This window comes from Filicampus tigris, chromosome 5 (assembly GCF_054856515.1).
Source record: "Filicampus tigris isolate MCC_2025a chromosome 5, RoL_Ftig_1.0, whole genome shotgun sequence".
In the NCBI taxonomy this organism is placed as follows: domain Eukaryota; kingdom Metazoa; phylum Chordata; class Actinopteri; order Syngnathiformes; family Syngnathidae; genus Filicampus; species Filicampus tigris.
In genome coordinates this window covers 18511051-18581798 of record NC_141221.1, presented here as the reverse complement: position 1 = coordinate 18581798, position 70748 = coordinate 18511051, and the positions used below count along the sequence as shown (strand labels likewise).

At 40.5% G+C, this 70748-nt stretch overlaps 6 protein-coding genes across 8 annotated transcripts; 3 read left to right on the top strand and 3 right to left on the bottom strand.

Annotated features, from left to right (window-relative positions):
• The first annotated feature begins 119 nt into the window (after window positions 1-119).
• On the top strand, window positions 120-2070 carry aplnra (apelin receptor a). Its single transcript, XM_086030732.1, has one exon. The coding sequence runs from the start codon at window positions 287-289 to the stop codon at window positions 1373-1375; it is 1089 nt and encodes a 362-aa protein (XP_085886858.1). The 5' UTR covers window positions 120-286; the 3' UTR covers window positions 1376-2070.
• An 11360-nt stretch (window positions 2071-13430) lies between these two features.
• On the top strand, window positions 13431-18916 carry LOC147147667 (4-hydroxyphenylpyruvate dioxygenase-like). The gene is made up of 14 exons (XM_086031040.1): window positions 13431-13524; window positions 13663-13689; window positions 13762-13824; window positions 14537-14641; window positions 14773-14815; window positions 15641-15723; window positions 15789-15878; window positions 15953-16056; window positions 16158-16235; window positions 16700-16862; window positions 16971-17042; window positions 18111-18233; window positions 18335-18451; window positions 18540-18916. The coding sequence occupies exons 1-14, from the start codon at window positions 13522-13524 to the stop codon at window positions 18648-18650; spliced, it is 1182 nt and encodes a 393-aa protein (XP_085887166.1). The 5' UTR covers window positions 13431-13521; the 3' UTR covers window positions 18651-18916.
• Window positions 18789-30946, bottom strand: LOC147147666 (histone-lysine N-methyltransferase SETD1B-A-like). The gene is made up of 18 exons (XM_086031043.1): window positions 30812-30946; window positions 30452-30604; window positions 30265-30369; window positions 29918-30188; window positions 29724-29836; window positions 26962-27939; window positions 26198-26836; window positions 26015-26113; window positions 25886-25946; window positions 25613-25806; window positions 24985-25111; window positions 24528-24911; window positions 23494-24444; window positions 23188-23348; window positions 22997-23113; window positions 20357-20476; window positions 19956-20093; window positions 18789-19885 (listed from the first exon to the last, which is right to left on the bottom strand). Exons 2-18 carry the CDS (start codon window positions 30587-30589, stop codon window positions 19712-19714), a joined length of 4770 nt encoding a protein of 1589 aa, XP_085887169.1. The 5' UTR covers window positions 30590-30604; window positions 30812-30946; the 3' UTR covers window positions 18789-19711.
• A 2280-nt stretch (window positions 30947-33226) lies between these two features.
• LOC147147665 (calcium release-activated calcium channel protein 1-like) lies at window positions 33227-40178 on the bottom strand. Its single transcript, XM_086031041.1, has 2 exons — window positions 39821-40178; window positions 33227-36438 (listed from the first exon to the last, which is right to left on the bottom strand). Exons 1-2 carry the CDS (start codon window positions 40130-40132, stop codon window positions 35893-35895), a joined length of 858 nt encoding a protein of 285 aa, XP_085887167.1. The 5' UTR covers window positions 40133-40178; the 3' UTR covers window positions 33227-35892.
• A 4189-nt stretch (window positions 40179-44367) lies between these two features.
• On the top strand, window positions 44368-60840 carry kdm2ba (lysine (K)-specific demethylase 2Ba). 2 transcript variants are annotated; one of them, XM_086030317.1, is made up of 10 exons: window positions 44368-44786; window positions 47792-48016; window positions 48240-48383; window positions 50737-50823; window positions 51097-51375; window positions 51555-52366; window positions 53322-53485; window positions 53597-53758; window positions 55762-55980; window positions 57816-60840. In XM_086030317.1, the coding sequence occupies exons 1-10, from the start codon at window positions 44733-44735 to the stop codon at window positions 57995-57997; spliced, it is 2328 nt and encodes a 775-aa protein (XP_085886443.1). In that variant the 5' UTR covers window positions 44368-44732; the 3' UTR covers window positions 57998-60840. The 2 variants fall into 2 exon arrangements, with proteins under 2 accessions (XP_085886443.1, XP_085886442.1); XM_086030316.1 differs by having other exon boundaries at window positions 50737-50825; window positions 51090-51375.
• A 535-nt stretch (window positions 60841-61375) lies between these two features.
• Window positions 61376-70546, bottom strand: rnf34a (ring finger protein 34a). Of its 2 annotated transcripts, XM_086030319.1 has the most exons (8): window positions 70295-70546; window positions 69610-69828; window positions 67454-67864; window positions 65176-65238; window positions 64806-65007; window positions 63137-63166; window positions 62964-63005; window positions 61376-62415 (listed from the first exon to the last, which is right to left on the bottom strand). In XM_086030319.1, exons 1-8 carry the CDS (start codon window positions 70298-70300, stop codon window positions 62228-62230), a joined length of 1161 nt encoding a protein of 386 aa, XP_085886445.1. In that variant the 5' UTR covers window positions 70301-70546; the 3' UTR covers window positions 61376-62227. The 2 variants fall into 2 exon arrangements, with proteins under 2 accessions (XP_085886445.1, XP_085886446.1); XM_086030320.1 differs by lacking the exon at window positions 62964-63005 and having other exon boundaries at window positions 70295-70540.
• Window positions 70547-70748: the final 202 nt, after the last annotated feature.

Here is a 70748-nt window from a genome sequence, read left to right as displayed (position 1 = left end):
AAGATATGTTTGTGGGAGGGGGGAGGAGAGGAGTAGAAAGGTGGGGTCATCCTGGGGGGTGGGAAGTGAGGGGTGTTTGGGGGGCCGAGTTTAAAAAGGCAGTCAGCCGGCAACAGTCACTCACTCACTTGGCGTCCCTCTCCTCCAGTTGCCAGCAGCAGGACGTCCAGTTCCTGTTGCGTTTGCTTTATCTCAGAGGCCTTTTTGGACCACTGCAGGACTTTGAGTTTCTTCTTTTCATTTAGACACTTTGATTTTTCCTTGAGGATTTTTTGTGCCCTGCGCCATGGAGACCACCACGGGGGAATATGTGGACAATTACGAGTACTACGAGTACGACAACGAGACGGTGTGCGACTTCTCCGAGTGGGAGCCCTCCTACTCCCTCATCCCGGTCCTCTACATGCTCATCTTCATCCTCGGCCTGTCGGGAAACGGCGTGGTCATCTTCACCGTGTGGAGGTCCAAATCCAAGCGCCGGGCGGCGGACGTCTACATTGGCAACCTGGCGCTGGCTGACCTCACCTTCGTGGTGACCCTTCCTCTGTGGGCCGTGTACACGGCTCTGGGGTACCACTGGCCCTTCGGCGTGGCTCTGTGCAAGATCAGCAGCTACGTGGTTCTGGTCAACATGTACGCCAGCGTCTTCTGCCTCACCTGCCTCAGCTTTGACCGCTACCTGGCCATCGTGCACTCTCTGTCCAGCAGCAGGTTGAGGTCAAGGGGCACCATGCTGGCGTCCCTCGGCGCGATATGGCTGCTGTCCGGCCTGCTGGCTCTCCCCACGCTGCTCTTCCGCACCACCATCAGCGACATGAACAGCAACCGGACCACTTGCGCAATGGACTTCAGCCTGGTGACCCTCAACCAGAGGCACGAGTTCCTCTGGATCGCCGGGCTCAGCTTGTCCTCCTCGGCTCTGGGCTTCCTCCTTCCTTTCCTGGCCATGACCATCTTCTACTGCTTCATCGGCTGTACCGTCACGCGCCACTTCAACAATCTGCGCAAGGAGGACCAGAAGAAGAAAAGGCTTCTGAAGATCATCACCACCCTGGTGGTCGTGTTCGCCCTCTGCTGGACACCCTTCCACATCTTGAAGAGCATGGACGCCCTGTCCTACCTGAACCTGGCCCCGAGCTCCTGCGGCTTCCTGCGCTTCCTGCTTCTGGCTCACCCGTACGCGACTTGCTTGGCCTACGTCAACAGCTGCCTCAACCCCTTCCTTTACGCTTTCTTCGACCTGCGCTTTCGCTCGCAGTGCCTGTGCCTGCTCAACCTGAAGAAGGCCATGCACGGCCACATGAGCTCCATGTCGTCCACGCTGAGTGCCCAGACTCAGAAGTCCGAGATTCAGTCTCTAGCCACCAAGGTGTAGAGAGGAAGGCCAAATGTGGAGCAAAGGAGGAGCCGTGGGACAGTCCCAGCTCCAACCACTGGAACACTCGTAAAAAAAAAATAATACAGACTTTACGTGTCCATTTGCGCTGGTAAGACGAGAAGATGAACTTTGACGTTCTCCCGCTCATTGTTCTCCATCATTTCAAGTGGACTTGGAAGGCAGGAGCCAGCTGGCTGAGCTCCCTTGCTGCTTTGTTCCTCCTCCTTTTCTTTGCATTGGGAATCAATTCCCCCCCCCCCCCCCCCCCCCCAAAAAAAAAGAAAAAATGAATGACACTGGATGAATCTTAAAGGTGTACAGTATTTTCATACCAGGGCATTTGTCCAGATCTATTACTGTTTTGTTTTAGAAGCACTTGTACTGAATGTGTATACAGTATGTCGTCCTTTAAAATGTGTTTTGCGGGAGAGAGGAGGGCATGAAAGAGGAGCAAAGGTGTTGCAGTTTAATGATATAGAAAGATCTCCCGAGGAGACGGGGGGGTGTAGAGCGGCAGATGGCAGTTGACAAATGTTGTTGTTGGGGGACAGGAATCGGGTGTTGGGGTGGGTGGAGGGATGCGGCGTGGCCTCGGCAATAAAGAGGCTCTACATAACTGATGAATTTGTATGTTTTATTTTTGACATCACTGTAACTAACTACTGTATTAAAGATGTGCTCTATGAAACCAAGATCTCTGCTCTTCATTGAGTGTGAAAAGTACTGTTGCACCACAGAAACTTGAAATGAAAAGAAGAAGCAGAACAAAAGAGGGTTCTTTTATCATGTAGTTCCACATCAGTTTCATTACCCCGTCCTGTTATTTGGGTGATATGTATCTCCAGCTTTGTTATGAATGCCTTGCAGTTGGTTTACACCTTCAGACTAATAGATCTCTAATCTCTATTGATTCACAGTCAGTATCCAGACTGTGACCAGATTATGCAAATCAGCGGCCATCCTGAAACTGTGTATTCAGTGCTCACCTGTGACAGATGGGGTCCTATTTTATGGCGCAAGATGTTCAAATACATTTAGTATTTGGAAAAAGATGTGAAAGTGTATTTTTCTTAATTTTTTTTATTTTAAAAAAGGAGTTAAAATATTTTTAAAAATCATGAAATTTGGAGAAACAATTTTAAGTGCACGTTGACAGCATGTAAGTGGGTACACAAATTTAAAGCAAGTCAATTAAAAACCTTCAATGGGGTCATCTCGAAACGATCCGTTTTTTCAAGCATGTGACTCTTCAGAGGAGTGCTTTGATTTGCTGAGACATAATGACTGTTTAGAGATGGTGGAGGGAGGAAGTGGCGCTCTAATCCTGGCAGAAGCTGAGCCACTGAACAAGTCAATATTTGTCCGTGGTGACAAGAGATTGCGGTCAGAGCGCTTGTTGGGCTGCAGTGGGGTGGGGGTGGGGTGCAGGTTGAGCAGGACGGAGGTCTTCTCACACGAGGGAAATGGTACAGTATTCAGTGCAGAATTTGGGAGAAAATACAGCAACACACGTGCGTCTTTTGCCTCGCAACGCATCTTTGTTGCTCACATGTTACATGTGTGTACTTCCTGGTCAAAGCTGCAGTGGATGTTGAAATCTGTCCGAAGGCCAGTGTGCACAGCCTCATCGTCCAATCACATGGGTGCCTTTTGCTTGGGGTTTATGAGTGCACTACAGTATCCTGAGTTTACAGGCACGCAAAGCCCAAACTGTCTTTTACTGCACCTTAAAACAATGTTATCGTGAAAAAGACCCAAAGCCCTCATCTGGTTCATATTTGCACACCATTGCCAATATCAGATCAACATTATTACAGTGAAATGAGGCGGAGCCAATCGTGCATGCAGGACTGTCTGGACTCCATGTTATTATTATTGAGATGAGCTAGGCTCACAACTTGTCCGATGCTGTTAGCGCCGCCTGTTCAATACGAGATAAGTCACCCAGAAGACCAGCTGACCCAAGCACCGCATAGGGAAGAGGTGGGGCGCGAGGGGGGTCTATAGGAAATGGCTCTGCTCGGAAAAACAACAGTCGTATGCTCCAGAAAACACTTCAATGTTGCCTATGCTTGTGTGTGGCCTGTGTGCCTGCGTGGGTGAGAACAAGCCCAAAAAGAAAGTTCACCTGGTTGTTACGATGATTCATGATTATGTATGGCCGATTACTGAAAAGAAGTTGACTTTGGTCAACAGTTCAATCTGCTTCGCAAACAATGTAGGAATGTATGGAATGGTTTACATTTTGATGATCACCTCCACCAAGGTGTTTATGTTTTCATCCGGTATATGTTTTGTTTGTTATTTAGCAAGATTGCCGATGGAGCTTAACCTATTACCATGAGACTTAGCTAGTGGTGAGGGCAAAATAACATCAAATGTTGGTCTTGATCTGGGTAACGGAGCAATTTGAAGATTTTTCAAAAATCTGTTTGTTTGATGTTTGTTTTTTTTCTCAATTTTCGGTGCTGATCCAAAGTTTGTTTGTTTTTTCCTCATTTTTTAGTACTGATCCAATTTGATAACCAGGTTGTTTACGCCACATTGTCATCATATTGCTCAAAATGTGTCACTGTTAAAGTCAAGACTCATGTACCTATCCAAAGACTTTGGATAGGTACACGAACCTTGTGATGAAAAGCAACAAGACTATTGCGAGCTTTGCATTTGTAATTAACAGTTTTGCGGAGAATCAAGAGCGGCGTGGACGTCAGTGAGAACTGGACTAAACAAACAGACACAGGTGCCTGTTCCTGTGTGTTATCGTCATGTGAGCTGAGCTGTCACACCCAAATGGGCCTTGTGAAGAGGGCCACCAAAACACAAGTGTTTGCCTCTCCTCAGATCTCCCTGCTGTTCTATCCCACCCAAGCAGCACCAAATGCACTTTGTGTGAGTGTGTGTGTGTGCGTGCGTGTGCTAATATGCACATGGACACTGAGATCTGACACATTCCGTAGGCTGTCAACACTTTACAGACTTTCTCTGTAGCGTCCGTCCACCTGTTGTCATAGAGTACTCACACACACACGCGTAGAATCAGCACCTCATTCCTGTAACATATGTGTGATGCTTTCCAGAATTAACACAATTAACCACAATAAAGGTCAAATAAAAGATGCATGATTAAATTGCATTTACGTTAACCTACACATAGAAATGACATAACATTTTGCTTTGTTGTGCTCTTGTTGGAAGGTGCTGTCTTGTCACATGACAGCATTATAAAGGCTGTTGCTGCTCAGTGAGCCAGGGATTGACGCCTTGTGATGAGTAACTGTCCGAGGGATTAAAGCTCACAATGTACAGTTGAGTTAATAACATAAAGTGTCTGAGTTGGGGGGGGGGGACTGTGAGGGGGCCAGTGCCAGTCTAGACAGCATAGCCTCTGATGCACCAAAACAATAAATACTCCCATACTGACAAAGACCCCTGAAAATTACGTTTTATTTTGGTCATATGTAGCCTCCTCTTCGCAAGGCTACCATGTTTGCCATTCTAAGTTTTTCTTTCTTCATCATATACAAAGTATTTATCTTCGTCTTGTCATCATGAGATATGTAACGGAACTACAACATTGAAATTGTTCTTGTTGTTTTATTTAAATGAATATCTCTGCAATAGTAGCAAGTACTGTGTGTTATTCTTGGCTTTTTGGTATTTGTCGTGCAGGTGGTGAATGATCCACTGCCTTCCGTGGCGTCATGCTGCTCCCTCTGTTTTTGTTTCAATCTCCTCTCGTTGCAAGGCAACTGCAGAATGAAATGTTTTTGATAAAGTATCATCTGATGTACATAAAAAACATATGTATGCACATTTCATACCTTTCCTAGAAATATATTATAATCATGAGTTTGCTCCATGCAACTGATTAAATAATCTGCTCTTATTTATTATTCATAGTGCTAATAATAAATACATGCATCCACATACCGGTACTTGAATAAAAGAACAAAGGGGCAATTACAAGTAACTCATCTCACTCAATTTCAATTTAAGATGGCTCGCACAATAACTCTATAAATGAGTTTTGCATGACTTTTCTGCAATTAAACACTGCTATGCTCGGCTTTTGGTGACTGTACGACAACTTGAATTAAATGATAATTCGATAAAACGCAGCGTGTCAGACCAACTCAACTACGGCAGCTGCATCGCGGACCGAGCAGTACCATGTGCTGTAGGACATCAGGGCACGTATATGTCAATCATGTAACCAAGGGTATAGCGACTTGGCTAATTTTTTCAAAATTATTATGATTTATGCAGGGGGGGAAAAAAACGTTGACCAAAGGAGCACCTTGGGCGTCAAGGAGGGGGAAAAGTAGATGCTAGCTATCCAATCCCAGCTATATTTACTGCATGTCCATTTCACCACCCTTTTGCCACGCTTACATGGTGACCATGAAATCACATTAGTTGTCTTCATACATCTTCCCTTTTGATAATAACAGTAGTGTTGACTGCAATTCTTGAGTCCTTTGAAACAGCCACACTGCAACAACTCTTATTGATGTACAGAGGCGCCGTACTACAATGAACACGGCAGTCAACATTTTCATCATAGCCTAAATTGCTACAACTGCAGAAGAATTACTGAAATCACAACTTTAGTCAGTTTTGAGAACAGCTGAGTAAAGTGGAGGATAAACATAAAATTTAAATGGAAAGTCGCCTTTTATGAGTAGGACCTCGGGCTCTTTAAATGAGTCGGAATTTAAGTTGTGCCCTCCTATAATTGTCATTCAGGGAAATGATCGCCTATTGGAGAACTTCTTAATGAATTCTGTATCAGGTGAGTGAGTGGATTTCAGTCATGGTCAACTATCCACTTTGTAGCACACACATAAGTAAATGTATTTGGAATAATGTATCACACCAGGAAGAGGATACATTGGATCCAATTAGTTTTGTGAGCAGAAAACTCATTCGGATAACATTCAAATGTTCTTTCCCTTCAATTTCTCTAGCACATTGGGCAGGTGCCAGGATCACCCTGGGCTGGTCGCCTGCCAATGGCAGGGCAACATTTAAATTTGGAGTTAAAGTAATGATCCTTTGAGATACTTCTTTGAGCCTCAAATTGTTTTCTTCTTTATGATGAATGAATGTTTCCTTTTTCCTAATTTAATTGAAAACACAAGAAAAAAAAACAAAGATTGAGTTCAAATTGGAAATGGAAAAAGTTACTGTAAACAATAAGTATCAAACACGTGGGACATAAAATTCATCAGGGAAAAGAGGAAATGCCTTAGATGATACACTAAGAGGTTGTATCAAGATGCATCTATTTAAGACATGCTTAGTTTTAGAACACTAGCACTACACATAGGTGACATAACAAGCGGTGTCTTAACTTTCTTCCCCATCTGCAAACAATCTGTAATAATACAACCTGATTGCCATGTTTGAAAACATTTTTTAGTACATGTGCATATATAATGCATACATAATGTAGTTCTCCGGTTGGATTGTTATGTTAAATGTTCAGCCATTTATTTGAAGGAAAGACCAGAGAGCCTCTGTATGCATGGTAAAGAGCAGTGCTGCTGGTCATAATTTAAGCTCGAGATGCTGCTTCCGAAGACAGCGACGCCTTGGCCAGACCTGAATGTGCTGGCGTTGCGTCGCCTCCGGATACGGTTGCTCTGGACTCATCATCCCTCAGCACACAAAGATCCTCTTCACCCGCTTCTCTATCCAGTCCATTGTGAGGCCCGCTTGCTCCAGACCTAAATGCAGCTTCTGTCACTGCGGCTGGCCCCAGAAGCTAGTTCAGCTGCTGGGGGCACTCAGGTGCTCATGTTGCCATGCTAAATCACCAGAGGTTGATGGAGCTGGATTCATTTTTCTGCAGCTGAGCCTTAATGGGGCTGTCATGATGCATTGTATTTTTTGATAAATGTAGTCTAGAAGCAGCTGTATCCTCACCAGAGAGTGTAATGGACAATAAAAGCTTCAAAATGGCATAATGACATTTTGTTTTACAAAAGATAAGAGTGTTTATGAGTTCATCTTGGTAAAAACAAAAACAAAACAACAACAAAAACATACAGTAGATATTCATGTTAATTAAAATGTCCACGTACAAAGGGCGAAGCGCACCTCTTTGGGATATGAATCCATGCCAGTGATCTGCTGCTACCTGTTGGTCAAATGGTACAACTACAATAACATTGTCATCGACCCTTTTCATCCCCTAAGTGTGAGACTGTGCGCTGAGATTCAGTCAGACACGGCTGCAGAAAGAAATTACAGGGGGCATTACATTTTTTTGGGAAGCACACTTCTTCAACCTAAATTTACTGTGCAACAGGCTTAACAGTGGAGTTGTGACGACTGTAACGGTGATCAGAAATATTTTCTGCATTCAGCTCATGCCTTCAGGCAATTCTTCAGAGCTGGGCATTCCACCCTAGGGACAGAACGGTCCATCCTTCCCCAAAATGGGCGTCTGTCCACGATGGACGGACGGACGGAGGATGAGAAGATTTTTAAAAGAGACGGATTAAGCATGGATGGAAGTGGGTTTTCGTCCACCCCTCTATTCGTCCCTACTCGGGTCAAGTACCGAATGAACGTGTTGTGTTGGGTTCTTTTAAAAAGCAGGACCACTGCATGTTCTCTTCTACGAGCGCCTGCACAGAGCTTTTCATGTTCTTCCCAGTAGTCACATTTCATATGCATATTTTGCCCTCTAGTGGTTCAACACGTGGATAATGCCACAGGGGTCAAGGACGCCATTTCACTGACTGACAGAAACACGCCCTGCCTGTCTTGTCTGTGTAATCCGGGATAGCAATTTTGTGTTGTTAACTAACTGTTAACATTTAGCACCTTATCCCTTTGCATGCGAAGTATGTCCTTGTGTGGGACATCTTTAAACCGTAAAAAACTCTACCAGCGTATACATTTAAACGAGACGGAAGTGGAAGTCGTGGCGGCACGGTGGTCGACTGGTTAGCACGTCCGCCTCACAGTTCAGAGGTCGTGGGTTCGATCCCGGCTCCGGCCTCGCTGTGTGGAGTTTGCATGTTCTCCCCGTGCCTGCGTGGGTTTTCTCCGGGCACTCCGGTTTCCTCCCACATTCCAAAAACATGCACGGTAAGTTGATTGGATACTCTAAATTGCCCCTAGGTGTGATTGTGAGTGCGGATGTTTGTCTCTGTGTGCCCTGCGATTGGCTGGCAACCAGTTCAGGGTGTCCCCCGCCTACTGCCCAAAGACAGCTGGGATAGGCTCCAGCACGCCCCGCGACCCTTGTGAGGAGAAGCGGTACAGATAATGGATGGATGGAAGTGGAAGTCTTTGTTTCCTCTTAAAATAATCTTGCATTATTTTGCAATAATTATTTTATAAAAACTCAAAGCGTATTGCGTTAAAACGCAAAAGTTTTGCAATAAAACGCAATAGTATTGGGTTATTACTCAATCTTAAATAATCTCCTGATGTCCCCTGGTTTGCTCCAGTCGGCTTCATCATCATCTCTTCATCACATCTCGATGGTCTTATGTTGCAGCTACAGTTGTAAACAATTCAATCCACTCACGATTCTACCAGCTGGTAAGTGGATGTGCACAGGAAATTAGCCATATGATGATCTTTAAATAATGTTTAGGAGTGCACAGAGGTGTTTTTTTTTTTTTTTTTACGGTAAGTATAGGCCGGTTTCAAATCTGACGTTTATTGCGAAAATTCTTGAAAAAGTCATAGCGCAACAGCTCAATGACTTTAAAGATGCTAATAATCGATTTGAAACTCTTCAGTCAGGATTAAAAGATGACCACTCTGATAAAGTGACTAATTCTCTTCTCCTAGCTACGAACGCCGACACGTCATCAATACTACTCTTCTCGATCTTAGCACTGCTTTTGACACTGTCGATCATAACATACAATTAGAACGCCTTGAAGCGTGTGCTGGTATCTCAGGCTCAGCACTTTCTTGGTTTAATTTAGTTCAGGGAGGATGTACCATAATTCATGGCAATGCAACTTCTGAGTTTTGTAATGATACATGTGGAGTCCCGCAGGGATCCGTACTTGGACCCCAATTGTTTAGTATCTACATACTTCTGCTTATTATATGTAAATATAACATTAGGTTTCACAGTTATGCTGATGATACCACTGGAAATAACAAACCCGCGTAGTTGTTGTAATCTAGAGGTTTGCCTTGCTGAGATCAAACAATGAATGTCTTTCAATTTTTTGCTTTTTAACTCAGATAAAACCGAGATGTTGATTATTGGCCCTGCTCGTTATCGGCACCTATTTAAGGACGCCACTAAATGTACTATTACCCAAAGTGATTCAACAAAAAATCTCGATGTTATATTTGACTCAACTCTGTCTTTTCAAATGCACATTAAGAATATTACTAGAACTGTGTTTTTCCATCTTCACAATATTGCTAAAATTCGTCCAATTCTATTGAATAGTTACGAATTGTTACGTCTCGCCTCGATTATTGTAACTTTTTGATCAATGGTCTTCCACTGTCTGGTTTTAAAAGTCTGCAGCTAGTCCAAAATGCTGCAGCCAGCCTCTTGACAAGGACGAGAAAGTTTGATCATATTACTCCGATTTGCATTGGCTCCCAGTCCACTTGAGATGTGATTTCAAGGTTTTGCTACTTACCTATAAAATATTGCACGGATTAGCATCTTCTTATCTGATCAACCTAGTGATACCATATGGTCAGTCCTGAAACCTTCGTTCACAAAATGCTGGTCTTTTAGTGATCGTGAGAGCCAAAAATACTTCAGCAGGTTCTAGAGTGTTTTCTATTTAGTTGAACTACTGTACGTATTTGTTGGCCTCTTTACTGCCGCTTCTATTCTTTTCTCTGCCCCCTTTTTCCAGGCTTGAGAATTAGGTGATGGTGACCAAATTGGAGGTTGCTGTTTCGAATCCCACAGCAACTGACCGCTACAAGATCGGAGGTTGACCACATCCTTGGAGGCGCTGCTATGGGGATTTCTACATTGACCAACTGGGCAGGGACCCACTTCATCGAAGTTGTCTTCCTGCAGCACTTCATTTGATTGACTTTCACATTATTTTAACCAACATTGTATAGTATCGTAATATGTGTTAAATGTTGCCCACTCGGTACCCTTTGCAGCCTGATCATCCTGGACGGGAGTTTCCCCTATCTGTGGTCCCTTCTCGAGGTTTCTCATTTTCCCCAGATGGTTTTTTTTTAGTTTTTCCTTGACCTCCTGAGGGTTAAGATCAGGAGATGCCGTTAATATGTTGTCAGATATGAGCGTGTGAAGCCGTTTGAGATATTCTTGTGATTAACGGCTATATAAATAATTTTGACGTGACTTGATAAAGCTGCTGCCCCCGCGACCTGATCCCGGACAAGCGGAAGAAGATGAGATGAGATAATTTAGCTTCACTCACTTTAATATCATAACATCTTAAAGAAAATAATCTATGCACTAATATCAGCTCAAAAACAAACATTTCCACGCTTACAACAGTAACAGGTAATTGTTTACATTTATTGTTTTTTTATAGTGCCTCTAAACCTTCATACATGAACAGGCTGTATCTTTGAGTTGAATCACTTTCCTATTTTCGATTTTGGCCCAACAGTCTTTTTGCACTGGTGCAACGGGGGCCAGACTGGGGGGAGAGGTTTGCGAATGTGGTAGGACTTGCGACCCATTGAAGAGACACCTGCAGGTTCTTTCAGCACAATTCGAGAGTTTTCCACCTTTGATGAGGTCAGAGTCTCTGATTTGGCACGTGGACCCACAATGACGGACGGGGAAGTCTTGGGAATGATGGTGGTCATGGTTCGGGTCAAGGCTCGTCCTCTCTTAGACAAAGTAGCTGTTGAAGGCTTCTGTTTCTTGTCTTGTCCTTTGCCCTCTTGTTGTTCTTTGAGTGGCGGTGTCCTTTGAATCTTACATTCCAAGTCTTTAAGGGACTGCTCAGTGTAGGTCTGAATCTCACTACGCACTTGTGAAAGCTGCTCATCAAACTCATCCCTTAGGGCCTTTTTGGTGTCCTCAAGCTTCTTCTCAAAAATGGCACACAATGCTTCTTCTCTCAAATCTGCTTCGCCCTGGCTCTCACCTGTGAGGTGTTCTTCCTTCTCCGAGCACATGCTCTGCTCCAAAGACTGTTTGTCTTTGAGTCGATTCACCAATTCTATTATGCTACCCTTCGATGCTTTCACGGCCACTTGTGATCTGATCTGGCTGCGAACCTGCTGGAAAACAGATTGCACCTTTGCCTGCGTCTCCTTGTCGGCAGCGTCACATTCGTCCACACTTTCACCGTCCAGACTGTCCATGTTGAGCCGCTCCTCGCGTTCCTCGGCACTGATCTGTATCTGTGGGTTCATCTCTGCCGATGGTTCCTTCATGTCTATTGCTGCCGCTTTGACACTTTCTCTTTTACGATCATGTGAGAAGTGCTGGCTGGGGAGGGGTCTAAGTGACACTGTTTGTCCCGAGAGAGGCGAAACACTCTGGGGTATAGCACTGCAGTTTTGTCTAAAGCAGTATGACCAAATAAAATATTTAGAGAAATCAGACGAACAATGATTTAAAGTTGGGTCAGCACTTTCCTTTGATAAAATACTGTATATCTCTTCTGTTATTAAACAAATGCCCCTCTTCCACGTATCAACATGTACTGATTTCATCCATCGTGTAGTGTTTGCATCCCATGACAGCAGGTGGGATCCAGGTAACAAAGGGAAAAACAAACATCCCAGGAGGCAATGGAAAGAGAACACTGATTTGCAGTGGTTTTATTGGTGGTATAGTATGGTATATGGTGTTTTACCACTGGATTCAACAGCACACAAATATTGCTCAGTTTGTTGTAAATGAACATGAGTGAGTGTATGTTACGTTATGCTAAACAAGTCTTGAGATGAAGAAAATACCAACTACAGACTTTCAGTGCAAACATTTTCATGAGGCTGATGCAACAGTTAGAATGGAGTTTCTCCCCCTTCTTCCAACTTGATGATTTGCATGATTCAGCAGTACTTAGTCTACTAAACTTCTGGATTCGTCCCACCATATATATATGTATATATATATATATATATATGTGTGTGTGTGTGTGTGTGTGTGTGTGTGATAACCTAACCCGATTTAAAATATCACAGTTGGTTCATACATGAAATCACAAATAATATAAAATAAAAAATCACAGTTAATCAAATAATTACACATTGACACACTACATGCAAGAAAGCACAACATATTATCGAATCACGTTTATTGCCAAGAGCGCAACACAAACAGATTTTTGTTTGTGCCTTTGAGCGTCGGTGAGGAAGTATGGGATTAAAATTACAATGGTGCCATGATGAAATTAATAGGGACAAAAAATAAAGTTGTTACACAAATCATAGACTGATGGCACATTAATGAGATATTACCGGTACTTACTTAGTACTCACTGCACGAGCATACTGAAAGTGTGAATTCTTTTTGCTTTCAATCATTGATGTCCAACTGCTCAGTGTTGCAACTGACTTGCCTAGAATGTAATTTAAAAAAAAATGACCATTTTAATTTTTGAATTTTTAAACAGACAATTCAAAAAACAAGCACTGTGGAGTTTTGCATTGAGGAGTGGGCTGCCAGCGAGCCAATGAGAGCCCTGAACAAGAGAGCCTCCTCTTGCCACTAAACACTAACATATGGGCATATATTTCAACAAAACTTGGCTGTAATTCTAAACCTGTATGCAAACTTTTTTTGTTTGTCAACTATGCAGCCGGATATAGGTTTGTTAGTTCGTTGATTGTTATTAATAAATGTTAATCAGAATTTGGAATCCAAATCCATTTTTAAATTAGCTTCCATTGTCACGTGTTTATTTTCAATAGTTGTAACACTATGCTCAGTTTTTTTCTGTCTATTTGGAAACTGGCATGTGCTCAGTGTAATGTATGAATATGATTTTCATTGTCATCATTGTGTAACATAGAGGGTGCCCTAAAACATCTGTACTTAGCCTAATCTCCACTTCCTCCTCCTCCTCCTCCTCCTCCACCTCACCCTCTTAAACCTCCTCCTCGCTCTTTGGGAATGGCTCTAGAACATTTTTGTCAGCTTTTCAATTCAGAGGTGAATCCTCTCCCTAAAGATCAGCAGGGGCAACATGGTGAGCTATTGTGGATACCTTAGATAAAAACAAAACAAAAAAACACCTTGTGTTTTGACACAAACGTGACTTTGTCGTATAACTTTGCTATTGTTATTATTTAACATAGTAATTTGTTTGTATGCTTTGCGTTTGCAGACAACATACACTGACAAAGGCGAGAAGGTAGGAAAATGAAAATGATTTTGACTATGCTTTTCAAATTTATCATTTGCCATTATGTTTTCTTGTCTATAGCATGAGCAAGGACAGTTCCTCTGCTTTGATCACTTGACATTCTGGGTTGGAAATGCAAAACAGGTAGGCTATGTAACAATATGTTTTCCCAAACGTACATAAATAAGACTTGTAAGAAGCAGTGATTTCAGCAAATATTTATTTGTAGTCTGCATGGTTCCAAACATTTATTAGATTTTTGTTGTGTGTTGTTAGTTCAATACAATAACCAGTTGACAAGAAAACACTTTATTTAGTGAGGGCATGGGTCCCGAGTAATTTTTTTGTCTTATTAATTTTTTAATTATTTATTGATGATCATCAAAGTAAAATGGAGCTGGCTTTGAGGAACTTCAGATTGGGACACATTTCTTACACAGTTGGTGGTCGTCTAAATGAGTCTATACCAGGGGCGTCGAGCTCCGGTCCTCAGAGCCGCTTTCCTGCCTGTTTTCCATCTCTCCTTGCTGCAACGCACCTGATGATCGTTATCAAGCTTCTTCAGAGCTTGCTCACTATCATCAGGTGCGTTGCAGCAAGGAGAACTGGAAAAGAGGCAGGACACCCTCCCTTCAGGACCGAGTTTGGACACCCCTGGTCTATACATTCAGGCACACGATTGGTCCTCTGAAGGGGTGGTGCCAGGGGCAGCCAGCATATAAAATCACAGATCACATCCTTTCCTTCACGTAACCTCACCTACTTCCAGCAGATGGCGCAATTTGTCAGTTTCAAATCAGACAGTTGTTGGCGTTCCCTTTCTTTTGTAGTCAACCACAAATGATCTTTTCAATAGGCAGCGTCATTTTACTGCAACACACTGGGATTTGAACCATTTGCTTACAAAGGCTTGGAGACAGGAAGTCGAGATGTAGTGTCCCATGCAGTCAAACAAGGAAAGGTAAGCAGACTACAGGTTCTTTATAAGAACTGCTAATAAATTAAAAAGCAATGGATTACACACAATATTAAAGATTGATGAGTGAAGTAGGAGTTGTTTGTGTCCTGATCATTGTTTTGTGTATCTCACAGATCATATATGTGTTCTCATCTGCCCTCAATCCTGGAAACAAAGGTAGAGCAACTGGCTTTGCACCAGGGTTATAACAGCTTTGGATTCTTCATTATACTTCGTTTTTAGTTTATTTTGACTTTTTTTTTTTTTTTAATTCACTTAGTTTTAAGGGAGGGTTTGTTAGTTTTTATTCAGCCACCCACACCACCCAAAATACTTTATTTGTGGAATGCAAGATAAAAAAAAAAAAAAGTCACTAAGGATTAGGTAATAAAGTACAGTCAACTAATATTCCCCCCAAAACTGTTCTACCTTTTTTTCCTATACCGAATAAATACATAAAAACATAATGATGATATGAAAGCTCATGTATGAAAAAAATACGAAAACAAAGAACATTTTAGCTACTATTACAATTATTTATAGGTAGTTTTAAACGTAAAATGTACTTTTGGTAACTTTTTGTTTTTTTTCAAAGCATTCTTCTTTTTATTTAATTTCGTTGATGAAATTGTGTTTTCAATTTTTTGTTTTGGTTAACTATAATAACCTTGCTTTGCATTGAATCACAGATGACTTTTTTTTAATTAACTTACTTTTTTAAATTACTTTTAAATATTGATTTTATTATACAGATGTCAAGCTTAAATTACTGTCAATTATATTTCTATGTAATTTTGCTTCCTTAACTGACCAGCTTCACAGATCATTTCCATGAAAAACAGTATTTTCATCAAAATAAATATGAGGCAAACAGCACATTGGAATTGGATTTAAATCTTGCACCTTTAAATTTATCAAAAGTCCATTATAACAAAGTTGATTCACTAAATTATTTAGACAAAGTTTTATCATGTATTTTTTTTATTTTTCACTATTTCTCAGAGATGGGAGCTCATTTAGTCAAGCATGGGGATGGAGTCAAAGATGTTGCATTTGCGGTGGAAAACTGTGACTACTTGGTGCAGGTAATACAACAGTCTTAGCTGACTTGATTTTAAATTGTATGAAAACCCAACTCACTATTTGACAGAAAGCCAAAGAGCGAGGTGCTATGGTAGTAAAAGAGCCCTACACCCTTGAGGACAAGCATGGCAAAGTCAGACTTGCTGTGCTGCAAACAGTAAGAGAACATTCATTAAGTTAAATATTAAAAAATCATAAGCCAGGATGATAACTTTGCTTTTTATGCAACAGTTTGGCGACACCACGCACACATTTGTGGAGAGGGCAGGATATAGTGGGCTCTTTCTGCCAGGCTTCCAATTTCCCCTATTTAACGACCCTTTGTTAGCCACGTTGTGAGTATCCCTCATTCATTAAGCCGGTGATGGATGCATAAACCATTTGTTTAAAAGTGGTGACATGTTTAAATGACCTCATTTTTTACCTTTTACGACAGACCAGAGGGAAAACTGAACTTCATTGATCACGTTGTGGGAAACCAGCCAGAAGAGGAGATGGTTCCAGTGGTGGAATGGTGACTGTTGTTTATTTTAAAGTGTGCTGTGTTTAGAGGTTTTGTCATGGTGGCGGAATTATACTTTCAGGATTGTAATGGTTACAACAGTCTGTAATGAAGCTTGAACAACTATTTCTTTTGGTGCACATCAGGTACCAGCACGCCTTAGCGTTTTTCTCTCATGGACCTGTAGTGGTTCTCCACATCTGGACCGCGTTTTAGCCTGTAACAAGCAAGTCCATTCTCTAAATGAATCTATACTAGAATGGAGGAGAGGCGGCTGGGGTTTTTTTGAAGTTATGAATCTCATGAGAGGACTGCTGTCATTTGGGTCCCTCATGTTGCAGCAGGAGAGAATTCTGCACATCATACACATACTGTATGAATTTTAGTAACAGGCCAGCGAGACAAATAGAGTTAATATAGTATGTTTGGGCTGACCTGACAATGTGCTCCTTTGCCACTGATTCATCATCCAAAAGGTACCGGAAGAACCTTCTTTTTCACCGCTTCTGGTCAGTGGACGACAAGCAACTGCAGACAGAGTACAGTGCCCTGCGCTCCATTGTGGTGGCCAACTATGAAGAGACTGTAAAGATGCCCATCAATGAGCCTGCCATGGGCAAGCGGAAGTCTCAAATCCAGGTTTGTTTTGGAATTAGAACCAGACAAATTAATTACAGTATATGACTGCATTGGCTACTGTCAATTTAGAGTATGTACTAAGAGAACTCACCATGTGCTGGCTTACAGGAGTATGTGGAGTACTATGGAGGTCCAGGAGTGCAGCACATTGCCATGAACACATCCGATATTATAACAGCAGTAAGTCTATGAACACAAGAGTCGGGGTCCATCCCCTTCCGGAAATTTTAAATAATTCTTGCGCAAAATACAGAAACATACACCGATCGTCCTGTGACAAAAGGTAGCTGTAAAGATTTCTGGATATCTGTATCTGGATATCTAACATTCAATTGTTCTCTCTCTGTCTCTCATCCTTCCCGCTTGATGATCAACTTGTACATTACTTATAAAAGATAAAACTAGTTTTTAATACGTTTTTTTGTGATTTTGTAGGAATGTCTTCCTTGTAATTATGGTTTTGTTTTATCACATACATATATTTTAAATAGTAATTAATTATGCGCTGAAGATGTCTCAAAATGCAATGCTATTACTAAAAGCTTTTTAGCCATGGAGATGTCAAATGGCAAGATACATGACTCAGCAAATTAGATCATCAGGATTATTGCGCTCACCGTGGGTGGAACTAATGTCAGTCCTCACTTCTGTGTGTCATATTTTTACAATGTTTTTAGCTTTAATAGCGTGTCACACAAACTACCGCAACCCCCTTACTAATATATCAGAAAGACATTAATATCAAAGTTTTTCTTTAAAAAAAAAAGATATACAGCCAAGTTTGTTCTTCACTAGTTAGCATAGAAGCTAACACAGCTAGCATGTGCTGTAGCTACTCATGAGCAAAAACATTCAGCACTGATTTGCTAGCATGTTACTGTAATTAAAGAAATTCTAAAAATAAATAAGTATTCAAATAAAAAGGAACATTCTTTATTCAGCATTGTGTTTGAAAAGTTGCATGAATGTAACATGGCTATAATGGATGGATGGATAAAAAGTGTGGTGATGGTTGAGCTTGACAAGTCAAAGTGTATGATGGTTTATTAGCTGCTTTTCTTGAAAACACACGCGCACACACACACACACACGCACACACGCAAAGGCATAAAATAAATGGTCCGTTTTGTTAAATGCTGCCTTACATTGTCCTCCAGTTCTGGAATGACCGAGTCGTTTTAGCTGTGTTGCATTGTAAAGGCTACAAAATTACAATAAAACCTACTGGATATGAAACATATTTTGTAGATCCGCAACTTAAAACAGCGTGGGACAGATTTTATGTCAGTGCCCGACACCTACTATGACCAACTGAGGGAGAAGTTAAAACAGTCCAAGGTGAAAATTGCAGAAGACCTGGATGTCCTGCAGGTAGGGTTACATACTGTATTTATTTTCAGCACCATATTGGAGAACACCCCAACACATTTGCCACTTATCATACTACAAGAACATTTTTTTTTTCTATTCAGGAGCTGAAGATCCTGGTGGACTATGACGACAATGGCTACTTACTTCAGATATTTACCAAGCCAGTTCAGGACCGCCCCACTGTCTTCTTGGAAGTCATTCAGAGAAATAATCACCAGGTTAATACACTCATGGGTGGATAACTATATATAAAAGATTGACAGTAATACCATTCACTTACACTTAATGTACATATTCATTCCGAAGGGCTTTGGTGCGGGAAACTTCAAATCTCTTTTTGAAGCCATTGAAGCGGACCAACATGCCAGAGGAAATCTGACCATCCTTACACCAAATGGTGTGTCCAAGAGTATGTGAGCCCAGATTTCTGTTTGTGGGCCATCTTAAACAATGTCAAGTGTATTACCAGTTAAGCTTGTTTAGTGTATTAAGTAAGGTAGAGAAGCTCAATACAAACAAACCTGACTCTTTTGAGCATTTTATGTTCAATTACAATTCAGTGTTTAATCATTTTTAATGTCTCGTTTGTTTTTCAACAAATTTACAAGGACATTACGGTACTGTGTCAAACTTAAAGCAGAAGTCAACCAAAACATTTTTTTTTTCAAGAATATTTTCTATGCAAGCCCACAAGTTGAAACAAGGCATTCTGATAAGTATTGCGTTCGTGGGATAAGAGTTAATCCACCTGCTTTTAGCCATCTCTGGGGGCGGCCATTTTGTCACATCTGTCGACTGAAAATTACATCACAACTGCTCAACAACCAATCACGGGTCACCTGTTTCCCTGAGGTGATTGGTCGTTATCTGAGCCCCGAACAACCGCCATGTTATTTTCAGTCGACATAAGTGACAAAATGGCCACCCCCTGAGACAGCTAAAAAGGGGTGTTTTTTGCTGCGTAACTCATATTCCACAAACACAATATTAATCAAAATGCTGTGTTTCAACTAGTGGGCCTGCTGGGAAGACATTCTTGAATAAAATATGTTTGGGTTGATTTCTCTTTAAGCCTAGCTGATAATTCAATGTAGAAGATCTCAACATTTTTATGAATGCAACAGTTGAACAATGGCTGTCATATACTGTCCATATTACTGTGTATAACCAAAGATAGCTTCTCATAAAATGCCTTTATAAAGTTTTTCCAGTAAGACTGTACAGTATGTACATTGATTAAACAGTCAAGAGTCGTCTTACATCATCACTTCATATTTCATCACACAATAGCTTACGTGCTGGTTGGGAATGTTCAGTCGGTCTTCTTGGTGCAGCTCAGATTATTTTTAACCTTCAAGAGAGCTGCTGGAAATGTCTGATTGTTATTTATGAGGCACGTCTTTAGTGTCTGTGTTTGTAGTGTACCTTAGGCAACATGGGCTGCTATCTAAGATATAAGACAGGCTGTCTATTTGGGATCAGTTCAAAGAACCCCGACAGCTTTCAGTTCCACACAAACAAGGAATCTTTGTGTCCTCAATGGGAAACTTGTAGTCGTACGTGATTTCTTCATTGATGCCTATTGCCTGCCGCGAGTAAATCACTATCTTCTTTTGAGACTCTACAGTGATGATCTTTGCATAGCAGTTTGGCTGTAAAACAAAAACACACAATTGATTTTTCAATTAGGTGACAAAAGCAGCAGTAGCAAGTCGTACTCACACTGCAGCTGTGGTTGATGAATCTGGATAAATTTCCGCATTTCGTGGCATCAATGATGGTGTTCTGATCCACCCGGAACAAATAGCTGCTTCCAATGCCTGCCTCCTCATATCTACGCTCTCTCATGTCAGCAATATTCTGAGGGAAATGACATACAAATTCATTCATTTAACAACGGTAATCAATCACAATCATTCTGCGTTTCCTTCCTAGAGATGTTTTGCCAGGCTTTCACTGCAGCAACCCTCAATTGTTCTTTTGTTTGTGGAGCTTGCTACCTTTACTTTTTTTTTTTCTTAAAAGCATGATCTAATGGGGTGAGGTCAAAAGAACAGGAAACAGCTTTAAAAACATGACTATTAATGGGGGGTTGAATGCGTACAATTATTTTTTTTTCTCACCTGTCTGATCATTTGGCCGACATACTCAATCACCATCTCATCTGCTGCTATGGCCTCCATGGCAAACAGACCCCAATCGTGGATGGGACTTCGGCTGAAACGAATCCTCTTCTTTCGGAACTGAAGGATGAAAATATCGCTGTTGTTTTCTACATAAATTCCATTATATCCCTTTGATTAAAAAAACAAGTATTCTAAATGTTGAACTACCCTATTGCACTACAACTAAGAGATAGAATGGAGTGTATACAAAAAGATTACACACCCTTGTTGAAATGCAAGGTGTTTGTGAAATAAATGAAAAATAGATCACTATAAATGACTTTATATAATATGTTTTGGCACAAGTATGCACACCTTCTTATAACTGGGATGTGGCCATGTTCAGAATAAACCAATTACATTCAAACTCATGTTGAGTGGCACATGCCCGCAACCATTTAAAGTGCCTCTGATTCATCCTAAATCAGTTTTAGTCTTCTTTTCCCGATTTTGCTTTTTATCAGAAGCCTGACAAACTGACTGCTATTTCAAAATGTTCTTCATTTCCTCCACCTTGTCTGTGGTCCTATTTCCAGCCTCCGATAAACATCCCCAAAGCATGATGGCGTGTTTCACTGTAGGTGTCGCATTCTTTTGGTGACGAGCTTTGTTGTGTTTGCACCAAGCATATCTTTTTGAATCATGGCCAAGAAGTTCAACCCTGACCTTAATTTTATTGTTCTTGTGTTTGGGAGATTTTCTTATGATCCAGGATTTTTACAGTACACAGTCAGTCAGCTTGCTAACTGAATCATGTTGTTAAGTGAAGGTCGACCACATGTTCATTACGCTAACATTGCTGACTTCCTGTGTATGCTACGGCAATGAGCAGGTTTGAGCAGGTGATTGTTTGAAGCCGAACTTGCTATTTAATTTCTTTTTTTATGGCTAGTGTCTTTGGACATAAGTTAAATAAATGTATATTTCATTTATCATACAAATATAATATGATTTATAAAATATACAGTATGTAAACATGAAAATCTAAACATTGAATATTGTTTGGTGGCTCTGTAGTGACATCTTGTGTTAAGAAAAAAAAAACGTTTAAAGGTCCTACAGTTGCTTTGTCACCCCTTTGCTATTCACCCTAACCGGGAGGAAACGCTTAGACGTGTTTTGCGGAAGGAGGTTGCGCATACACCAGATTATAAGAGTGTTGGAGCCATTATCTCTGAAGTGACTCGTGTTTTTTTTTAATTACTTGTACTTGTACTGTGGAAATGAAAAGTAATCAATTGTTATAACTGTGATAAATAATTATAGAAGCTGTACCTTTATTTCCAACTGCCCCTAAATTGTGGCATTTTGCCCCTAAAATTTCAGGCAATGCAACTAAATTGTTCATCTAGTCATGCATTCGTAACTAATATATTTGCAGATTTTTTTCATTTATTGTTTTATTCTTGAATATATTCGGGCACTGACCAACTTCTGCTCCATACTTCCGCCCATGCATTAAGTGGAAATGTGAATATTTACTCCATTATTCAATTTGTGATTCGTATGCGCCCCTACATTTTCTGCAGGCCCCCCTAAAATTTCAGATTAGTGGTCACAAGAAGTAAGTCTCAGGGCCTGTGTTGTAGTTCAGTTCTGTATGGTAGTTTTTGTTTAGTATGCCCCCACTGGCCAGGTATGGCTACTGCATTTAGAGGTGTGCACTCCTTGCTAGGGTCAAGAGTTAAAAGCAAAATGTGTGTGTGGGCAATGAGACAATAGCCTGTACATGAAAGCAGGTCTCTTGGCTATTGTTAAGGGTTTTCAAAGCATTATTTGACAATCTGCATTATTTAAAGCTTGAAAGATCAGAATACTTATTAACTCATCAACCTATCCATCATCGATAACCAGGTTACTGACCTCTTTGCCTGAACAAAAAAATGGAAAATTAATGCATTGAAACCCTGCTGGAACCTTTGAATTATGAACATTGGAATCTTGGGAAAAATGGCACAAACAAAAAGGGTGCGCACACTTGTGCACCTACATCATCTCAGTCTTTTATTTTGACTTCCCACCTCCAATTTTTTTTTCTTTTCTAATTGAGGTGTACAGGTTGCAGGTCATACAAATGGCATGTTTTTGTTTTGTTTTTTTACAATGCAGTACATACCAAAAATATACATAAATTCAAGAGGAAGACAAGTTAAAATTTTCTTTTCCAATAATATGATCTACTGTATGAGTACCAGTAGTCTAACCACGGTATTCTGATTAATATTGCGTTTGTGGAATATGAATTGAGCAGCAAAATCCACCTGTTCTTATCCATCTCAGGGGGCATTCATTTTGCCACTTGCTGTTGATGAAAATGACATCACGTTGCTTAAGGGCTCAGTAACGACCACCATGGCGCATCTGTATTGTGGGTTTGGTCATGTAATATGTAATTCATATTCCAAAAATGCAATATTAATCGGAATACCGTGTTTACACTAACGGGGACGCAAAGAACATTATATCGGTAAAGGCCATTTTCGACTTGACTTCCCCTTGAAGTGAAGGATTTATAGTTGACCTGCACTGCTACAGTCCATGCTTTATTTAAAGGTGAAAATGATTACGTAGTGTGTGGACTAAGTAAAGTTAACAAACCTTGAGTTGGTTAAACTTGACGAGGTCACTATCGCAGCTAAAAGACGACAGCAGACGGCGCTGTTCTGACCTGAAGTCTGATCCGGCCCGAAGTGCAGTAGGCTGTGTCAGAAGATCCTGCTTGGACACAGCACACGTGTGTAACAGTATGTTACACATTGTGATGATTCACACTTTTCTGTGTTAAATACCTGAGAGCTTGTTGATGGAAGTTCAGTCGTTCTTGATTGTTTGAGGTATTCAAGTTTATCCCTCCAGTTGATTTTGTAGAAGCCCTCGCTTCGGGCTGAGCCCGTAATGTGCTTCTGATGCCATGATTGATGTCCCTCATTCGTCTCCATAATTTTTGTCAGTAAGCGACGGTTAAGCACGATATACATACTGAGCCATGAGCATTTTCATAATGCGAAACCAATTGCATAATCCACATGCAAAAGGAATCAACACCTTCTTATATGACTTAATTCTCGCAACAAAGTTGTAACAGAAAAGGATATGAGGATGCGGTATCCAGAGGGTGTCAGTAAGCCAGCTACACTCATCATCCTGCTCTTGCAGCCTTTCAAAAGTGCACTGCAGCAATCTCTCATCTTCTTCATCCAGACCGTCCTTCCATATACTGTAAAGTATTCTCCTCTCCACCCGCTCTGAACGCCACTTGGGAGGGCTACTACGAGACAAGTGGTGGACCCTCCGACCCCTTTTTATTCTCTTCCACCATTTATGCCTCATTTTTCTTTCTCTCCTACTTCCCTCGTAGAGAAGACTCGGCATGTTCTCCAGTCCTTGTAGAGGTACTGCTCTCATACCTGACCATGTTCTCACTCCTCCGCCATCAGATGAAGACTCAGAGAGGTCACACGATGACATTCCTGGGAATTCATCACATACAAGGGGTTGTGAGTTGTTCGCTATTTCAGTCTTTCTTCTGTGGACTAAGGCTCTTCGTGGGAGAAGAATATCTCCTCCAGGAGTCTTTGGTGGCAATACAAATGGATTGCTAAACAGTGATAAATGAGCCGATGGTTCTCTAAAATGCGAGTATGTTACCCTTGCATCCTCTGATGTAATGTTCTCATATTCTGGACTTTTTGAGAGCCTCACACCACTGTTAGGAGACCAAACACTTGTGTCTTCTCGACCTGGGGTTTTGGGTGTTTCCTGGAATAACAAAGATGCGTCTGATGGCAGATGTAGCTCATTGATAGTTAGCGAGGGATTGTCATCTCCTGATTCTTCACTTCCTAATTGAGAGGCTATCCCCTTGCCTGGCGTCTGTGGTCGTTCCACCTCCATCACAACTGGAGATGTTGGTTTGCTTCCTATCAAAAGGTCGGGGTCATGGGCAAAAAAGCATCCAGTAGGAGTGAGAGGCCTCAATGTGTCCTCCGGAGAACTCAAGTTCCATTCATGCAGCTCCGTCTCCACGCCAAGTTCAAGAGCCACCACTACACGACAAGACAAGAGCATATCACATAGTTTCACGTTGTCTACACAGTTAATTAATTATTCCAATCTTTCAAGAAATTACCTGGAAGTCCAGGATGTGATGGGGGATGTGGCTCCTGAGGCTTGGTGAAATGCTGCTCCATCATTACATGTTCTTGGGGCAAATACTGGTTCTCTTCTGCTTTATCCATATTAGACTGATCTGACAAGTTATGGAGTTCCAGCTGAGCACCAGGCGTGAGTGGGGCTGAGGGGGTCACTGGGGGCTCAAGCTCCATGGACTCTTCATCTGATGATATGACTACACAATCCAAACCTTCACCACGTTTTCCATTGTCTCCTAAATCATCATCATCTTCAGAGCTGAAGTCAGAGTAGGGTGAGTCATCACAGCTCTCCGAAAAAGAGTCAGGGAAGTCTGAGTCGGATGAGCAGACCTCTGACGAGCTGCCCTCTGAATATGTCTCTACAAAAGCACAAGAAAATGCGATAAACATACTGAACGCTAGGAGAAGCACACGTGTTACTTCTCAACATACCACTGCCAGAGGAGAGAACTTCATGAAGAACTGAACAGGCGTCTTCAGCCTCTATGTGTTTTTCAATGGCCTTCTCTTTTTCCTGATGATTGCCATCAACATTGTTGGTATGACCATTTCTGTCACACTGAGATACAGAAATATTATCATTATCAATATCGCTGCCATTTGTCTCCAGGTCCAAGTTACTTGGACTGCGACTCAAACTACTCGACAACATTTCTGTTTGTGACTTTTTCATAATTATTATTCCAAACCTTCTGAGTGTTTTGTTTTACAGTATACAAAAGATTAATTTTATGGGAAGATTGTGGAAGGCTATTTTTCTAAATCGAAAATGCCATAATTTTGTGAAACCTCTTAAATTAAAGATGAAAATCTACATGTCAACCTCAACTTGAGTCATTTATTTCAAACTCATTGTGATGGCGTATAAAGGCAAAAAAAAAAAAAAAATTCTCAATGTCTAAATACTTTAATCAATTTACGTATTTTTTTTTTATTTAAAATTTGAAATTTCTACAAAATAAAAACATGTTGTACGAACATTTGTTTCATTACTTACTCTGTACTTTTGGACAGAATTTTTTTTTTTTATAGATTCATGAAGATGTGACTTGTCATTTACCAAAATGTGTACTTGATCTTCTTTGGGCCCTGCCTGTTCCTCTTCATCTGTTGCATTTTCCTTTTCCTCGGCTTGATGTGTTTTGCATTCTTCAGTTCTGTCTTCATCATCACTATCAAGAGCAAGTGGTCTTGCATGTCTGCGTTTACGTCTCTCAAACATTGGTTCCAACCTATTGTCCACTTGGGTTGCATCTAAAAGCAACACATAAAAAGGGTACTACCCCTCGAACAGAAGTTGAATCAATTTATTTAAAAAGAAAAAAAAACTTACCAGAATGTTTGCTTTCTATCACTTCTAATGTTACAGGATTGTCACCTCTTTTCTTCTTAATCTGCATTGCAAAACAAGTTCTCCATTTCAATGTTCAATTCTGGCGTTTACAAATCTAATATTGCTTACCTTGAAGGAGGGGAGGGGAGGTTTCTTGCCCTCGCCAGTGATGTGATTCAGAGGATTTATACATTTGGTTTTCTTATTATTTAAAGGCCCAATTGATATCTTTGGAAGACAAAGTATTAGAATTTTGAGTTTAAAGAAGTGCACTGTATATGATATATGGTGAAAAAAGGATGAAGCATTTACCTTTGCTTTCTTCTCTTCATCGTCCCACCAGCCTTCAAACACCTTGAATGCCACTCCCTCAATCATTCTGCGAGTTATGTCCCTCTTGATAATTGACTTCAGTTCATCCATGAGCACAGCTAAAACTTTTTCCACAATGACTTTATGAAGCTTTCCCCTTATGAGTAGGTAGTCTGGTGGTGGCAATAAAGGGCTGTTACAAGGGAAAGGTGAAGTGTCCCAGGGCGCTGCAGAAGGTGGTAAGGGGACGTTTCCAAGCCTTGGTGGATCGCCCTGGTCCAAAGTGACTCGAGGTTGTATGGACGAGGGGTATGTGTGCACAGAGCATGGCATCAACGTAGGTCGAGGTACCGGGGAATTAGAAGGTGGTGGAATTAAGATTGGGGGGATGCGGATGCTGCTGTGATGGTCTGGAGGAAGGTTCCAGCCGGGAGGTGGAATGGGAAAGGTGCCAGTTGGTAGGCGAGGTGGGAGAGGGGAAAATGAAGGAATAGGGAAACATAAATGCGCAAATGGTGGATGGTGACCTGCAGATGGTGGATGTTTGGACTGCTGAGTGTTGCCGGGATGCTGAGGAAAAGATATCCCATCTTTCAACGTGTCACAGTTTCCTTTGTCCACATTTGATATGTGAAGCTCCTGAAAGAGACAAGAAGAGACCTAACTGACCTGACAAATAAGAGGAAGTTGCAAGAGTGTAATACAATTCCGAAAAATAACTTAAGTCATATTGTAAATGCTTGTGTGATTAAGAAAATTACTACCTTAGGACCTGGTGCCTGGGACATTTGTGCATCTCTGTTACTGTTTCCATCTCCGCTTCCTTCAGATTGTGTGAAATCAAATGGAGAGGGGCACTCTTTATCTCTTTGGGATGTAAGAAAAAAAACAGCTTGGGAGGTTTCATCCTCTTCAAGGAGTGGTGTTGGACTGACATCTTCCAAAGTCTTGTTTGGGCCATCTGAGAGTGGGGAGTTCCGGAGGGAATATGGTGAGGCTGGGCTGTCCTGACACTTAGTAGTATTCCCAAGGAAAGTACCTGAACTTTGGCTGTTTGTCAGCAGACTTTGTATTCGGGCATCTAATGTCTCTGCTTCTGGTTGCGGGTTTCTAGGGATAAAGTTCACTGGTGACTGAGGTAACTCTACTATGCATGCATGGTTGTCAGCTGGGAAAGTCACGTCTTCCTGCTTGTTGGCTGCCAAATTGATGCTCAAGATGCTGAAGGAGTTTATGGGTAACGATTTTGAGGTAGTTGTGACCAGATTCCTCGACTCCGGACCAGGGGATAGGAGTTCGAAAGAATGCTTTGCATGATTCTCAGCAAATGTGTGTTCAGTCTTCCCCCATGGTGCAAGCTTCTGCTCGCTACTGTGGGTAAACACTGGGAGGGAAGGTTGCGGTTGGCGGTTCTTTAAATTTAAGTTGACCTCTGAGATTTCACCGGCTCCCCAACGAAACCTTGGGAACTTAGGACAGCAAAGCTCTCTTCTGAATGCTTTGTGAACACCGTAAATCGGGGGCTCCCCCTGGAGGATTGGAGTACCCTGAAGACTGGAGTAGCATGAGTCCTGGGAGAGGGGAGTTGTAGAAAAGCAAGGGGTGCGTGGGGTTCCCTGTGAACAAGGAGTCAGCACAAAGCTACAAGGTGTATCCTGACTAATACTGGAATACGCTGTGTCAAGAGAGAGTGGAGTAGTGAGGCTGCTTGGGCTTCCTTGTCGCTGTTGGGGTGAAATGCACTGCAAGAAATAGGTAAACAAATTACATTTCACACAGTCACAGTCCGAAAATCTTGGCTTATGTCATTTTTCTTAAGAAAACACTACAAATGGAACCTAATACTGTATGTTATATTCATTAATAATTTTGCATGAGCTGTTCAACTGAGGGTACAGGCAATTTTAGCAGAAGTGGCCAGCATCGTGAGGAGATGATTAACCCTGTACCACTAACGTTAAAATTAGTAACACCATGCCGGGTACATTCATCCCGATACAATATCCCGGATAAAATGCAGCTTTCATCCTTTTATGTAAAAGTACAACACTGTATGCCAAATTGGAAGTTGTCTTCTTTAATTTTCCAATACAAAATATCACATAAAAAAATGGTGTTGGTGAAAATCACCCAACGTTAGTGTTCTAGGGTTGAAGTAAAAAATAATATGTTAAAAAAAAATTGAAATACAAAAAAAGAGAGAGAAGCCATTATTTTAGCGAGGTAATTGGTAGCTAATTGATTTCATTTGTCAGGGCAATTTTATTTTTTCAGTTTTTTTACCCACTAGTCTAAACAAGGCATTCTAATTATTATTGTGTTTGTGGAATATGAATTAAGCAGCGAAAGTCACATGTTTTTATCTATCTCCGGAGGCAGCCATTTTGCCGCTTGCTGTCGACTGAAAATGACTATGAGATGGCTAAAAACAGGTGAATTTCTCTTCTTTATTCATATTCCACAAACGCAATATGAATCAGAATCTTGTGTTTACACTATAGGGGATGCATCGAACATATTAATGTCAAAAAATGTTTGACATAAATTCTCTTTAAGCCACCCCTGAAGCGGGTGCCTGTTGACATGAACTTACACTAATAACGTAGCTGCAAACACAGAGGAGCTAGTTTACAAAAGCAGAGTCAGTGTTTCCAACTGTGGTCGTAATATTTTGTGACTTTATAGCAACAGTTTTTCATTTGCAAAAACGTGGGCTTTGGAACAAGAGGGTCACAGTTCAAGCCAAAAAATGTCATATCACAACCAGTTGCTGCAGATATGCTATTCTGCTTCCTGTCTAATGCCAACGTTTTCTTGGGCAAGGCACCACCTCCACCCCCAAGCTTCAGATGTGCAGAATAGTCTGCATGGCCCTTTCACTGACACATCATGTTTGGTGCAAAACACAAATCATCATTGTCAAAGACAAAGTGCCTATTTAGTACATGCTGTAAAAGCAGTGATTAATTGATGTCCAAAAAAAAATATCCCGATGTTTGTGCTTCCAAGCCGCAAATATTTTGCCAAGGTCACCTTGCCTCACCTGGACAATAGTACATGAGAAAAGATGAGAGAGGGAGTTGGGAGGTGGGAGGTTACAAATGTAGCCAGCGGTTTGAAGGTTCATTTTATGTTAAATCGGTGAACATTTAAAATATTTGACTGAATGGACATTTATCTGAGAAACAATGGCATTGTCATTAGTTTTTGTAAAAGCAAAGAGGAAAATTGGATGTTATTCAGCAATCAAATTTATGCGTGGGGCGAGGGGTGTCAGAAAAGTTATTTTATGGCAATATCGCTCAGCCCTAATTCAAACAGTCATGCAGGACTATAAATATCACAAAAACATTTTTCATCTGATATTCTGAGACATGTTCATGTGATAGTTATTTCTTGTTTACTGGTTGGTTCAGTTCAAATCTGTTTAGAGCACTCAATATTAAAAATCAAACAATAGTTGCAGTGGATGAATATTAAAAATCAAACAATAGTTGCAGTGGATGTTAGCAAATACTGCACATACCAGTAAACTGTCGACTACGTTTTGGAGACTTTGGTCACTGCTTCCCACTGGTAAGCTCCATGGAGTGTAGACACCATCGTAGAGCAGTTTGAGGTAGCGCACCCTGTTTTCACCTGTTGAATGATACCCAAGAAGTCACTATAAAGCCACTAAGAAAAAATATCTCATACTTGTAAGTGAAGAGGCTTCCTTACCTTTTGGATCAATTTCCACGTGGATAACGTTGCCCATCACTGATGTTTGATGAAGGTGATGAACAGTGTCCTTTGCAGCCCTCACAGTGTCAAAAACAACCTTTGCGATGCCTAAATGCTTCTTGTTCTTTGGGTTGTAGAAAATTTCAACTTCTTCCGTGTGGCCATATTTCGTACACATATTAGTCAGGAAGGCCTTGTTTACATTGTCATTTAGTCTGCAAAATGTCACTTCTTTAGGAGGAATGGGACCAATGTAAAACTCATCTATCTGAAAGGACACATACAAAGAATAACACGACCATGAGTGGGCCTATTTAACATAATTATCATGGCATAAAGGCTACCTTAAATCTAGGAACCGAGAGGTCAGTCTTGACGCATTTGCTCCACATGCGGCAGATGCGTGGATCTTTCACTGAATCCACTGGAAACAAACCCAGGTCGTCAACCTGATGTTTGAAAACAATACACCTGTTATGGGATTGTTAATGGCGAGGGAGCTGAAGAGCATGAATGTTTTGAAACGCTCACGGGAATGTTAAAGTCGTGCCCATCATAGCGGTAGACTTTGTACAGTCCTTTTGTTAGAGCAGGATCAATAATCAACTTGTAACTTCTCCAAGGCTGGATCGTTGATTCTCTCCCTAAAACTTGTTTTTCGCTTTCCATTACATTCGTCCAAACCTGCAATTTTGAGAAATACACACCGAGGATTGCAATTTGCGTCTGCAAAATAGCGGTTCGCTAGTTATTGCGATGGAGGTTTACACGCCCCAACAGGTGATGCGGTGATGCAGATAGCATCCCTTTAAACTTGCCTCTACACACGCGATTAGCACTTGAAAGAAGAATCAACCCTTCAAACCCAAATAAGGTATATTAACCACTTACCTATGCTTGTATCCTTTGATGGACCAACATTCTACACTCGACTTGTATTTTTTTCATCCAGGTGTAGACGGCGTACGCTGCCCAGGTTGGTCTAGATATCCATCCGCCATGAGTAAAATAGTTCTTTCATCCAGGCGGAGGAAACCGTTTGAAGAGACCAGTGATTCCCAGGCTTTTCCATGAGTAGGCCTAAAGCCATCACTCATACGGACTGATGATTCTCAAAGATAAAAAAAAAAAAAAGCTCAAGATTTAATTCTCAGGCATCTTCTTTTGAACTCAGATTAAACATAAATATACATCACATGTTCCTTGAAAATAAATAAGTAACACTGTTAAAGTTAAAACATTAAATCAAAATAAAATACAAACATGCTTTTGTTTTTTTGTAATAACTCATAACATTTACCATAAGAAAATGGAGATCACTTGAATCCTTTTAAACAGACATTTAAACTTTAATTATGGGGGTGGCACAAAAAGACAATTGTGTCCCCAGGGAACAGGTTGTAGTGTGCACATATCATTTTATTGACGGGTTTATGAAATGACTGAGAATATTTACTAACCATGTTGGAAATTAAATGTTTCAACGTACTCCGGCCCTGCAATGTGCTCGCGTACCCTCCCCCTGGTTGGGAAACACTAGCCTAGTCTGCTTAAGCCTATGAGTAGTACTGTACTTACTTTACTTGTGTGTACTGTACTGTAGATATGAGGGAGAAAATGCACTGCACTAAATGTACATTTGAATGTACTTACAGACTTGTAATGACATCCAATACACGAGATGTATCAACAGGCCTGACATTGTCGGAGTGGTAGCTATTTAACAATATGTGTATAATAGTAGTTTGCAGTGATATATAAGTGCATTGCATCATATTGAGCTATACAGGGTGATTGAAAAGTAACTCCCTATTTTAAAATAGTGTACAGTAACAATCATAAATTAAATTAAATTATTTGTTTAGCGTAACTTGTTTCTACTATTTTTGTGTTGGCTCTCTTTACTGTTTGTTTTGCTTGTTGTGTTCACTGCTAACCATTTTAGAACATTATGCAGGGCTGGATTGGCCATCGGGCACACATGGCAGATGCACGGTGAGTCGACGTCTTTTGGGGTCGATAGGATGCTATTTAATTATTCTTTTCCTCCATTTTACCCAAAGAGACCGGCCCACAATTTAGAGAGTAGCCCATTAATTACAATATAGACAACAAATTGAACGAATCAAGGGGCAGCGCTAGATGGTAGCCAGGGGTGGTCACGAGTGATGTCTCAATATAAATTTCATAAGACTCTGTCTTTAGAATAGAACATTGCAGTCAATGTCAATTATGTCCAATATTTTCACACCACAACAAGCAAACAACATGGATTGCATTTTATTTCATGAAACCCTGAATGTGGATGGTATGACAAACAATGACTTCTCGGTTATAGAGGGGGTTGCTAGCATGTATATGTGCATGCGCACCCCTGCATGCGCATGCATACATGCACCCATACAGGCCGGTCAGCCTTAAGTCAAAAAATGCGGGAGACAATTTTTTTTTCTGCCAGTGCAGCGCTGTGCCTACAGGATATTGTGTTTGATGATTATATATGCGCCAAATCTACCAAATTGCTCTCCTTTCACCAGGAAAAAAAGAAAGTTTGATTCTGTCCTTTCCCGTTTTATAATAATCATCAGTAGAAAAAAGATTGCACAAAATGCAGCAGTTTCTGCCAGAGGACTCGCAAACTAGGCTAATCTCATATCTTAAATGGTGCACTGGTTGGTTGTGCATCAAGTAAAGTTGTTTACAATCTTGAAAATTTAGAGTGGAGCAACATCAGTTCCCCCTCTGCAGTTTACCTCTGCAAAGTGTCAGGAGTTATTTTTTTTCTATTTATCTCTGAGTGGTTTCATAATATAAACTGACAGGATCCTGCAGCCACTTGAAGCACAAACAGGCGTACAGTACATGTCTTTTCTCAAAACACAAGCCAGGAAGAATCTGAAGCTCACAACACTTCACACATCACCCAGCAAGAAGACATCAAGATTGTTTTTATATGACCAGCCCACTTTTTAAATCTCAGGTCTTCAAGTCTTTTCAGCTGTAAAATACTACACAGCCGACAAAACGTGAGTGGTCTTGGCAACATTATTTTTAATGCCATTGTCACAAAATGGTAACTTTGTATAACACTAATGGTGTCACCACAGTTAATAAACGTTCATATGAAGTCATAAGGAGTGTGATTTCGCCCCCTCCACCCCCCCCAAAAGGGCATCAAGATAATCTGCAAGACTGTAATTAATGTTTTGACAGTGCATAACATGATTCGGTGGACACAGTCCTGTCCTTGAATTTTAACACCATAGAAGGAATTAGTGATAGCATAAAGACATAGGTAAAAGGTGGTTAAGTAACATAAAGTGTGTTTTATTTTGAAATTGGGAACAAACACCACATTGGTAAAGCTCACCAGACTACACAGTATACATTCATGGAACCTCTGTATATTGCAAAACACAGTCCGTTGAATAAATAAACCACAAAAGGCAACCTATGGAGAGCAATTATGTGTTCTACACAAGGCACAGGAAATGTGGGCTGAGAGGCTCTTTGCCCAAGATTGTCCCGTGACATGACCCAGGGTAAGTGGTAATTATATTTGCATACCTGCATGCATGTACTGTATGACTCATTTCATCATAAACAGAGGCTTTGTGCCCAAACAAAAGAATATAAGAAAAACATTAACATAATTCCACATGTCCCACAGGACAATAACACTACTACATACCACATCAAATAAAATTTGCAACATCTGAGCATGCTAAAGTATGTAAACTATCAACGTTTGCAACATGCGAGCATGCTAAAGCATGTAAAGTATCAACTAAGATACATCTTCCAGACATTTCAAATAAACATGCATAACTTTGTATGTGTGGGAAAATTAATAGGATGTCGAGATTTAAAAAATGAAATAAAATAAAAATGCTGTGACAACCATTTTCTCAATGCTACCCATATGAATATGGTTGCATAGGTGTGGCCAGAGTTCGATTCCATTATTTCTGTTCACTGCTTAACATGTTTCTTGCGGTTAAGATGTTGGTAGTTTACAGTGCTCAACATAGAGTAGTACCGTACATACCCTTTGAAAAGTCTGCTTTTAATCTATTACTCGTTTACATAAAAGAACAAATGTGATTTAGGTGATTAGGCTCACTTCAACTCAGCAATATTTGTGATTATGTATCTCAACCACTGATCTCATGGTGAGAAAGAAGTGTTGTATAAAAATAATCTATTTTGAAGTTGAATTCTTGTGAATTAAATTTTTAAATTTTAACCTAAAATATCGTGTCATTTAAAAAAAAACATTGTAACAATAAATGGATGTTCAGGGTAAAATACATTTTTAAGCATTATTCTCAATGAGGGCCGTATGTACCGGTATACAGGATAGTAAGCCATAGAAAATATTGATTCAAAAACGAAACTAGGCCTACTGTGAAAACAGAAAATATGACTGATATTATAAATATTTTATACTATATTAATGCTTTTAAACTTCTAGTCCGCTCCTACCAGCTGACCTATGCCCTAACATTTCCACCACATTTCTGATTTCGGTACTGTTTAGCTGCATAGTGTAGTACAGTAAATAAGACACTTATTAAATTGCCTGCAATTTTGCTGTTCGAAGTTGTATACTCTCTGCTTCAATGCGGTTACAACTTCTGTGAAGAGTGTACTTGATCACCCAAGCACTTAATTCCGGTGTTTCATAATTACATGTCAATTTTAGGGTAGTTTAGCAATTAGCATGGCCTCTCTATTCTCATCTTCCTTCTGTGACGATTCTTTACGATACAGAAGCAAAGCGGCGATGTTTACTGACATACGAGCGATTGCCCAACGTGTTTAGCCGTACTAGTAGCCAGAAAAAAGCTGTTGGCTAGCTAGCTGGTGCGGTGTATTTACTGCAGCATTGAGCTTGCCTCGACCTCCGACTACCCAATGTGATGTGAGCGCCTTGCACCATGCTAATGTGTGCATGCCCAGCCCAGCGAAGGTTTTTGGGACTGTCTCTGTGGTTCAATTATCGGGGGCGGAAAAAAATGTGATTCTCAGTTTTACTATTCAATGTGTTTTGATGAGGCAAAAATTCAAATTGTGACTCGCAAACTGCGATACAAACCACTTATTTCAAACCCTGACCACATTACGTAGATCCAACAACAAGTTACTTAGTATCTTGTTACATAACTGAACAGTCTTTACGGTTAAAGGTACATTTTAAAATTGTGCTTGCAATAAACTTTAAATCAACAATAATTTGTCGTGACAATTGAGTACCGATAAATGAACACAAAAATACAAGTGACAGCCCACAAAAATAACACAAACTCCACATAGCATGAGATACAAAATGACGTAGCGATAAATCATCAACAGTAATGTACAAACTTACGTCGTCATGATTATCAACAGAAAGTAATCTTACACATGTAAGACACAGCTCCAGTGAGTTCAACTAAAACGTGCAACAGGTTTTCTCCTCTGTTGGTTTGGATGTGAGCAGGATTACGCAAAAACTATAACACCAATTTCTATTTAACTTTGTGAATCGGTGCCATCTGTGCATATGCAATTTTATGTGTAACAATGTGAATACAGAGATTTGATTCAAACTGTTCTGCCACAGATGTTTTGTCCATAATAGGCTGCCCAACAATAAATTCTCACTCTGAATTTTTGGTAATGAAAAATGGACAATATTTCCTTTATATGAAAAAAATGTACATAATTGATTGTGATGACCATGTAAATTCCTCCATCTGAGTTTGGCAAACAAATTAAAAGTTATATGGCAGAATCTCATCAAAGCTACAGAAATAATGCTGCATGACTCATGTTTTCTTACTACAATGGAAAAATATCGTCAACAGGACATCACTAAACCTTGAGTGCTCGAAAGATGAAAATGACTATATAAGCACTGTTCACAAGCATTAATTTCACAACAAAAAGCATCGTTGAATGTCCCCTGCTCTTGTAAGCAAGCAAATTAATCATGCGAAATGGTCAACAGCCTTCAGGTCATCATTTTCCGTCCTGTGGTCCAGTTGGTTCTGCAGCCGAATAACTTGCTCCAGCTCTCGGATCTGTCGGTCCGTTTTGTGACTGACGAGTGTGCGGTAAAAGTGAACGGCGAACACAATAAAAACCAGCCCAAAAGGCACCATGATGCAAGTGGAAGCGATGGCTGCCGCTTGGCCAGAACTTATGGTGACATTTTTATCCGTGTTGCTTTTCAGGGGTAAAAACTTGACCCAGCAGAGGAGCATCACCTCTGTGAGGAAGAGGAGGGTGCCAATGACAGTGGAAAAAGCCCAGGCCAGTTCAATGTGACGGTGCATGCGCTCATGGGGAGACTCGTTCACAGAATTGAGGTTGTGAACATTGCTGACTGCTTCGAGATTAGGGAGGATGCAGGTGCTAATCATGAGTGCAAAGAGGTGCACTGCGACTAGCACTGTAGTGCAAGCACTGAAGGCTATCAGCAACCCTGGAGGATAAGTATAGTCCCTTTCCAGCTGTACCTCCACCATGGCAACCTGGTAAAGAAAGAGATATTTAAAATAAGAAGAATAATAACTACAATGCAGTTCATAAATTGCATTTACGACTATAGTGACGTTTAAAGACTTGATTAACCAATGATGCTTGGCAGATGATAAATGATAAATTGAGTGCACTTATATAGCGCTTTAGCTACACCAGGGGTGCCCACAATTTTTCATCATGCAAGCTACTTATAAAATGATCATGTCCTACTTTATTTTCCATCCATCCATTATCTGTACCGCTTCTCCTCACAAGGGTCGCGGGGCGTGCTGGGGCCTATCCCAGCTGTCTTTGGGCAGTAGGCGGGGGACACCCTGAACTGGTTGCCAGCCAACCGCAGGGCACACAGAGACAAACATCCGCACTCACAATCACACCTAGGGCCAATTTAGAGTATCCAATCAACTTACCATGCATGTTTTTGGAATGTGGGAGGAAACCGGAGTGCCTGGAGAAAACCCACGCAGGCACGGGGAGAACATGCAAACTCCACACAGGGAGGCCGGAGCCGGGATCGAACCCACGACCTCTGAACTGTGAGGCGGACGTGCTAACCAGTCCACCACCGTGCCGCCCCTACTTTATTTTATTTATTTATAAATATAATTTGAATTCTTTATAGGTACAATATGTAGTCGTGTACCTGGCATAATTGCATGAACCATATTGCACAATACAACTAGTGCACATTTTCTGTCCTTACATTACTGATGACTGAAAGGAATAAGCCTGGGGATGGACAGCGCACAGAAGCTGCTGATGGCGAGCCGTGCGCACCCCCCTCAATCAACATCAGTAATTTTTTTTTTTTTTTTTTTTTTTAAATCAATGGTAGGAAAATGCCGCGCCACATTCCTCCTTCAGTTGTATGTATGCTTAAATGTAAGTGCAGTTGTAAATATGAGTAAGTTTATATATTGACATTTTCTTTTTTTTTCTTGTTAGGACATTCTACAAGAATGACTTATTAGAGCTGGGTATAGTGTATCCGTCTATAACTTCTGGGCGGTATTTCTGTATTCACGTGGTCACAGTGTGTCCCTCATCGGCGGCAGCCAATCGGCGTCTGAATCGCCACCAAATAAAGAAAAAATATCAAATAAAAACAACAGGCACACATGCACGCACAGCATATTGATCGTGAAATAAAAACAACAGTGCACATCTTTGCATCTGTGGGACCGAAAGGTATACAGTGGTACCTCTACTTTCGAAATTAATTGGTTCTGGAAGAAATTTCTTAAGTAGAAAATTTTGTAAGTAGGGACGCGTTTTCCATGTAAATGCCATAATCCGTTCCAAGCCCCCCAATATTCAATATATATATATATATATATATATATATATATATATATATATATATATATATATATATATATATATGTATATATATATATATACATATATATATATATATATATAGACATATATATATATATATATATATACACATATATAGACATATACATATATATATATATAGACATATACATATATATACACACACACACACATATATATGTATATATATACACACACACACATATATATATATATATATATATATACATACATATATACACATACACATATATATACACATATACACACACATATATATATATATATATATATAAATACATATATACACATAAACATATATATATATAAATACATATATATATATATATATATATATATATATACATATACATATATATACACACATATTCATATACATATATACATATACATATATACACACATACATATATACATATACATATATACACACATATTCATATACATATATACATATACATATATACACACATACATATATACATATACATATATATATATATATATATATATATATACACACATACATACATACATACATACATACATACATACATACATATATAATTAAGATAAATTGTTCAGGAAGGAAAGAGGAAAGGAAGGAAATAAAAGACTTTATTTTACCCTGCGACTATTGATAGTACTGGTTGTTGTAGTGTATGTGTTAATATTTGATTGTTGTTGTTAAAACAACTTAACAGAGCCTGAGCCTTTTTTTATTCAATTTTTATTTATTTACCAAAGATATTTTGTTGTTCAACATTTCAATGCAAATGTTACATATCTGTGTATTGAAAGAAATTTGTATTTTAAAATCATGTACACTTATTATTATTGCTCTAATATGCCATCAGTATATCAGTATCATTAAAAAAAACAATAAACAAATGATTTTATCATCTCTTGTCATAGTTTCTGGGTCAATATATCAACCGCAAAACTGTTATCTGTTATAAACTGACCCCGGCCCCCCCATCGGAGAAGGGAAAAGTTATGTGGCCCTCACAGGAAAAAGTTTGGGGATCCCTGGAGTTGAGGATAGAGAAAAGAAACAAACAAAAACGTACATGAGTTGGGCTACTATTTTGTTTCAAGCCTACCTTATTCTATTCTTCTAATCTAATCTTTTTATAACGACTTATCTAGAGCGGTGTTTTTCAAACTATTTTTAGTCAAGGCACATTTCTTTCATTGAAAAAATCCCGCGGCACAACACCAGCTGAAATTGTGAAAGAAAAAAAGCTTATTTTAACATAAGTATTATATTGTTTATATAACCATTTTTTAACATTGACGACTGTTACCTGCTGCTGCTACCTACTGATAAGGAAGAGTATTACACTGTAGTAACTACATGATTACGTGCCAGGCCCTGGACGCACAGACACACAAATTAGATAATTTCCCACAGCCCACCTGACACTATGTCGCAGCACATTGGTGTGCCACGGAACAGTGTTTGAAAAACATTGATCTACAGTACGTCTGTTTTTTTTTCCAATATCACAAACACTCGGCATTTTAAAGAGGTGTGTCTACTGTCTCGAATGTTTATATCCATTGAACGTAGTTAGTATGAGAGGACGTTTCTAAATGTGAACGTAAGTGAAGTAATGCGCATCTTTGTGCTTACTTCATAACCATGCTACATTCAGTTAATGTATTAATTCAGAAAATCATTCATAATCACTTCTCTCCACTTACAATACTTGGAACATTAAAACAAAGCCAAGGGTGCGAAGGTAGGTCATGTTTTGTTTACACGTTCGGAACATCTGTTTATGTTCCATTTACTTGGTCATGTTCGTGAAACCAAGTTACTTGGTAAATACAGGTTGCGCAACTTTTTTGGTTTCATACTAATTATTGATACCAAGACTAAGGAAGTCATTGCAGTAATGTGTTTAGGCGGGGAGCAGGCCTACACAGCAACAAGACCTTGAAAACATCCGTCTGAAGTGGCAACATGTTAGTCTTCCAGGAAACAGAGACGCTAAAATAACTTACCATTGCGAATCCCGACAAAAGAGCTGAAGTGCGGCTGGTGGCTTTCAGCTTGGCCCGGCTCAAGTACAATTTCCTCCATGACAGAGCCTGCAAGGAATGTTCGTTCAAACTCATTCCGTAAAGTTTCGAAGTTTTAGTCTGCACTAAACTGGAGTTGACCTGGAGGCTGTCTTGTGTGTTAAAAACTGCGGTGACTAAAAAGACGGAAGGAAAGCCAGAGGTGTCGCAGAAGATAGTGCAAGAACAGGAACAGAGAGAGAGAGAGAGAGCTATATGACCATAACTTTCCTGCAACAGCTGACTAAGAAACATGAGCTACTGTACCCACAATTCAATGCAGTGCAGAGCTGGACAAGAATGCCCCCTAGCGTCCGTGATCGGTACTGGTTAGGTCCATATGTGCACAAGTAAAGCGGCTTGGAAAACTAAAGGGCAATGTTGCTTGTAAAGTGGCTGTGGGATCTCATAAAATAGTTGCATCAAAACCTATTTGCGAGTATATCACTGGTCATTTTAATTGGCACTCGGAGAGTGGAATTAATTTTGAATTAATTTATTAGTTTATTATTGAGGTTGAAGTTTGCACTGGTGTACCATGTTGAAAACTGTTCCTTGTGTTTGATAGTTGTCATGTTATCTAATAACATGACAAAAACACAAAGCATTTAAATAAATTTCATCATACTCGTGTGTATTCATGTGTGCAAATGGCTTCAAACGTGTTTTGCTTTTGTTGGCTGTAATAATTACTCTGTCCAATCAAGGGACAGAAAAATGCTGACGTTATTGCGGGTAGCACGCTGGCATTATGAGGGTTAATTTGAAATCGCTCTGATTGGTTTAAGGAAACAGTTATATCGCTATTCTTGTCACACCGGCCAGCACAACTGGTTCTAAGTGAAGGCCGTTGGCAGATTAGCTTGACATGCCAGCACATTTAGGCTGAACTCTGATCAGACAAAAAAAAATGCACTGGAAGCAGAGACACCTTCTCCACAGTACATCCAGCCAAGAGAAATGAAATGTTACAAGATTAAGAGGATAGATTGTTGGGGAAAAAATGATACAATTTTATGGATTAAAAAGAATTTAAGATTTTGGTTGTACGTTTTTTTTTTGTTTTGTTTGTTTTTAATTTCAGAAATTCCACATACAACCAATTAAGGCACATATTGATCTACAAAATTGAACAGTTGAAACAGCATACAAGAGAAATAAAATAATAGTATATTTTTAAAAGAAAATATATATTTTAAAATTAAGAATACATTTTGTAAGGTCTCAATAAAGAAAAGCAAAAAGGTCCATCAAAGAAAATAGTCTCTGGGCATTTTTGTTTGACATTTAATACAAGATTTTTGTTGTATAGCTTGAGATCATTCTTCCAACTGTTGATGTGGGATATAGGTTTACATCTATGAATAAAATGTTTCGCAAGAGAATTAAAATTGTTCACCAAAAAGTTATTGTTTACTTGAACTCCCACTTTAATGGACATCCATCTTAAAGGGTGCAATAAAATGTGTTTGGTTAATAATAACCAGCTCTGTAAGGATAACCAAAATTCTCACACATGCTTACATTCAAAGAAAATATGTTCTACCGTTTCAATGTCATCCTCACAAAATCCACCACAAGTCATTGTCCCAATTAAATGTCATACGTAAGAAATGTTTGGATGGATAAATGTCATTCAATATTTTAAAAGAGACCTCTTTAGCTTTATGAGGATTTGGAAAAGATAAATAATGTTTCCTTATTGTTTTTGCCTCATCAGGACTAATGATTACTATCAAAGTTGAATTCTTCCACACAGAGTGAACACATTTCTGAAACATTAGAATGCACCACCTATTGTTGAGTCATTGGTTTAAAGGGGGCTGGAATGGCTTTAATTATTCCTTAATCTATGCAGCTTCCTAAAAATAATTATTTACGATTGGTCAAAATATATCTGTTGTTCCACAAGGGTGACTTGTTTGGAGTAAAATTGTGTTTGCATATGGAATATTAGAAAATGAGAACTTGCTGGTGATAGTCTGAAATGTTCACAGGCAGTTTACTCACATCATAATCACAGCACAAAAGAAAGTTAATTCCACCCATTTTTTGAAAAATTGCATTGGGAATGATAAACCAAAAAGCTTCTTTGTGCATAATCAATGCATTGAGACATTTTAATTTTAGAGCACCATTCATAACTGAGAAATCTATACCATTTAAGCTACACACTTCAACACTCCTAAGCACATCAGCTCTTCTGATATATTGGCATTTGTTTTTCCAAATAACTTTGTAGTTTATCCTATTGATGAGTTAAGTCATTCTGTCTGAAAATTCAAATGAAAAAGCAGGATAGATAGCGCTTGAGAGACTTTCCATTTTAGCATTAGCACCCTATACCAAATATAGTACTGTAATGTCCCTCTGTAGCCAAGAGTTCAAAATGGATTTATATTCATGTACAATTTGCAAATATTTTCTTTTCCCCTTAATTCTGTCTTTGGTAATAACAATTCCCAAGTATTTGAATTGAGTTTTAACTGCAATACCATATATGGAAGGTGCCGGTTGATCATGAAGGGCAAAGATTTCACATTTATCAATATTTACTTTCAGGCCTGATGCTTTGTAGAATTGATTAATTGAAATCAATACTTTGACAATTTGCATTTTATATATTTTTTAAAATAGTGTTGTATCGTCTAACAAATTGATTTATTAAAATATTTCTCTCCAAAATGTTTATTCCTTCAATACCATTATTTTTTTATATCATAATAGCTAGAAGCTCTGCCACTTGGATAAATAATAAGGGCGAGTTGTTACAACCCTGTCTAATACCCCAAGAAACTTGAAATCTTGGGCAAGTACCGTGTTCTAAAGTATTTTGGTTCTAAGTGGCAGTGCTTCAGATGTTAGGATAGTGTAAATTTAAAAAAGGATGTTAAGATATCATTAATTCCTCTTCTGAGTTCCCCTTTCTGTTTTTGTTTTCATAAAACGATGAAGGCATCTATTCTTCTACAAAATAATGCAACTTATCATTTTGAAAGACTCTTTATTGAGCCAAATATCAATAATCAAATAATATTTTGAAAATTGATAATAAAGCAGCACAGTGGTCAGCATATCTAACTCACTGTTGAAAGAGTCTGGGCTCAAATTTAAGATAAGGAACTCAAACATTAATTTCAGGTTAATTGAAGAATCTAAATCATAGGTATGAGTGTGAATGCTGGTCTTGTGCCTGGTGACTGACTGGCGACCAGTCCAGGGTGTACCCCGCCTCTCACCCAAAGTCAGCCGAGATAGGCTCCAATTCACAGGTATAGAAAATGGATGGGTAGATAACTAATACAATACTGTAGTGAAATTAATACGGTATTCTGATACTCAACACACATAAATAGATATTTCTATCTTAACTCAATTGTCACAAGCAACTGTGTGGTCAGCAAAGTGAGGAAATTTGGTTAAGTTTCAGCAAAAGAAACACTGTTCTTTGATCTTAGATAAAACATGCACTTTGGGTACGATTTCATCGTTGTCTTACTCTGATAAACAGAAATAATCTTTGACAATCTGAAGATGTTTGGTCAGAAAAAGAGGTACAGGGTTGACTGTTTTGACCTCAGATGACTCAGCCATTTTGCGCCAGATATACTTCAAAATCATACATAATAAGCATTCCTGAGACTTTGAAGATTAGTTTATAATCTGCCTGAACAAGCTCCCAAAAGAAACTGCTTTTACCTCGACCATGGCTACCTTATGTCAGACGTTTCTTAAAATAAAAAAGGAATCTTTCAAAGCCCATCCCTGAAGTTTTGGAAGATGATGACATTGAGGATTTAATTAACAATGAACCTCATTGAACATTGATGACTTGAGGATTTTCAAGAAGCAATTGGATCCAAGACACCTTTTATTTTGTGAAAATGTAACTTGTATATGTGGTGTAACCTTACGTGACTGAACGAGTAGCAGTCGAATGTGACAACATTTTAGAGAAATGACCACTGTTGTAAATTTCCTGCCTTTTTCTGTACTCGTCGCATAAACAGAGGGGGGTGGGGTGAGAATAAAAATATTTTACCATAAAAAAAACATCTAACCTATGGCCATGGATGTGACAAGGTCTCAAGACACCACCACCAAATGGCGCATCCACCCTGCTGAATACACGAATACGATACAGTACAAAAAGCTTTGTTGTGAAACTGATTGCATAACGCAGCATGACATTACATTGCACATTGTGTCAATAAATGTTAACATTTTTGCCTCACAAGTAGCTCAGGGTTACGGCCGGAAGCGTATTGCTGCCATAATTCACATAATTATTAGCTCTAATGATCGGTGCATTTAACTGATACAAGATCTGTCGTTAAATAAATGAGGGCACCGAAACTGGACATCAAAAGCAAAAACGGATGTGTGTTTATGATGCACTATCTTTTGTTAATGACTTATCTTCATTTCCGGTTTTTTTAATGCTACATGCATGGTCCTCGGTAAAGACGTAGACATAGAGTCATAGACCAATCCGGTACTGTAAGTGTACTGTGGAGTACTTTCAAAATCACTATAAAGATACTTAGGTTTGCCGTTTGTAAATACATTTGAACTAAACATTTTAGACACCCATACAACACGAAGTGTTTTCTAAAAACGTGTTAATTCTTATTTTATTTTGGGGGTTTTTAAGTGGTGTTTTTTTAAGATGAGTGAGTATTCCTGTTTCCTACGTTTTGCTGATGTCTTGAACTCAACCTTGTGCACTCTGCCAGCTGGCTGTTGGTCGGCGTGATAGGAAGGAGGAGGGGCAGGGGGAGTGCGCTGTGTTCTCTCGAGTCTTGTTCAGCCATGTTAGATTTTCCTGCTTTTCACCAACGATGAGCGCGCAGCCATGGCCTTGTCATTGAGTGGAGACGATGAGGAATATGATTCAGAGTCCGAACAGGTAAGATCTGACGAATTGACCTAAGTGTAACCTTAGGAAACATCGTTACTTGATTTTAATGTAAATTTAAGCGTGGGATTAAAAGAGTATTGTTAACAGAGCCGTGACCCCCCCCCCCCCCGCCGCAATTACCTGAGCACACTGTTGTATCCACAAGCTTTATTGCGCCGTCCTGCCGAATTCAAAGCACAAATATGTGCTCGAAACCCATATTTAAGGAATAGATCTATTTGTACGCACAATAGCCAGCTTTTACACTGATTTTTAGTTTAACGAACTCGTTCAGTTGATCACGCTATAAACTCCTAGCGTCAAAACAGAGTGTCCTCTCTGGTCACCGTCGATCTACTGCCTCATCCGACCCATTTTGCACTGTCCACCTCTGAAAGCAACCGCATAACTTTTAACTTGGTGACGTTTTGACTCACGTGTCACTGGAACCACAACTGCTTGCTGCTAGTATTGCCTGTCTTTTCTTAACGATTTGCCTGCCGCGTTTTCCTCTCGCAAAACCGTGCATTTCCCACTTCCTTAAGTTACACTGTCTTTAAGAAGGCTCCAGGCCAAATGTTCTCAAAGCAGGGGCCGTGGAAGGGGGATGGGGAGAAGGAACAATGAAGTGTGTCTCCCCCTGTTGCATGGGGAACACTGGTCCAAATAGAACCAAGTGACCGACCCCCTTGTCTACACGAACAGTTGTAACGCTCCAGCCCGTTTTAGACTGGATGGATGACACAAAATTGCTGAGGTATTAGCACTGCAAATTGTACAGTAGTGTGAGGACAAACCTGTTTTGAAAATGTGGCAAAAAATGTGCATCCATGGCATTTATTTACTGTCCTCCTCAACCATAAAACAGGTTTGCGTTAACAACGGAAATAAACTTTTTTTTTTGGGGGGGGTGTTATAAAATGCAAGAATACACTTAATACACTTAAAGGCAGGGATGGTATACTTGTTTCCGGATTCCATACCACACGTTGATGTGGTTAGATTTAGATAAACATAGCATACATAGCACCCTTGTGAATATGAACTCAAATCTACTGATGCAAGTGGTAGGAAAATGTCAACTTGAAAGTGCTATGTTAGTACAAAAAGGCAATTGATGGCAATTCTGTTTCTTTCACATTGTATTAATGTGTAGTTGTAATGTATGAATCCATTGATATGCGTTTGCTAAGATTATCAGATTATCAGAGCAATAATCAGATTTGTAAACTGTATGTCCACAACACATGGGCATTACATCATAGCCGCATCATAAAGTGTTTGGACTAAGAAAAACTATAGTCTTGACTCCTAGTAATAAGCAGAGAACAAATGTAGTGCAGTCCTTTTTTAAAGTGCAGTCAGGTAAGTTCCTCAATGTTTGTGTGAATGAAACTCCCCTTACCTAAACACCTTCTTTGCTGTGTACCATTTTTCGACAATGTGAATTGATATTGTACATGTGAAGAATATTGCTGCCCAACTATTGTAACAACAGCTGATATCTGCTTTATGGTTCAGACTGTGTTTAATACGCCAATCATGATACAATAAACCATCAGAAATGTCATGATGACAATCGTGGACAACCTTGCTGAGATATCATCTATTCATTAAATGATGGCAGGTGAATTGAGATCGTTGCTGATTTATTTAGTCTATATAATAGACAGAAAAGTGTTCACCCCTATCATGAGGTCAACAACAATAATAACGCGTCGTAACAATTGCTGTTATTGTACAATATTATTGTAGGAAACGATTACTCTTTACCCTCTACTCATATTTGCCCTATGATATTAACCAGTGTTACATATGTGTTGCATTATGTAAAGATGATTCTGAAATTCCATTTGAACATAAAGCGTTAGAAACTATTTTAACATGATTCATTCAAGTGTGCCACCACACCCACTATGACCTCATTCTCAATAAACATAAAATAGAATGATTACCTTCTTGAGTGTGTTTATACAACTATATCGTTAGAAAACGTAGCTGTGTTATTGGAGGGCTTATTTTAACTTTTTGCACAGATGTACACAAACGTCTATTTACACAAAATGCTCCTGAGGCCACATATGAATTGTTTCTGTTCAACATGAAGGAACGTGTTTTCACTCGATAATCAGGGTAGCATAAATGATCTGGGTTAACGAACATCTTTGTTAATGTCAAATGAAGCAGCTTTGCTCTTGTTTTAAAGTGCCAGCTAAACACAATGCTTGGTTGTCTTTAACCTGGAATGTCTTGACAGTCAGCTAACAAGACACCATTTGGATTAAATCCGGTTTCCCAGTGTTGGGAAACTGGCTCGCTGTTGCCCATAGATAAAACTCATGCACGGCTAACCTGCTGAAGCAGTTTAACGTCTCAGTTTTCCACAAGAGCCTTTAATAAGTTCCACTGAGTGAAAAATAGTAGCGATCAGTAAAGGGCAGTTGTATAGATGACTACATGGTTTCCCAGGCTTTAAAATGTTACTCATTTCAAAGAGCTGTAATTACCTTCATAATAACAGGTACAACAATTGAATGCCTCACGTAAAACATAAATCTCTGCAATATCATTTTTCATGCATCCCTGCAGTCCCTAAGAGTTATATCCACCAGCAGAAAGGCGAGCGTGTTGCCTAGGTAACGTCTCCAGTTGGAAAAGGAGTCTGTGTAATGGCCTGTGATTTCTTTTTTTTTTTTTTTTTCCCCTCAGTGATTTACCATCTTCCCATAGCAACCAGAGAGGTATTAAAAGAGATGATAGAAATCCACATGGAAATTATATTTGACTGGTTTATGTCACATTTTAGTTAGAGCCGTGCCATTTTATTTTGTTTTGCTGAGTCACTCAATCTCAATTCATCCTGCTTAGAGGATAATAGCCGGCTCCTCTGTTGATTCATTTACAAGTTAAAATACTGAATAATGCTAACAAATAGTATTGTGGTTTTAATTTGAATTTAGAATGTAGTATTTGCTAGAGGTATTTATAATCCTCCATTGTTCTTACTCTTGCAGCAGCGTGCAGCCAATCGTCCGAAGCCCAAGATGGCAACACCTTCGGCTGTTAAACTACCATCCAGTCGTAGCTCGTCAGGAGCCAGACGGAGGAGAACGCGTTGCCGAAAGTGCGAGGCATGCATGCGGACGGAGTGTGGAGAGTGTCACTTTTGCAAGGACATGAAGAAGTTTGGTGGCCCAGGCCGCATGAAACAGTCCTGCATTATGAGACAGTGCATAGCAGTGAGTCAGCTTCTTTTTTTTCTTCATTCAAAAATGGCATGGATAACACTGGCAGGGGTGGAAGTCCATATTATTTGGAACCGTCACCACACACCTCCATTAATTAAGTCGCAAAGAAATACGTGTAAACAATACACGCAAGACGTACAGAGTTCTGAATGACAAATCACAGTCTTCGATTCAAAATAAAATAATACTTTCTGCTCTTTCTTGTCCATTGCAGCCTGTTTTGCCCCACACAGCAGTATGCGTGGTGTGCAAGGAGGCTGGGAAGGAGGACACACTGGATGAAGAGGAGGACAAATTCAACTTCATGTTAATGGAATGTTCTATCTGCAACGAAATTGTCCATCCCAACTGCCTCAAGGTACGGAGAAGCAGCCTGTGAACACACACACACACAAACACACAGTCAAATCATTCATCTGGTGATTCATGAGTTTAGTCTTATGCCAAGAATGCCAGGTCATCATAAACTCAGTGAGTGACTCAGTGGTTTTGACTGAAGGTACTTGATGTTTCTATCTGAGTTCTTGTGAGCGTGACCTCATCAAATGCTTCAACACTCAAGAGAAACCTGCACTGCAGTCTGTAACAAAGTTGAAATTGGTTGTGAAAATGTTGCAACACAGTATTTTGTGACATTAAAGCAAAGGTATGTAAAGCCGGGTACACGCACAAGGATTTTCTGAATCTCAAAAGATTTTTTATCTTTGTCCAACCCCACACATTAAGATAATTAAAAAAAAAGAAGAAGAAGAAGGCATTTAACAGTTTTGGTCGTATTGTGTGTGGGGTGCGCAGATCATCTCAACATAGCTCCCCACACACAAAACGATCCTCTTCCACCACGGTCAAGAATCCACTCCTCTGAGTGAGAGCTCTCGCGTAACCACACGTGACTTCACCAGCATAAAGTTGATAGTTGCCGAGTGTTTCCGAAGAGAACTGGAGTGTTGTAAGGTGTCAATGTTGGCAAGGAAATACTTGTTTTGGAAAATACTGTTGTCTGGGGAACCCATGTTCATTAAAAAAAAAGAAAAAAACTTCTGGTAGGCTGCCTACCTACAGAAGCCTCTAAGGCACAGGCGTGAAATTCCGGTCCTGGAGGTATGCTTTCCTGCGTGTTTTCCATCCCTCCCTGCTGCAACACACCTGATTCAAAAGATCAGCTCATCAGCAAGCTCTGGAGGAGCCTGATAATGATCCTGTTCCTCGGCAACGCCCTCCTGCATGTCTTAAAGGTTTCCTCCTGCAACACACCTGATTCAAACGAACGGGATCAGGCCCCTGCAGAACTTGCTGATCAAGCGGGTGTGTTGCAGCAGGGAGAGATGGAAAACAGGCAGGACAGCGGCCCTAGAGGACCGGAGTTCGACACCTGTGCCCTAAGGTGACATGGAAGGAAAAAAATTGCGTTCCCTCATAATCTTTGCATTCCCTCGCAAACGTTTGCGTTTTTCTACTTTCTGGTAGTTTGGCTACTGTATCCTCTAATGCGCGGCTGTTTTGAGATATAGCAGTTGGTTGGAGACAGTTTTGGAGCAGGACTTTGAAGTGTTATTGAGGTCAAGGAATGTCACTACGTGCATGAAAAGAGAACGCTCCATTTTTGTTGCTTTGTTTACCCGAAAGATGACATGGAAGTACATAATCACACATTTATTAAAAAAAAAAAAAAAAAGAAGTTCCCTTGGCTTTGCATTATATTGCAATCATTGGAAAGGAACGCAAAGTTTAGTTGTGCGCATCACCCCTGCTTCAACCCACGTCACTTTGGGGGCTCCGTACTTACCACCCGAAGACTGCTAAGATAGCCGATAACACGCTTGCGACCCGAGTGATGGATGAACATGGGTAGAATATCACTTTTTTTAATATACCGGCACGTCCTCTTATTGGTTACATTGCGTCACGTCCCAGTTCTCAGAGTCAACTAGCTCAGGAGAACTCAGCTTCCCCACATACATGAAGATTTTTTGCTTGTAAGATTGCCGGCCCCGACTGCTTTTGGACCCGATTATTGTGACAAATCCACTCTTAACACACCTCACACATGAGGATAATGTTATAGGACAATCTTATAAGATGTAAGATTGTCTTGCGTTTGACGTCCTTGGTCAGGAAGGGACAAAAACAGCCCGATTTTCTATGTGTGTACCCGGCTTAAAGAAACACCTACACACTGTAATTTATCCGTTGAATATAAGAGAGTTATCGGCCAGCACAGGGGTAGGGAACTCCGGATCCTCGACGGCCCCATCCTGCCTGTTTTGGATCTCTCCCTACTACAACAAACCTCATTCAAATGATCAGTTTATCAGCATGTAGAAGTCTGAAACGATCCTGACCGTTTGAGTCAGGTGTGTTGTAGGGAGAAATCCAAAACAAGCAGGATATGGCTCTCGAGGAGCCAGAGTTCACTACCCCTGGGCTAGCATATCCTTGCTCAAACCAGGTTAACAAACAGTGCGCACTTTATTGTGCTTCCACTTTGCTTTTGTGTATCACTGCCAATTGTTACACTTTAGACCACCCACCCACTTCTCTTTTGGAAATGGTCAAATTCTGCACATTTAAGGATGGCTGAGGTTTAACTGTTAAACAGACCCACACCACACTCACTTTCACTTCCTTTGTGACCCTTTTGTCAAAGCAAACCGAACCCTGTAACACTCTTGTCGTTTCAATGTTGCTGTTTTTCTTGCTGACCTTATTAGGTGAGCGATGCTTCTGGCGTGGTGAACGACGAGCTCCCAAACTGCTGGGAATGCCCTAAGTGCAACCATGCTGGAAAGAGTGGAAAAGTGAGTACAAAGATGTTGGGAGGAGGCTTTAGATTAGGACAGAAGTGTTTGATAAGCCTTTGGTCAGGATGTATTTTCACTCTGAAAAATAGTTACACAATCATAAAATGCAATTGCTTTGTGTCTTTTTGCAAATGTATCCATAGTAACATAATACACCTGTCTTTAAATACTGTTTTAATAGTTATAACTATATAGCTTTTGAAAATATGAGATGTAATAGGCTAAAGGTATAAAGTTGTCTCGCACATTTCGCCCCTTTTGGTATTAAAGCAAAAAAGGGGTCCAGGGTTCAAGTACGCCTCCAACCTCCCAGGCTCTCTGCTGAGGGAACAGAAGCCTATGAAGGAGGAGGGGGAAATGTCTTCTTCAGTCAAGAGAAGACCTGACAGAGAGGAGACACCCAGGCATCGACCTGAGGACCCTCTTCACCGGCAGCCGCCCCTGTTGTCGCCTAGCAGCCTTCCCCGGCCCCGGCTCGAGGATAAGCTGAGGAAGAAGAGGAAGCTCTTTGATGAAGAGGAGGAGGATGATTTCAGAGGAAGGAAGCAGGTTGGTGTTCGAGTCCCTACTTCTCTTACAGGGAATGTTGGGCCTTGCTCGTCTTAAGTGCCAACAAAATGTTGCAGTAATGTATCAGTGTTTCTTTTAGCAGCGAATACATTACAGATGTAATGTTGAGCGAGAATTTCACTCGTGACGCCAAAAGTAAAACCAATTTTCTCTTGTAGGAACGGTCAGAAGAACCTTGTTTTTCAAAAATCCTCCAGCAAATTAAGATGGAAGAGGAAGATGCATACGAGGACGATGATGAAGATGGAAGGGAACTTCATTTCCGGGGCTTTGTGGAGCGAAATGGGCGTTTGGGCGGTGCTGAGGACCTGGCAGATGACAGAGACTATAAGAACGATCTTTTGAATTCTTCCCTCAAAATGCCTGTTGTGGACAGCGACCACTCCCACTGCAGCTCTCCACAAGCCGGCCCAAGCAGCGAAGGCGGGAGCGAGACCCAGGAAAAAGGCCCTCGACCTAAAGCTCGACGCAAACGGCGTTTACCAAACAGGGAGCTGAGCAGAGAGCTGAGCAAAGCACTCAACCAGGAAATTCAGAAGACCGAAGACTGCCTGGCCAATGAGAACCGCCATCCCCTGAAGGTGGAGCCGGAGTCTGAAAACGAGGAACCCAAGGGGTTGTTCCGCAACAGTAATGACATGGGCGAGCAGAGGCCGCACCTGAAGACCAAGGAGATGAATGGCACCCCCTGGGAACTGCGCCACTTCTACCCGAGTCAGATCACTCCGCTGGGCTTCAACAGGAGCACGCCAACCACCCGACCGGTGCCTCCGCGCTCGCCACCGAAGTGTGTCCAGATGGAGCGCCACGTCATTCGGCCCCCGCCAATAAGCCCGCCTCCTGATAGACTGCCTCTGAAAGATGGCAAAATGCATGTCCTCCAGCGAGAGGTCTGGATGAAGATATTCAACCACCTGACACATCAGGAGCTCTGCTGCTGCATGAGAGTGTCCAAGACCTGGAACAGATGGTAAATATAAGCTTGCAATAAAGTGCGTTTCGGGGTGCTAATGTTTGGACAATACCCAAGGGATGCTGTTACACCTTCTAAGATTGGATAAGCAGTATATAATTTTCACTTTATTTTCAGTTGGCAATTGAAACATTAGAAAGTTATTCATTATTTTGTTTTTGATAGAAGCAAAAAAGCAAAACATTGCTTAATTTTTCGCAATTTTTATTTATTTGTTTTGCGACCTCAAAGGTACAACATTTAAAAACGAGCGTCAGGATTGAGTTTGATTTTAATGTGACCCAGAAGTGTGGTAGCGAGCATCAGAAAAGAGCCATTAGCTTGGTGGCCGCCACAGTCAGTGAAGTTGTCGAAGTTGGTAGAAGGAAACGCAAATGGAAGCCCATTTAAAATGGTAAGCGGACCGGCCTATAGGGAGTTACTATTTGTTCCGGCCGGACAAAAAGGCGGATAGACGGATGGCAGAAGGGTACCCCGACTGCAGACGGAAGGCGATAAACGGACTGGGAAATTTTAGGAAATACCCAGCTCTGATATTATTACTGAGTGTGGCACTGGCACTCAACTAAACTGACATACCCATACTAATGCTCTTTACCAACCTTCCAGGTTATGTAAACATGACTTAAGTATTCAAATCAAATCATTCCGGTTTCCCATTTTTCAATTTTGTATTTTTGATCTGGGGCAAAAATTGAAATGTGAAAAATTAGGCAAATTTTCGACTCACTTTTTTTTTCTTTTTCATTTGCCAATTGAAAGTGGAAGGCGAAAACAATAGAATGATTTTGGCTAAGAGGACATCATTAGGTCCGCATGACAAAAAGAAAATGACTAAATCTGACTCATCAAATTCAGTTGTTTTTAAGCAAATACTTACACTAACTGTGATGGATGTTAAGACCAGCATCCACACCACATAGCAACCCAACTGTCTGTTTCTGATTTCCAGGTGCTGCGATAAAAGACTCTGGACAAAGATCGATCTGAACCGCTGCACGTCCATCACGCCACTCATGCTGAGCGGGATCATTCGGCGGCAGCCACTCTGCCTGGACCTCAGCTGGACCAACATTTCCAAGAAACAATTGAGCTGGCTAATTAACAGATTGCCAGGTACTTTATCATTTGGCATTGCTCTTATCATGTTAAGATGCAGACCTTTTTTTTTTTTTCCCCAAGCTTTTACTATGCCTCTGTGTGCTAAAGTCCCGCTGTGTCTGTCAGGTCTCCGAGTGTTAAAGTTATCAGGGTGTTCGTGGGCGGCCGTATCTGCGCTGTGCACCTCCAGCTGCCCACTACTACGAACACTGGACGTCCAGTGGGTGGAGGGGCTCAAGGATGCACAGATGAGGGATCTCCTGTCACCTCCCACAGACAACAGGCCAGGTAACTTAGTAGGTGGACCAATATCACTTAATAGCATTAGTGTTTTTCATTCAATTTGATTCTTATAATTGAATTAAAAGCCAAGTTACATTTCTATGAAACTGCAAATTCACTGTCCCACTTTCTGAATTATTGCCTGAAGCATGAAATTGTCTTCATGAGTATTAAGGGCTAACTTGCAGATGAGTGGAGGGAGTATTTGGTTGTTTGATTTGACTCAGGGCTCTGAAGTCACCAATTTTAGAACTTGGGACTTATGAAAGACTTGGACTTTGTGTTCATGAAATTAGAGCCGACTTCACATAGACTAACTACATTTTATGCATTTTGCATGGTTATTATTAGTATCTGCATTTTCAAGACAGCCCCCGCCCTTTTATTTTTTATTTTTTGGGGGATACAAGAATGTGCTGTGTGAACCTGGCAACCTGCCAGTATGCTATGATGTGGAGTGCAAAGGCCACTTCAATAAACGTGAGAGCTCTGAGCATTATTACATATGGATTCAAGGATTACCTTTTTGATCAAATTGGTAAAAACAGGTTTGCATCTGATACACATCTTTGCCATCTAACTTGATCTGTCATAGGGCTGGGTGATACTTCAATATCGATATGTATCGCAATAGACCCGTGAGCAAACACGATACAAAATGCGGTCGATAAAATGTTTGTTAGAAAAAAAACTCTGGAAGAACCAGACCCCATCATTCCGCATGCTGTAGGCAGTGACTACATACAGTATGGCATTAGATTTTTGCCACAATTACAAGCTTCTAAGAGGAAATTTAGAGCACAAAAAGCATGCTTTGAGTCGCCAAGTGCTCATCCGAAGAAGCCGCTTGAACCAACGAAGTGTAAGCTTGTGTATGTGGTGTCCACAAGCCCAACCAAAGTGCGGCTCAACTTTGTTTGGATAAATGATGAGAAATGACGCCTCAGTGCATCGCCGGATGGATACGACTTCCCTGTCTTTTGCATGCTAGCTCGGATGTTAGCCGGCTCCGGGGCTCAGCATCACACTGAGCACACAAACACATAAAACAGTAACATGTTCTATGGCAATAATGAACCGGCTAACAAGTTAAAGTAGAACTAAGAAGGTTGGTCAACTAAAGAATGCACTCCAAGAGCGTATTAGTTCGCTACACTTACATTGGATAAACAACATTTGGAGGTTAACGTAAGTTTATCCATCTGCAAATAAGCATTTACGGCGGCACTGCTTGAGCCAGGAGCATAAATGTCAACAACATTACACATTACCCTGCATCACAATATTCACAGAAACATTGTACGTTCCTTAAAAATTAGTTTTACTACCTGATATTTTGAATGGTATTTTTCATCTGTGTATTTTCATTTGGTTAGAAAATTTTTTTTGTATATATGAACATCAGCTGATGTGAATTACTTGTATCATTTGTGATACATTTTTCAGCCATATCACCCAGCCCTATTCTCACTCTAAAACCCACAAAGACACATAAACTGTTACCTTTAGTTTAGATATCCGACAGCTGGCCACTAAACGTTTCGTGTTGGTTATGTGCTTTATTGAAAATACATTAAAGATAATGGACAATATGGAGATGGATGGATTGATGGCTAGGTAGCTAGCCATTTGACTGTCCAGAATACGCATGGTGATCAGTGTGCAAAATTAAATGAGATGTTATCGCAGATGTCTTTGTAGCGATACGGAACGCTAACTGGCTAATGTATGGAAAAAGGTTGTGACTGAGCAAGAAGTCATGACGAGTTACTGGAGCTGCTTGAAATCGAACTGGGACTCGCCTTGATGTGCATGGGTTTCCCTCCCACCCCGCCCTCTCCCTACAGTAACTCGGGACTTGCTTGAAACTTGAAGGTTATGACTTGACTTTGTTTTGACTTTCACATGTGACATTCTTCCGCCTCTGCTACCATGTAACTTTAGCACAAAAGTAGGGCTGAATCAACACGTTGTGTGTGTGTGTGTGCGCGCATGTCACTGATGGACAGGTCAGCTGGATAACCGCTGCAAATTGCGGAACGTGGAGGATCTGCGTCTGGCAGGCCTGGACATCACCGACACATCCCTGCGCCTCATCATTCGCCAGATGCCTCTGCTTTCCCGGCTGGACCTGAGCTACTGTAACCACGTCAATGACCAGTCAGTCAACCTGCTGACAGCGGCGGGGACCACCACTCGAGACTCACTCACAGAAATCAACCTGTCAGGTTAGGACAGCTGCCAAGAGTGTCTGTCTTGGTTGTTAGCTACACTCTAGTTAGACCACTAGCTGGATCACACCCTTTGGTCACTGAATTAAGTTTCAGTCACATAGGGCAGTAGAATGTAGTCAGTGTTGCCATGTTTATAACAGGAAGGCCTGGAGATCGATCCTCGGTTAGGGCCATTGTGTTCGGAAGATTCGGCCATCATACGACAGAATGCATTTACAGAGCACAATCAGAAGCTTCAAACATACACATGGGTCTCATTAAAATATATTTAATATTAATATTCTAGAAACATTGATTTAATTTCAGTCGTTCAATTCAAAAGTAAAATACATACACATTCACTCTTCACTTAGACAAGTACAGGTGCTTTTCAGAACGCCGATTTGATAACACAAATAAGTTTTTGTTATGTATTTTTCTAATGTATTGAGATGGTGAATTTTGAGTTTTCATTAATTGTAAGCTACAACCATAAAAATTAGAAAACAAAATCATGGAATAGTTCTCTGTAGTGTGTAGTAAATACATAAATATTATATATACAAACGCAATGCGCAATGATGTTTGAATTTGATCTACACATTCAAAATGTATCTGGAATGAAAAAACGTTTCAAGACATCACTTTCTAGATAAATTTAATCAACTCGATTTTTGATTAATCGGGGTGAATCTATTTTAAAATGAATTTTCGATTAATCGTTAGATCCTAATACATCGATACACGGGAATTGAGTTTCACCTTTACTGGAAGAAATTAAGATGACAAAATATTGTACAGGAAGTCGTCGAATTACGATATACGCAACCTATGAGGTTTCGACTTTGCAACGCCCGTGCCTCTTCGCCATTTTGTCCTCAGCACCATATAGTGACTGTGTTTATATGCAGTCAATATTCAGTTTAAGTTCAAAATTCCGATTCTGAATAACCCGTTTACACGAATGAGCGGACAGAGTTGCTCCGGCATTTGAATAACCCACTGGGAACCGCAAAGCACGGCGTTGTGACGTCATTTCCACTTGTTACTTTCAACTGTCAATAAAACACTTGCTATTCATGACACTCATCACAGGAATGAAGCAGCCGGTTTCCTACTCGCTCCAAAAGTGTGCTTTTGTGCTGCGTCTCTGAGGTTGTTTACCTCTGCTTGTGTATTTGCGATGGGTTTCGCGCCAAACAACGCACTTCCGCATACAAGTACTTCCTGTACGACAAAGGATTCCTTGCAGTTGAGCATGCGCAGAGTGTGTCGATCATGTGTGTGCGCGCCAGCGGTAGCATTGCCTTTTTCGCCTTCCTCTCCTCTATCCACCTCTCAGCAGTAATGGTAATTACAGCATCTTATGTTTTAATTTGAATGTATTTTCATTTTTTTTATACGTATAGTATTTTGACGTGAATTTCAATTTTAATGGTGAAATCCTAGATGCACGGAAATTCGTGTTACACCGCCGATGTAGGAACGGAACTCGTTTGTAAATTGAGCACTTCCTGTAGTTATTGAAATGCACCTGTTTTTTTTATAAACGTTTAATTACATTAATGAGTTATCCATTTTAATGAGCAACATCTGGTTGAAAGGTGTTTCTTCAAAGTTATGTCTGGTGATGATTGGCACTTAATAACAATTGAATGAAAATAATGTAATAATTACCACCGGTACATAACCAGTATAATGAATCGTATGGAAGGGTTTACAAGATGTAACAATGCTTGAGTTCCTGTAGTTCAGCAAGATTTGTACAAATTTACCAGGCAAATATCAGTTTTTGTTTAGCCTTTCCTGAATACCAAATCACTCATTAGCGTTCTTTCTTCCCCGTCTAGTTTGTAACCGGGTCACAGATCATTCCCTGAACTTTTTCAAGCGTTGTGGGAGCATCTGCCAGATTGACCTTCGCTTCTGCAAGCAGGTGACCAAGGCAGGCTGTGAGAGGTTCCTCGCCGAAATGTCTGTGAGCGTCCCGTTTAGACTGAAGGAGGATAAACTGCTGCAGAAGACGAGCTAGTTCACAATAATAAAATGGACAATTTGCACTTAGTGGGATGTTTTTCTTTTTATACTGGGCCTTTAGTAAATCGTTGAAAATGTCACAATTAAAGGAATCAACAGACTGAGACCAGAGCAAGATGGAAGTACACACACACACACACAAACAAAGAGTTGAGCACAAAATTATTAGCCCAACCTACAAAAATGTCATTGTTTTTAAAAGTATTTCCTTTTAAACAGAGCAACATATTTTTAACACTGCTGTTTTAGACATTGTAGTTTTATTTTGGATGCTTATATTATTTTAGTTTGCACACAGAAATGAAAACCTACCAGGGTCAATATTATTAGCCACCCAGATCCTACCAGTCAATTGAATTTCCTTTTTGCTGGATAACACCCTGCAGTTGTTTGTTGAAGTTTTCACCAAGGCTCTCACACTTCTCTTGAGGAATCCCAGCCCATTCTTCTTTGGCAAATTTCTCAACCTCCTCCAGATTTGGTGGACTTCTGGCATGGACATTGTTCTTTAGGTCACCCCACAGAGTCAAGCCAGGGCTTTGTGCAGCCCACTCAATTTCCTTTCATTTTGATCTTCTGAAGAGATGTATGTTTTGGAACGTTGTAAATGCTGAGGGCTCAGGTAACGACCAATCACGGCTCAGCTTCAGAAAACAGGTCAGCCATGATTGGTCGTTACCTGAGCGGTTGTGATGTCATTTTAAGTCAACAGAAGTGACAAAATGGCCGCCCCCAGAGATGGCTAAAAACGTGTGGAGTAACTCTTATTCCACAAATGCAATATTTATCAGAATGCCTTGTTTCAACTAGTGGGCTTGCATAGAACAGACTTCCCCTTTAAGGTTTTCTTTCAAAATCTTCACATATTTCATTGCTGATGATTCCTTCCACCTTGACAAGATTTCCAGCTCCAGATGCACTGAAGCATCCCCACAGCATAATACTCCCAACTGTGGTGTCTCAGTCGGGATGGTGTTCTTTGGGTTATATGCCTCTCCCCTTTTTTTTCTTTGTCTCATCAGACCATAGGACACAGTATGCATAATATTTCTCCAGGTTGTCCTGAGCATACCCATGTCAGGCTTGAAGAAGTCTCTTCTTCAAAAGTGGAGTTTTTCTTGGTCAGCAACTTCACAGTCCATTCCTGATGCGGCAAAGTCATTCACCAGGGTTTTGGCAGGTGTTCTGGGGTGTTTAGACACATCTCTCACTAGTTTTCTTTCCAGGGTCTTTGAAATCTTTCACTCCCTATCCTCTGGCAGGCTTGTTGTGCACTGTGTGGCTGTCTTTGAATCTCTGGATTATACATCTCACTCCAGTTCTTCACGCTTGGATTAGTTTTGCACATCTTTCTCCTGTTTTGTGCGTCAACAATTCTTTTTCTCAAGTCCAAACTGATTTCTTTAGTTTTTGCCGTGGTGCTTTCTCAACTGACGGCTCAATGACCAATACTAAGGCTTTGAATCCATGTTTTATCTTAATTGTCGAGTGAAATCATCGGATTCACCTGATCACCTTGCAGCACATCACCTGTGAATTTGAGGCGCATCATTGCACAAACCGCTTTTGGTCCCAAACACACATTTCACACAATACTTGCCCTCTAAATGGAAAGTAAGTGTGTCCTGCTCTGATGCAGTTCATAAAGGAAAGGTCTTTACTGTAATAACGGCAATCTTGACATTTGTGCAGGTACGGTTCAGAGTTGGATATGACAGAGATTTGCAATTGAGCAACATAGGGAGGAAATAAAATTAGAAAGGATACTCTCTGTAAGAGGGACAAACTAAATTGTGATTTCTTGTCCCTGATCATTAGTTTTTACTTAATACTGTTTTGGTGTACAAATATAAATAATGTGTGCCTTCTAAAGAAAACTACAGTAGTATTTTAATAATGCTATGTTGAAAATTCCTTGCTCTGTTAAAAAAAAAAAACCGGAAGATCTTGAACATTGAAATTTCAAAGGGGAGCTAATAATTTTGTCCTATATATATACTGACTATTCCGTTTGGGTGTTCTGATTTCCTTCCATAAATAACAGAAGAAGTATTTTTATACAAACATGAGTTTACAGTATATACAGTATATACTTGGGAGCTAATTTTCTGAGGAAGGCAATCCAGTGTCTGCCCAGCCTAGTGCCATTCTCCAAGTTCTCTTCCTTGATGGGGCCCAAAAATCTTTTGGACATGGTGACACTTAAAAATCACATGAAACATAAAATGCATTGTACATACTTACAAACAAAATATTAAGTTATGGTATAGTTCCTGGACATCTAGGATGTATTTCAATAATGGAGTTAACAAATGTCACACTCCTGCCTCATTTTGTTTTTAGTTATTTTTATTTTTTTTAATAACAGTTTGAGTGTTGTGGTTTACGGGATTCCCTGACATTTAAGCATTTATTTATTTTTTACGACAGCTATTTATTTGCGTGCTTAGCAACTAGCCTTTGGCATAGCTATCTGACAGAGCTAGGTCAAAAGACATTTGGAAATATTTTTTACAAAGTTGTTGAGCTAATTAAGTGGATCTTAACAGTCAAGACAGTGGCAGGAAGCTGATGAACACATTTAGCACTGATTTCACCGATGCCATGAAAGCTACACATCTGGTTCTGCACACCGGTTCAAATGATCAATTTAGCAATGTTACCTGTGTAAATAACATGTTTAAATAACTCCAGTCGGTGTTGTGTGTACAGTATATTGGGATGTATTGTGCTGTGATTAACCTGCTATCGCCTCAGGTGAATGTGATAATGTTTATATTTGTAAATTCAAAAGCTCAGTGCTAATATGCATTAAAAGACTTCCATTTGTACCATCAAGTTGTCTATTATCTGCCAATGGGTGTCCATTTTTAATTTGCATTTATGAACTTGTCTCCCTCAAGTTAATACATTTTTTTCATCATGAATACATGGTACTTGTAGGAAACTACATCTGTCAAACTCACATTTCACACAATACTCTAAATGAAAAGTGTGTCCTGCTCTGATGCAGTTCATAAAGGAAAGGTCTTTACTGTAATAGCAATCTTGACATTTGTGCAGGTAAGGATCAGAGATGAATATGATACACAGATTTGCAATTGAGCAGCATAGGGAGGAAAGGATACTCTACGCTCGAGGGACAAACCAGATTAATTTCACATGACCCCCCCCCCCCAAAAAAAAACAAAACAAATTCCAAGACATTTAAAATATTTTACTTTACACAAGTTAAATGGAATATATATATATATACATATATATATATATATTTATATATATGCAAATGTGCATTAGCAAGTCATTTTTATATACCGATATCCGTTAAACATGTAATTTGAATAGCTCTGTTCATTGATTCTACTCGAGAAAATAAAAAAATAAGACACTTTATTTCACTTAAGACAGTAAACAACAAAAAACAAATGAACATTCAGTTATATCCACAGTTTGACTAGAAAATAGTGGTGATGGTTAGATGACTAGCACCGATTTTTGTCTCAAGTGCTGAGACAGAGGCGACGGCGAAGACCAGACTATTGCTGTAATGACAGACCTTATGTTAGAATCTCAATGCATTCTGATAAAAGCGTGTACTTCAAAACATTAAAAAAATAAAATACTCATTGTCCATCACGAACATCTACTGTGATTTCTTACTCGACTGGCATCATCTGGTTAGTGGCCTACATGACAAAGTAAGTATTGAAAAATGTCTAAACATCCCACCTCAGCTCCCTCTACCGCTCTTAAACTGATGAGCGAGCACATCGGCCAGCCTAATAGACACAAAGTCGCCCACTTAATTAGTGGAAGATATGTTATGTTAATCTCACCTGTTATTTGGCACCATTTGCGTACCGTCTTGTCAGGGTGCGCATCCTTGGTGTTACTAAGTTATGTAGTCACTTGCAGCATTTGTGTGTAAAGAGGTGCTCTGTCTACACAAGACTGGCTACACTAAACTGAGGAAGAGGAACGCATCCAAATTCAACATTCTTTTTGTTGTAAAACAGACACAGAAAAAGATATGTTGCGTCAGGAATGATTCTTACTGGAAAAGCAAAAACTTGTTTCCAAATGTGCAAATCAGGTGAAAATGGGCCAATACAATTTTGCGACATTAACAAAAGGGGACTGAGAGGATGTGATCGCCTTGGTTGATGTAAGGTACCGTCTGGATCTAAGCTGCTGTGTTGAAGCTGAAGTAAGTGTTGATGTTGCATTAGGACTTGAAGACGTGCACGGCCCTCACAACGTACTGCCTGCAGATGGGGCACTCGCTCATCCTCTTGCCGCACTTGGTGCACGTCACCATGTGGCCGCACTCCAGCAGAACACAGTCAATCACGGCGTCCATGCAGATCCTGCAGAGGTTCTCGTCAAGGAACATCGGCGGACCTCTCTCACCATCTGCAAACAAAATAAACAGGAGTAAAAATAAGGGGGGGTTTGGGGGTCGTAATTTGGTTGGTGGTAACAAACTAGAAATGACAACAATACAGAAACAACATATTACAAAGATGGAGATTACACTAGTGGAATTGCCACCTGCTGGCCATGTTAAAAATGCAGTTGGGAGTTGAAACCCTCATTGATTTGAAGTACAACACCTGTGCAGCAATTACTCTAGACAGGTACTAGACATACAAACAGGATTAGGTTTGCAAAAGCTAACAGGATGACATGTTTGTGGAGTCAATGTAGCAGGGCCATCACAAAGACGACAATTTAAAATAACGTTTCGACATGCCTTTTGTGGAAAAAGCAAAACAATATGGTTCACCCAAGTAAACCAAAGACGGTCACAGTGAGTACATTCTGCCTGAATGAACTACATGCAGGAATTTCACAAAAAGGGATGCTGTGAGAATACGCAACAGTGGGTGTGATAATGACAACGAGCACAATAGATGATGCACTTTATAAGATGATAGAGCACATTGAGGAGACTACCTTACCTCCAATGGCGCCATTGCAGACGGGAGGGGGGAAGGCCACCACTCAAGTGTGGAAGAATTAAAGTAAGAGAAATTTCAGCACCATATAGAAAAACACCTATAATAGGTGTATAGGTTTTAACCAGGTTAAAAGCAGGGTGTGCTAGAAAGAACACCACACCTTAAGTGCTTACCTTTGGTTACAGTACTGCTCACGTTTTCCACTGCAAAAAAGAAATAAAAGAAAATGAATCACAGATATCGAGCAACAGTCCGTGCCAGCATAAAAATTCCTTATATTGATCAATACTGCTGGCTACGATTAAGTACTCTACGGGACATGGGATATAATAGAAACAGAGGCTACATTACAATCCCAAAATAACTGTGAGAAGTCTATCAAAAATATTGAGTAATAACCCGATTGTAAGCATGGGTCGAAAATAAAATGTTTTTAAAGTAAAAATTATAACCGAAATGCAGAGCTGGGCATTCCTCCCGGGGGCCGAATGGTCCATCCCTCCGTCCCGGACGGACACCCATTTTTTGGATGGAGGACAAGGAAAAAAGGGGCGGACCATAAGCAAGGGCGGACATGGATTTTAGTCTGTCCCACTAATCATCCCTCATGCGTGTGACGTGGTCGCGAGGCGGCCAAAGTTCATCTCAACCTACTCGGCGAAATGGGCAAATGACAAAAATTGCCTCCGAATGCTTCAAACGCGCCACTAGTTACCCAACTGCGCGTACTTTCTCGCATTGGGAATACCCTGGCGGGACATGCAGGTCAAACATGGTACCTGAATGATATTAACTTTTTGATTGAGTTGATTTTTGTGAAAAAAATGCACAACATGTGTTCTTGCACTTAATGTTGCTGTTAAGCACTTTTGTGCCATTCTAGAATGGTAATTTTTGAGCCCTTTGCACAATGCCAGTTAGTGGCTATTTTTGGATTGTTCAAACCCTTTGTCGTTGAAGGCTGTTTTTTTATATATGCACTGAGGATGAAATATATTAAATACTGTGATGTACTTTGGTTCAATAAAAAGTAGAGATAGACCAATATATTTTTTTCAGGGCCGATACTGATACCGATTATAAGTAGTCTAGGAGGCGGATAACCGATATTTGGAGCCGATATTCATTTTCACTAAAAAGAAAAATATTGGCGTCAAAATAAAAAAATAAAACACTGAACTTTGTTTAATCATCCTGGAGTATACTGTGTGTTTATTGAACAATTTTTCAGATTTTCACAATGTTGATTTTTGTTTTCTTTGTTGTAAAATTCTAACAAAAAGAGTTATTGTATTGTATTGAGTTCAAATAAAAACAAAAGGTGTGGAGTGTTCCCAGGTACAGTAGAATCTCTAATAAAGTTCACTGAAAATTCAAATAAATACTTCCTTGAAGTTAACAGTTTTAAATTGCTTTATCATCGGCCATCAAATTTCTAAAAACGGACGGTATTCGGCCCGGCCGATAATCGGTCTATCCCTAATAAAAAGAGACATATGCATAAATTTTGCCCATGCTTAAAATGGCATTTTTGTCATACTGCCAATATAGATCTTGTTAGGAATTATGCGCTCCTATGCAGCCACCCAGTAGCGATGATGTTATTCTAGTAACAGGGTAATATAAACAAGACTGACAGACTTATACAGCGTGCAATGAGTTCATCAAAGATGTACAGTACTGACGGTCGACGCTTAGGCCCCCATGGAGGCATACGCCAGCTCTGATGGTAAGCCGTGAGAAAATAGTCGCGTACAGTATTGTTAGATTCTCAACCTAACCTATTACAGTACATGTTTAGTGATCATGAGTTTTATTCTGAGTAAACAAATAAATACCCACATGATTTTCTGTTCTCCTCTGTTTCTCTGTAGAGTCTGCTGACCCGCTCCACCAGCTCCCACTTCTCACAGCACCCTGAGTAGTTGACAAAGTTCCTGGCCAGGATCTCCTTCAACTGCCTGACAGAGAGGCCCTCGATGTCACTCACGCTGGAGATGTCCGAGAGAGACGCTCGGAGCAGACGCTGCGTCTGAGGGCTCGTCTAAAGCGGCACAACGCTCGAGTCAAACGGTGGCATCCCTTATCTTCGGTGTTCACATCAAACCATCCTGCTCTTGTGACGCGTTGCAATAGAAAATGTCTCCACTCTCAGAAACCAGGAACCGCAATGAACTAGACATGCTCACAAAAGATCAGCACTCGGGATTACCTCAGGTGTGTGTTCACTGGGGTCCAAGTTGAGGAGTGACACTGACGTGGCATCACCTATGTCCTGCATCAGAACAAAAAGACAGCATTGCTCTTTACTACATGCAAAGAAGCAGACGGCCTACTGGCGGGCTGGATTTGTCTTAGTTCTTCGCCGGGGCATGATACCTTGAGTACAATGGCTCCCTCTCTCCTTTTATAGAAAGGCCTAGCGGTCCAAAAGCAGTTCACATATTCATAGTGAATCCTGTCAGCTCAGAGCTTCTTATCATGATCCACACCAGGGTAGTTATTCTGTCACGGTTTTTTAGTCTTCCTTTTTGTATTTGTAGGGGTTGTTTGCCTGTGCAACGTCCAGGCTCCAGTCATTACATTTTGACATGAAATTTAAATTTCCTCTCCTTCAAAACGGCCGATTTTTTTTTTTCACACAATCATATCTGCGTTGAACCTTAATTTAAAAGAAATTTGCTACGTGTAGTATGCAGGTTTGATTGTTACGACACGAATACTACACAACCAATTTCCAAGAAACGTTGAGAGCTGGAATACAGTATTAGAAGTACAGCATGTGTCTAGTGAGTACCAGTTCAACTTTAAAGAACATTTAAATAGAATTTCAGAGAATCCCCTGCCACAGAATGGAAATCGTAGAGTTACGTGAACACACACACTGACACGGTGGGACGCACGCGCCCACACACACAATTCTACAGGCATCGTGGCAAGGTAACCATATCGTAGTTCACATAGCGCAGTTGTGGCTCACTCAAATGTTGAAGACCACACCGAGCGACGCCACTGAACGCAACAAAATTGTCGCACAGTGTGCAGCGTTCTGTAAGTAGTTTTCATGACGGGTTATCTGTCAACAACTAGTTTTGCTGCAGTTGCTAACTTCAATTGCGGATGTCACATCATCGCAGATGCAACACGCCAATTAAGAAGGTTGTATCACATGATCTTTAACAACATGACATTTCTGGGTACAAAGCCAGATTCAGCCAGCTGCCGCCAAATCACACCAGGACGGTATATTCAGTATATTGTGTTATACTTAAGTTACCATTTCATGCATAAATGTGGCTAAAAACTGAAGCGAGAGTGTCCGCTGCCAAATGCTCGAGTAAAGTCAACGAATGGGACGATCGTCGACAAAAGCCCCCATTTGTTGACCGCTGCCGTTTAAATATCCACACTCCCTCCGTGATTTCTTGTTTCCTCATTTTGTATTATTAAAACATAGCAGGAATGGCCAGGGCAATACACTTGTTCTTTGACAAGTACGTACATGGCTGTGCGTTTAGGAGCTGAAGCTAGATGACAAGAAGACAAATATTCTTTATACTACGACATGTCTTGGAAGTGTTCAAACTAAAATGAAGACACCTCAAGGGGAAACAATCGTCAGCCTCTTAAAATAAAGGCCTAAGTCCCACATTTTTTTGGGCCTTAAACATCTCCTCAAGATGCTGGCCACCTCTGGTAAAAATCAGATGCATTCTTAGATCTGCAGCAGTAAAAAGTTAATATTTTGTCCATAATTAATTTGATAACTTCATTATTTTTGATGTACATTGAATACGATTATTTTAAAAATAATATAGCTGGCCGCCATGTTCATTGAACACGTCACTAGTTAACCATCACGTGTGTCAACTTTGGACGAGAGACTGCACAATGATATAGACGCACAACTTCGTCGAGTGGAAAGCATCTTTAGTTTTTATACTGAAAGAATGAAGCCATATCGTTTCCAGCCAATACTCTGATTAGATTAATTCATCTAATTTTTAAAAAATATGTTTAACCCTTTCATGCATTAATTATGATTTCATGTTATTATTTAAAATATATATGATGAACAGAGTGCTGCTTTGGTCCGGCATCTCAGCGTCTTAATTTACGAGCGCAGATTCCACTCGCAATATGGACATGACGACCAACTTTACGTCTCATTGGACACAACATGAACGTACCCATGTGGTGGAAATGTTGCCATAAAAGTGAAATACAGTACAGCAACTAGAGCTGTATTTTTCAGCTCTTATGCATTTTTCCAAGCCAAACTAATTAATTACTACCAATCAAGCTATACTGTACATGTAAATGTAATGACGCCTTCCTTGAACTGATGTGTGGCGTATAGCGTTCCCTAAATACAATTCCCTATCCAGTACAGTGATTAGGGAGTAGGGAATGAGTGAACGATTCCGAATACAGCCTTTGTCTTAGACTTGTCCAAGGTGAAGTTACCAAAGAGGGATTTATGCGCTCACCTGGTTGCTGTCAGAACTATCACTCCTACTGAGAGGTTCCCCCTGAGAGGCAGCGAGTTGGGACAGCTCTGAGGCAGACTGTGTGGTAGAAGGTGGTGGAGTATACATGGACCGTGAGTGGAGACTACTCGTGTCAGGCTCCTCCTCCTCTTCCTCCTCCTCCTCCTCCTCCTCCTCACTCCCTTGGTGACAAAGCACCAGGTCCACCAGGTCTTCTTTTTCCCTGCACGTGTCGGTGGGGACATTATGGAGCAGCAAGTACTGTCGCAGGTCCCTGACCCTTAGACGCATGAGCCGTGGCCGATGGAAGGCTGTTGACTTCAGCAAATGGCACGTGGCACATATGCGAACATTCTCTAGAGGCACGGAACACAGAGAGCAGAAGCTCTTCTTGCAGTCGCTGCAAATGTGCTGAGGGCAAAATAGAGCAGAAAAAAAGGCATTGGAAATTAGACATGCAAGACATTTAATGGCTTTTACAAGTTGCTGCATATAAAGATGGCATTTGGACCAAAAAAAAATAAAAAATTCAAAATCAAAGTGATATTTAATGAGCCCCTCCGAAACAGAACATCTGCTCAAGCTCTTCATGCACAGAAACAGCAGGTTGTGTGATTTTTTTTTTTTTTTTTTAAGCGACAAAGATCAAAAAGCAATACATGCAAGGATTGGGATTCCGGTGGCACTCCGAGCGAGACCAGCTAAAGGTCTTGACAGAAGGAGACTCTCTGCCATACATGATGAACATGATCACTGAGTTGGGGGGAGGGAACGGGCATGTTTCAGCATCTGTTTCAAGAATCAGGTGGGACCACACTGCGCTTCTAATTAAAACAAATCTGTTTGCTTCCGGCAGAGCTGGGCACTTGACTCTCTTTTGCCGGTCCGTCCTCCGTCCGTTGTCCGCGACCTGGGTACCCTTCCATCCCAGTCCCTCATAAAAATGATCGTCCTCCGACCTCATCCTTTTAAAGCAGTTCCGTCCTTACGTCCGCCTCCACCCACCCAAAAAAATAATAATTTTTTTTAAAAAGCGTCCATGCACGCAACGGCAGTTTATTTAAAGCGCATTCAAATCCGCTTACCTTATGGGCACCCACTTCTGGGTTAAGGGTTCGATGAACCGCTTGCCACCACACGTATTGATTCCATTCTCTCTGTCTGAGGTGCCCCTCGGTTCTGTCGCTCTCCGTGTTTGTGTCTTTCTCCTCCTCCTCCTCCTTCTTCTTCTTTTTCTTCCTCTGCTTCTTCTTCATCTCCTTCTTCTCCTCTTCGTGCAGGCCGAACATGATATTTTATTTTTTTTAAAAGCTTTTTGCAGACCAAACGTGTGTAGTGCACAGCGTTCCGGCCGGGGCCTTCCCAATGCAAGTAAGTACGCGCAGTTGGGTAACTAGTGGCGCGTTGGACGTGTTCGGAGGCAATTTTTGTCGCCGATTAGGTTGAGATGAACTTCGGCCGCCTCGCGACCACGTCACACACATGAGGGACGATTAGTGTGAGGGACTAAAATCCACTTCTGCCCTTGCTTAGTCCATCTTTCTTTTGAAAAACTTGTCATCCCCCGTCCTCCGTCCCAAAAATGGGCATCCGTCCGGGACAGAGGGACGGAAGGCCCAGCACTGGCTTCTGGGTGTACCGGTAAATGAAATGGATTTCAGCCCATTAAATCCCAGCTCTTAACAAAACAAGAGTTATTCTGAGCAGAATGCTTTAGGTTAATTAACACCTAAGGCATTAAGTCTGATACAACTACAAGCATTGTGATTTATTCTGATAAACACCTAAGCCTAAAAAATATTTTTTTAAATAAAGGCTAATTGTGTATATATATACCAATTTACATTAGACTTATGGTCAGTCATTTGCTTCACACATCACTTAAAATGGAGTTGCACATCAAAACAAAATAAAAGTTTTGACAAAACCAATATCCAAAATAAAAAAAATAAACATGACTTCTGAAATATCGTGTCTTACAAACACACATTTAACATTATGACAACCATTATTTAGGCAAAAACTGTCTGATGTGTCATATTCCCTTACACTGACAATTTGCAGACGATCTGCGTGTCAGATTTTTTGTCTACTTTGCACTTCACATCCAGGCAATAAATAAACATGTCACCAGAAGCATCTGGTGTCGTACCTACCTTCCTCCTGAAGACCGAGAACGCCAGACCACAGGACTTGCACACTAGGCTGGGAGTTCCTGAGCTGGTGGGAGGGTATGTAGAGTATCCCGCACTGGGGGCGAACCTAAAGGGTCCAGCACCTGCCCCAAAGCCTGGCTGCTGACCTCTGACGGCTCCAGTACCCATAACTTCATTCAGCAGACCACAGCATGAAGCCCACACGGACGAAGCTCCTGCCTGATATTGTAAACGAAGCACCTACAGTTCAGATTTACTTGTTTTTTCTTTCATGTATTTTCTCAAATTCAAGGCGAAACCCGTATGTGTCCCTGTGAAGAAATCAGTGCTCGAGAAATCAATAATTTCTTCACATATCCACAGGGTTCATTTTAAATCATTTCTGCTCAATGAGAACAGAAGAAGACATATAGTGCTAGTACTTAGCTTCACAAGTAAAGCAACATCATTTAAATATTTATGTTTACAAATAAAAAGAGGCGTTTCTGACTGTAAGAAGACACCCTTTAGTGTCACTGACAAGATCATCCTGTAACCAACACTACATTCGCACAGGTTAACATCAGGATAAGGTTGCCACCGATACGAGAAGCTCGGGTTACATTGCTAATGTTAGCTGAACGCTAGAAACCATCAAAGCAGGAAACAAAGCTGTGAATGAAACGAGAGTCAAGTGAAAAGGCACCTTCATTGCAGCTCCGGTATGTCTCCTGAGAATGGGCAGGTTGACAGTGTATTCATTGCAAGGTGGACGTCTGTTGGTAAACTGCTGAACTGTCCAACGATGTCTTGGTGTGGTTACGCTGCAGAGAGCGAGCGATCAGGACTCTTCTTCTGTTTCTATACGAGGCCACAGACACAACAAGACAATTCTTTATCGCCTCCAACTGGAGAGGTTGAAATGGTCCATGTTCTGAATGATACGTAAACGCGTCCGCCATATTTGCTGTGGCAAATCTTCCCCGTAATCTCAATGCAGATCCACTCCATAAAGCAGGGACGAGGGACAATAAAATGTCAGGAACAGGAGGGCCACTTGAAGCACGTCATGTTTGTTTGTTTGTTTGTTTGTCTGTTTGTTTGTTTGTGTGTGTGTGTGTGGGGGGGGGGGGGTCACAATCCAAGGTCAAGAACTGTTA

What these genes read in the sequence shown, in the direction of transcription:
- LOC147147666 (XM_086031043.1), bottom strand. Translation starts at nt 30,589, where the DNA reads ATGGAAAGCGAAAAACAAGTTTTAGGGAGAGAATCAACGATCCAGCCT. An exon ending in AGTTCTCTCCTCTGGCAGTG is followed by an intron (nt 24,912 to 24,984) that starts GTATGTTGAGAA and finishes GTGCTTTTGTAG; the next exon opens with AGACATATTCAGAGGGCAGC. An exon ending in TCAAGTTTAACCAACTCAAG is followed by an intron (nt 20,477 to 22,996) that starts GTTTGTTAACTT and finishes TTCATCCTTCAG; the next exon opens with TTCCGAAAGAAGAGGATTCG.
- LOC147147665 (XM_086031041.1), bottom strand. Translation starts at nt 40,132, where the DNA reads ATGTTTCTTAGTCAGCTGTTGCAGGAAAGTTATGGTCATATAGCTCTC. An exon ending in TTTTGTCGGGATTCGCAATG is followed by an intron (nt 36,439 to 39,820) that starts GTAAGTTATTTT and finishes TTTCTTTACCAG; the next exon opens with GTTGCCATGGTGGAGGTACA.
- LOC147147667 (XM_086031040.1), top strand. An exon ending in CCTCAATCCTGGAAACAAAG is followed by an intron (nt 14,816 to 15,640) that starts GTAGAGCAACTG and finishes ACTATTTCTCAG; the next exon opens with AGATGGGAGCTCATTTAGTC. An exon ending in ACTGTGACTACTTGGTGCAG is followed by an intron (nt 15,724 to 15,788) that starts GTAATACAACAG and finishes ACTATTTGACAG; the next exon opens with AAAGCCAAAGAGCGAGGTGC.
- aplnra (XM_086030732.1), top strand. Translation starts at nt 287, where the DNA reads ATGGAGACCACCACGGGGGAATATGTGGACAATTACGAGTACTACGAG.
- rnf34a (XM_086030319.1), bottom strand. An exon ending in TCTCGGTCTTCAGGAGGAAG is followed by an intron (nt 67,865 to 69,609) that starts GTAGGTACGACA and finishes TTTTGCCCTCAG; the next exon opens with CACATTTGCAGCGACTGCAA. An exon ending in CCAGTGAACACACACCTGAG is followed by an intron (nt 65,008 to 65,175) that starts GTAATCCCGAGT and finishes GTGCCGCTTTAG; the next exon opens with ACGAGCCCTCAGACGCAGCG.
- kdm2ba (XM_086030316.1), top strand. Translation starts at nt 44,733, where the DNA reads ATGGCCTTGTCATTGAGTGGAGACGATGAGGAATATGATTCAGAGTCC. An exon ending in GCTGGAAAGAGTGGAAAAGT is followed by an intron (nt 50,826 to 51,089) that starts GAGTACAAAGAT and finishes GCCCCTTTTGGT; the next exon opens with ATTAAAGCAAAAAAGGGGTC. An exon ending in ATTTCAGAGGAAGGAAGCAG is followed by an intron (nt 51,376 to 51,554) that starts GTTGGTGTTCGA and finishes TTTCTCTTGTAG; the next exon opens with GAACGGTCAGAAGAACCTTG.